The sequence below is a fragment of the Cervus elaphus genome, chromosome X (assembly GCF_910594005.1).
Source record: "Cervus elaphus chromosome X, mCerEla1.1, whole genome shotgun sequence".
NCBI lineage: Eukaryota > Metazoa > Chordata > Mammalia > Artiodactyla > Cervidae > Cervus > Cervus elaphus.
Window position 1 is genome coordinate 76,168,877 of NC_057848.1, and position 71,531 is coordinate 76,240,407.

The following is a 71,531-nucleotide window of genomic DNA, read 5'->3' on the forward strand; positions in this document are numbered from 1 at the left end:
CCTCAGGGCAAACAACAGGGAGGGAACACAGCCCCACCCATAAACAGAAAATTGGGTTGAAGATTTGCTGAGCACAGCTCTGCCCATCAGAACAAGACCCTGGTTCCCCCACAGTCAGTCTCTCCCATCAGGAAGCTTCCATAAGCCTCTTATCCTTATCCATCGGAGAGCAGATAGAATGAAAACCACAATCACAGAAAACTGACCAATCTAATCACATGGACCACAGCCTTGTCTAACTCAATGAAACTATGAGCCATGCTGTGTAAGGCCACCCAAGTGGACAAGTCGTAGTAGAGAGTTCTGACCAAATGTGGTCCACTGGAAAAGGAAATGGCAAACCACTTCAGTATTCTTGCCTTGAGAACCCCATGAACAGTAATGAAAAAGTCAAAAGATAGGACACGGAAAGATGAACTCCCCAGGTCAGTAGGTGCCCAATAAGCTACTGGGGAACACTGGGGAAATAACTCCAGAAAGAATGAAGAGATGGAGCCAAAACAAAAACAACACCCAGTTGTGGATGTGAGTGGTGATAAAAGTAAAGTCTGGTGCTATAAAGAACAATATTGCATAGGAACTTGGAATGTTAGGTCCATGAGTCAAGGTAAATTGGAAGTGGTCTAACAGGAGATGGTAAATGTGAACATTGACATTTTAGGAATCAGTGAACTAAAATGGACTGGAATGGGTTTATTTAATTCAGGTGACCATTATATCTACTACTGTGGGCAAGAATCCCTTAGAAGAAATGGAATAGTCCTCATAGTCAACAAAACAGTCCAAAATGCAGTACTTGGGTGCAATCTCAAATATGATAGAATGATCTCTGTTTGTTTCCAAGGCAAACCATTTGATATCACAGAAATCCAAGTTTATGACCCAACCACTAATTCTGAAGAATCTGAAGCTGAACAGTTCTATGAACACCTACAAGACCTTCTAGAACTAACACCAAAAAAAAAAAAAAAAAACAAACCCATTAACGTATGACCTCAATAAAATTCCTTATGAATATACAAGTGGAGGTGATGAATGAATTCAAGAGATTATATCTGATAGACAGAGTGCCTGAAGAACTATGAACAAAGGTTCATAACATTGTATAGGAGGTGGTGACCAAAACCGTCCCCAGGAAAAGAAATAAAAAAAGGCAAAGTGGTTGTCTGAGGAGACTTTATAAGTAATTGAGAAAAGAAGAGAAAGAAAAGTCAAAGGAAAAAGGAAAAGATATACGCATCTGAATGTAGTGTTCCAGGAAACAGCAAGGAGAGATAAGAAAGCTTTCTTAAGTGAACAGTGTAAAGAAATAGAGGAAAACCATAGAATGGGAAAGACTAGAGATCTCTTCAAGAAAATTAGAGATACCAAGGGAACATTTCATGCAAAGATGGGAATAATAAAGGAGATAAATGGTAAGGACCTAACAGAAGCAGAAAAGATTAAGAAGAGGTGGTAAGAATACACAGAAGAACAATACAAAAAAGGTCTTAATGACCCAGATAACCACAATGGCGTGGTCACTCACCTAGAGCCAGACATCCTGGAGTGTGAAGTTAAGTGGGTCTTAGTAAGTCTTACTGTGCACAAAGCTAGTGGAAATGATGGAATTCCAGCTGAACTACTTCAGATCCTAAAAGATGATGCTGTTAAAGTGCTGCACTCAATGTCCCAACAAATTTCAAAAGCTCAGCAATGGCCACAGACCTGGAAAACATCAGTTTTCTTTCCAATCTCAAAAAAGAGCAATGCAAAAGATTGCTCAGACTACCACACAATTGTGCTCATTTCACATGCTAGTAGGTAATGCTCAAAATCCTTCAAGCTGTTTCAACAGTACGTGAATTGAGAACTTCCTGATGTACAAGCTGGATTTAGAAAAAGCAGAGGAACCAGAGATCAAATTGCCAATATTCATTGGGTCATAGAGAAAGCAAGGAAATTCCAGAAAAAAATATATATTTCTGCTTCATTGACTATGCCAAAGTCTTGGACTGTGTGGATAATAACAAACTGTGGAAAATTCTTAAGGATATGGGAATACCAGGCTGCCTTACCTGTCTCCTGAGAAACCTGCATGGAGGACGAGAAGCAACAGTTAGATCCAGACATGGAACAACATACTGGTTCCAAATGGGAAAAAAAATATGACAAGGCTGTACATCATCACCCTGTTTATTTAATTTATATGCAGAGTACATCATGTGAAATGCTTGGCTGGATGAAGCACAAGCAGGAATCAAGATTGTTGGGATAAATATCAATAACCTCAGATATGCAGACGATACCACTCTAACGGCAGAAAGTGAAGAGGAACTAAAAAGCCCTTTGACGAGTATGAAAGAGGAGAGTGAAAAAGCTGGCTTAAAACTCAATATTCAAAAAGCTAAAATCACGATATCTGTTCCCATCATTTCATGTCAAACAGATGGGGAAAAAGTGGAAACAGTGACAGATTTTATTTCCTTGAGCTCTAAAATCACTGGGGACATTGACTGCAGCCATGAAATCGAAAGACACTTGTTCCTTGAAAGGAAAGCTATGACAAACCTAGACAACACATTAAAAACAGAGAGATCACTTTGCTGACAAAGGTCCATATAGTCGAAGCCATAGTTTTTCCAGTAGTCAGGTATGGATGTGTGGGCTGGACCATAAAGATGGCTGAGAGCCAAAAAATTGATGCTTTTGTATTGTGGTGCTGGAGAAGACTCAAGAGTCCCTTAGACTGCAAGGAGATCAAACCAGTCAGTTCTAAAGGAAACCAACCCTGAATATTCTTTGGAAGGACTGGTGCAGAAGCTCCAATACTTTGGCCACCTGATGCAAAGAACTGATTCATTGGAAAAGAACCTGATGCTAGGAAAGATTGAAAGCAAGATAAGAAGAGGATGACAGAAGATGAGATGGTTGGATGTCATCATCAACAGGACAGACATGAGTTTGAGCAAGCTCCAGGAGATGGTGAAGTATAGGGAAGCCTGGAGTGCTGTAGTCCACGGGTTTGCAAGGAGTTGGACTTGACTTAGCAACTCAACAACAACAATGGTCAGACCGCAGAGACTTTTCAAAGTGTTCTGAAGTCTCTAGCATTGCTCCGAAGTTACTTGTTGCCCATGTCATCACTTGAAGTGGTGGATTTCTCCACACTCTCTTGGTCCTGCACTGGCTAATTTTGATTCAGTTCCTCTTTTCTCCAGTGATACTTGTTCCATGATGTTGGTCTTCTAGCTTTCTTAGGTAAGAGTTTTTTGAGAGGCTGTTTTCTGCAAATTCCCTGAACGTGTTTTTTGACCTCTGTAGTTGTCTTGGGAACCTGAAGGGACAACAGAGTGAGCACAGATGGACATTGGTTTGGGGTAATTTTTGGGGAATGAATGGGAACTAAGGCTTCATGAGCAGGGATGTGGGCTGAGGATGGCTCTGGCAGGCAAGAACAGGGTAGAGGTCTTGGCGAGGTTTCAATGAGGAAGAGGGGGAGGATCTTGGGTGTGGTCATCTCACCTTGACCCTGCTTCTGGACTTGTGTTGACAGAGCATCTTCTTCCTCCTTTTGATGCTTGGGATCAGTTATTTCATACCTATGCTAAGGAACTGTGGTTTCCTGGTCACTTTCCCTGTGTCAAAATTTCCTAGCAGTCGACTTCAGGCCTCCTGACTGGCCTGTATACACCACTCCCCAGGATAATAAAGGCCACACTCTTTAGGTTTGTTTGATCAAGGGTAGCCCTGGGGAAGAATCTTAAGACACGACAAAGAACCATCCTGACATATCCATGGGGACTTGTGGGAAGAAGTGAAAAGGCCAAGATACTTTGGTTGGAGAAAGGGGACATTTCTTTAGTACCTCTAAAGAACCTTCTCAAACTGACTGACCACTGCTTCCTACCATCCCACATTCAATGCTGGTGGTCACATGGCAGGGAACAGGCCTTACCATCAAGCCTTTCCCCATGGCCAGCCATTTCAGTGGTTCAGTGTTATCTCTCACCCTTTACCACGAACTGATTTTTGTATGTTCTTACAAAAAATCCCTTCAAGGTAAAATGGATGTATTTAAGGTTCCTCAGAGATGTGAATCATCTCACTTCCCTTATGAAAATTTCTCTTATATACCTTGAACACCACTCACTTCTTGGCTACCACCAAAGAAACTTTCCATCCCACTTCCTCTTCTGAGGACCCATATAGCTCTCCTCAGTTTTCTACTTTCCAGATTGAAATCACTGCCTTAAGTATGTTTTTAGTATACAGATTTTCCCAACTGGGCATCTTAGTTTTGTTTCAAATCTGAGAGGGAGGTCAGCACACCTCACAAGTCATAGTACCCAGATGAGTTTTAACAGGCTAAGGCAAGTAAGGCAGATATTAACCTGCCAGATATTGTGCTGGATGTCTGCATGTACGAAACTGCATTCTTCCTTGTCCACCACCTCCTCAGGGAACTTGGAGATTCAGAGTCCTAGCCTGAATGGTGCAGACTCAGATCCACGAAGGGCAGGAAGTCAAGGCTCTGTTGAAATCAGCAAAGGTAAGAGTCCCAGGCCTTGACAGATATGAAAGTAAGTAAGGACCCTGAAGGAGAGCCCTGAGGGAATCCTGGATCCCAGAACAGAGTTGGTCCTGTGAGGCCTTGGGGTGGGATGACCACTTGCAGCACTTTCTGACATCCGAGTCTCAGAAAGACTGGGGACCTGGTGTAAGGGGTGGTGGCTCAGAGGGGCAGATAAGAGAATCCCAGGTCTTGCTGGTAGTCAAGGTGAGGACCCTGAGGGAGGACTGAGGGGATCTTGGACCTCAAACAGAGGGACACCCCCCCCCCACCAGATTCCTACCCTTGCTGTCAGCCCTGCAAGGACCCGGAGCTGAATGAGTACAGTAGGCCTGTTCTGAATTTTTGACATCCCAGTCTCAGAGAGACTGAGGACTCGGTGAAAGGGGCAGGGTTGCAGGTGGGCAGAGGGGAGAATCTCAGGTTCTCTCAGGAGTAAAGGTGAGGACCCTGAGGGAGGACTGAGAGGCCCTGGACCCCAGAACAGAGGTGATCCCTGGAATGCTTTAAGGCAGGATGACCCCATGTAGCATTTCCTGACATCTGGGTCTCAGAGAAACTGGGGACCTGGTGAAAGGGGCGGGGCCTAAGGTCCGCAGAGGGGAGAATCCCAGGTCCCGCCTGAAATCAAGGTGACGACTCTGAGGACGAACTCAGGGGACCCTGCGAGAACAGAGAAGGCTCTGAGAGGCCCTGGTGTGGGATGTGCACAGGCAGCATTTCCTGACATATGGTCCCAGAGGGACTGGGAATCTAACTTAAGTAGCGGGTCCTCGGTTGGAGAGAGGGGAGAATCCTAACAGGAGTCAAGGTGAGGCCCCTGAGGGAGGACTGAGGGGATCTTGGACCCTAGAACACGGATGGAGGGTGAAGTGTCCCAGAGAAACCCGTCCCTGCCCTCAGCTGTGGTAAGTCGCGCGGGGCGCCACGAGCCCGTGGCAGCCTATGCTGACTTCCTCATCCGGGTCTCAGAGAAACCCGCCCCTGCCCTCAGCTGTGGTGAGCCGCGGGGCGAGATGAGCACGTGACAGCCTGTGCTGACTTCCTCATCCGGGTCTTGGAGAGCGTGGGGTGACCTGTGCTAACGGTCGCGGCTTCGGGTGGGCAGAGGCAGAATCCTAGCTCCTTCGTGGACTAAGGTGAGGATCCTGAGGGACGACTGAGGGGACCCTGTGAGAACAGAGAAGGCCCTGAGAGGCCTTGGCGTGGGATGTACACAGGCAGCATTTCCTGCCATCCGGCCCCGGAGGGACCAGGAATCTAGCTTAAGTAGCGAGTTCTTAGTTGCAGAGAGTGGAGAATTCTAACAGGAGTCAAGGTGAGGCCCCTGAGGGAGGATTGAGGGGATCTTGGACCCTAGAACACGGATGGAGGGTGAAGTATCCCAGAGAAACCTGCCCCTGCCCCTGCCCTCAGCTGTGGTAAGCCGCACGGGCCACCGTGAGCCTGTGGCAGCCTGTGCTGACTTCCTCATCCGGGTCTCAGAGAGACCCGCCCCTGCCCTCAGCTATGGTGAGCCGCGGGGCGAGATGAGCCACGTGACAGCCCGTGCTGACTTCCTCATCCGGGTCTTGGAGAGCGGGGGTGACCTGTGAAAACGGTCGCGGCCTCGGGAGGGCAGAGGCAGAATCCTAGATCCTTCGTGGACTAAGGTGAGGATCCTGAGGGAGGACTGAGGGGACCCTGCGAGAACAGAGAAGGCTCTGAGAGGCCCTGGTGTGGGATGTGCACAGGCAGCATTTCCTGACATATGGTCCCAGAGGGACTGGGAATCTAACTTAAGTAGCGGGTCCTCGGTTGGAGAGAGGGGAGAATCCTAACAGGAGTCAAGGTGAGGCCCCTGAGGGAGGACTGAGGGGATCTTGGACCCTAGAACACGGATGGAGGGTGAAGTCTACCAGAGAAACCTGCTCCTGCCCGTAGCTGTGGTAAGTCGCGCGGGGCGCCATGAGCCCGTGGCAGCCTGTGCCGACTTCCTCATCCGGGTCTCAGAGAGACCCGCCCCTGCCCTCAGCTATGGTGAGCCGCGGGGCGAGATGAGCACGTGACAGCCTGTGCTGACTTCCTCATCCGGGTCTTGGAGAGCGGGGGTGACCTGTGAAAACGGTCGCGGCCTCGGGAGGGCAGAGGCAGAATCCTAGATCCTTCGTGGACTAAGGTGAGGATCCTGAGGGAGGACTGAGGGGACCCTGCGAGAACAGAGAAGGCTCTGAGAGGCCCTGGCGTGGGATGTGCACAGGCAGCATTTTCTGACATCCAGGTCTCAGAAACACTGGGGACCTGAGATAAAGGGCGGGGGCCTTAGGTGGGCAGAAAGAAAAATCCAAGGTCCTGCGGGGAGTCAAGGTGGGAACTCGGAGGGAGGACTAAGGGGAACTTGGGCCCCAGACCAGATTGGGCTCTGGGAAGCCCTGGGGCGGGATGGCAACAGGCACCATTTCCTGACATCCCGGTGTCAGAGAGACTGGGAACCTGGTGAAAGGGGCGAGGCCTCAGTGGGGAGAGGGGAGAATCCTAACTCCTAACAAGAGTCAAGGGAAGGGGTCAAACCCCTGAGGGAAGACTGAGGGGAACTTGGACCCCACTACAGATGGGGACTGCACAGATTTCCAGCCCTGCTGACAGCCCTGAAAGCCCCAGGGGCTGGATGAGCACATTAGGCCTGTACTTAACATCTGATTTGGTGTTTGAGAGAGACTGGGAACCCTGAACCCCAGAAAAGAGGGAACCTCACAAAAACATGCCCCTACTGTCAACCCCAAGAGGCCCCAGATGGGATGGGGGAGGGGTTACAAATGTGCTGTTTCTTGACTTCCTGCTTGGTCACCTAAGGTGAGGTATCAGCATATGGCATTGTACTCAACTGCACAGAGCTAGGAGGCTCAGGCTTTGTCAAGAGTAATGGTGAGGACTTTGAGAGAGAACTGGCTGAACTCATGTGAAAATGTACTAAGCCCCACCTACCCCTGCCCTTTCTGTTGGCCACAGGAGGACCTGAAGCAGTTTGACTGCATGTGGTGCCCTCTCATTTCTATCTTTGTTTTCACATACAGGTGAGACACTTCACTTAAGAAAGGTGGACTGAGAAGGAAGAAGAAAGAAGGAAGAAGAAAGAAGGAAGGAAGGAAGAAGAAGAAGGAAGCTCTGCCAGGCATTAAGGTGAGGACTGAGCAGACCTCCCCTCCAATCCCAGGACAGATGGACCCCACAGTATTCAGCCACCCCTTTCTCTTCCCCCTGGGGAGGCCCTGGGCAGGCATAGTTAGATGTGAAGCCCCATAACTTCCTTCTGTTCACTCTAGGGATCCTGTTTTGAGAGTTTTGTCTCAGGCCTGCAGTGAGGAGAGCCCACATCCTGCCAGGGCAAAGGTGAGAGCCCTGCATGAGCACAAATGGGACCACCCATCCCAGAAGAGGGAGAACCTCACAGAGTCCACCCTCCTACCAGCACCAAGGGGCCCAGCACCGTGCCAAAGTTTACAGCCGAGGTGCCCCCCTTGTTTCCTCTCACAGGGGCTCCAGGAACCAGGAGGTGAAAGCCCAGGTCTGAGGCTCAGGTCACAGAGCTCAGGTGACAGAGCAGAGGAGGTCCAGGCAGCACAAGGAGTAAAGGTGAGGTGAGGTGCCTGCCCTGAGTGTGCACCAGGCACGGACTCCCCACCCCAGAACAGACAGGACCCCACAAGACCCAAATCCCTTCCCCCTTCATCCCTGGAACCTTGGGCTGTGCTGTCTGCACCCTGGGGAGCCACCTCACGTCCTCGTTCGGATAGCCAGGGGTCAGGCCACTGAGGAGGAGCTCCTCTATGAGGCCCGAGAGCACCCCTTGGGAGGAGACCTGTAAGTGGCCTGAGTCAGACTGCCCAGGGTGGATTTCTCAGTCGAGGCCGCTCACACCCCCTCTCTCCCCCAGGCCTGTGGATCCAGTTCTGCACTGTCTGTCCGTACTCTTGCTACCAGGAATCATTATGCCTCCACCTCCAAAGCGTTTGTGTTACATGAAGTGTTGGAGCTGCATACTTAAGGAAAACGTTCAGTCCCAGAGCAAGAAATGGGGACTTTGGAGTGCACAAGTTCCTGAGTGTGAGGAGGAGAGGGAGCATACCTCATCATCCTCCTCCTCCTCCTCCTCCTCTTCCTCCTCTTCTTCCTCCTCTTCCTCCTCCTCCTCTTCCTCCTCCTCCTCCTCCTCTTCCTCCTCTTCTTCTTCCTCTTCCTCCTCCTCTTCTTCCTCTTCCTCCTCCTCCTCTTCTTCTTCCTCCTCCTCTTCCTCCTCCTCCTCTTCTTCCTCCTCCTCCTCTTCCTCCTCTTCCTCTTCCTCTTCTTCTTCCTCCTCCTCCTCCTCCTCTCCCCACCCCACCTCCTCCTCCTCTTTTCTGACCCCAGGCACCATGATTGAGGTTCCTGGTATTGCTGGGACACCAAGTCCTTTCCGGGGTTCTCAGAGAGTTTGGACCTTGCCCACTGCCCAAGCAACCACTCCATCAATCATATCAGATCAGGGCTCTGGCAGTGGAAAAAGAAAGAGGCCATGCACTCCGCGGGCCCTGCCAGATGGTGGGCATTTGCTCAGAGATGCTATAGATGATAAGGTGGGGGATCTGGTGTCATTCCTGCTCCTCAGATATCACAGAAAGGAGGTGGCCACAAAGGCAGATATGCTTAGTGTTCTCAGAGATTACCAAGACCTTTTCCCTGTGATCCTCAGCCAAGCTGCTGAGTGCATGGAGCTGGTCTTTGGTATTGATGTGAAGGCGTTGGACTCCACAGGTCTTTTCTATGTCTTGGTCAACACCTTGGGTCTCACCTACAATGATCTGTTGGGTGGTGATGAGGAGAGCATGCCCATGGCTGGCCTCCTTGTAAATACCTTGAGTATAATCTTCGTAGATGGCAACTGTGCCCCTGAGGAAAAGGTCTGGGAAATGCTGCGTATCATGGGGCTGTATGCTGGTATGAACCATTTCATCTATGGGGACCCCAGGGAGCTGCTGACCCAAGTGTGGGTGCAGGCAGGGTACCTGGAACACCGGCAGGTGCCCAATAGTGATCCTGCCCGCTATGAGTTCCTATGGGGTCCCCGGACATATGCGGAGACCACTAAGATGAAAGTCTTAGAGTTTTTGGCCAAAGTCCATGGTACCACCCCCAGTGCTTTTCCTGACTTGTATGAAGATGCTTTGCAAAGTGAAAAAACAGGACCCCAAACCAGAGTTGTAGCCAGGGCCAGGACCAGGGCCAGGGCCACGGCCAGGGCCAGGGCTGGGACTTGTGCCAGGACCAGGGCCTATTCCAGGGCCACATCCAACAGCTCCTCTTGCCCCAACTGAAGTGGAGGCAAATGTTTCATTCTGTTTGACGAGAACAGTCACTTACCTAAGTAGTGGAGAGGCAAGATGGGGCTTGGGAGTATTGAATATATTATATCTTTGTGTTCCTGCTGTGTACGGGTGATTTGGAGATTTTTTTTTTCTTTTTGGTACTTTTCAAATGCTGTTCCTATTAACAAAAGGCTTAATTAACTTCAAGTTCTAAGTTTACAAATGACATTCGTCAGAAATGTATTGCTGTTTATCTGGTTTAAGAAGTGAACATTTTACCTATTTTGTAGCTACAGTTATTGTCATAAACCTGTATAAGTGATGGTGAACTCCTTTAGGTTTTGCTTGTTTGGAGCATTTTTTACCTATCTTTTTCTGAATGATAACTTTGTAGGGTAACGAGCATATTGTTGGTTGCAAGTTTTTTCTTTTAGCCCTTTGAATATATTGTGCCCCTCTATTCTTGGCTGCAAAATTTTGGCTGAAAAGTCTGCTGATGCTCTTATGGGGTCTCCTTCAAATGTACCAAATTGTTTTTCTCTTGCTGCTTTTAAGATTTTCTGCATTTTGCTATTTTGTGAAACAAATTGGGAAACCTTTCATTATATTTTGTGATCTGGAATAAGAAAACATAGCATTGGAAAATTACTTTCCTTGAAAATGTGGAAATAAATACAAGAGAAAAGTGAAAAATAGTTAATTTTTGTCTTCTGTTATCCCTTTTCTTGTGTTCTTCTGTAAAATTAAAAGATATGTACCTGGATATGCTTTGCTTATTCAAGAATATATGCAGTATTAAATCTAAATAAACAAATTCCCTGTTCACTGGCTCTGTTATTCCCCAATCATTAATTAGAGACTGACTCTTTGAAAGGCCCTGAGAAGTAGAGGGACACCAAGATAAGGGAGATACACCCCCTAGCTATAAAATTGTAGAGTCCAAGAGCAACAGTCACATCAGGAAGATAACGAGCTATTCTCTAAATGCTAAGGGTTAAGGTCTAATTATTGACTTAGCCTAAAAGGTCGTATTGTACAGCCCATGGGGTCGCAAAGAGTCAGACATGACTGAGCGACTTTCACTTTCAAAAAGTTGTATGGATTTTCCCATAAGCCGGCATGGAAAAACCCGAACTACCTTTTTGGCCTACCCGATACTGAATAACCAGTAAAAGAAAGGAAGAGGAGGTGAGGATTATGGATGTATAACTGCCCTGAGTAAGTGTAACTGCCCCGAGTCAGGGCACTTTGGAGCTTTGGGAAACTTCAGTTGTGGAGGAGCTAGGGGTGATGAAGCTGGGTGGTGGCCATGACCAGACTCACTGTGTGTCTTCGAGGTGAGAGGAAAGCCTGGAATAGAAAACTGCACTTAGCAGTTACCTTCGGGTCATTGAAAAACCAGAGAAGAATCTCCTGGAGCGGGTAAGGAAGGAGCCCTGCACTCGTGTCTCAGTACTGTGGAGTACAGTACATACAGTAGATGCTTTATACTCATCATCTGTAAGAATTTCATGAGAAATACGGTGATATGACTTTGAAGTGGTGCCCAGAAGCCTCTCAAGGGACACTCTTTTCTCTGGCCATGGAAAGCCAGAACGCACTGTATTTAAAAAACATTTTAATTAGATGATCTTGAGTGTCATTTGGACAGCTCTAAGCAAGAGCTAGAAGTTGGTGGGGTAGAGTGAATGGAAGACATCGTTTGGATGGAAAAGCAGCTGGTGCGGGGGGGGAGGAATGGATTTGGTCTTTAACTGAAATTCTAAGAACTGTGAGTTGCATCCTGCTGAGGGAGACTCCCCCACCCCAAATTAAATAACATCTTCTAGGAGGGCAGCTGTACTGAGTTTTGTTTACAAAACAATATTGTTGACTGATTTGTTATTCTTCATCCTATTGCTTTGCATATTCTCTGAGATCTGAAAAATAAAAAGCAAACAAGGTTCTCAGAAGAGGGGGTAGTGTGGTTTGTGGGTAAAATAATACTAGAAGTGACTGCCAGTCATCAAAGTTCCAATATATGATAGGCACTGTGTGAGATGCTTTACATACACTGCCCACATCCCTGAAGCCCTACAAAACAGAGCTCATTGAGCCCACTTGCTTCACAGGTGAAGAAGCCAACACCATGGGACTTGGGCATCTTCCCAGCATCACGTGTTACTAGGAGACAGGATAGGGACTAGACCCTGGCCTGAATTCCTCTTGAGCCCATGCTGTTCCCACCTACCCCAGCCCGTGGCCGACCTTCTGACTTGTAATTCGATTCTGTTCTCTCTACTACACGGTGTCTCTGAGGTGACAAGGAGGATGTTGTGTCTAAGGTACTAAAAGCAGGCCTAAAGAAGAAAGATGAAAATGAGATTTAAATGAAATTTGAGTACTGTCTGTGGGCTTTATTAACCTGGGGTCCACCCACTTGAGTCCCAGAGTTCCTTGAGAACTGACTCTGCCTGGGTCCTAGCATTTTTTTTCAGACCCAGAACTTTCCCAAATTATAGCACCCTTTCCCTGGTCTTCCTCTGTATGCTCTCCTGTCTAACTCTCAAACCTAGCCTGCTAACCAGCTTGTCATTGGTCTCCATTGGAAGCCCAGAATCACCTACCTTCCCCTAACATGGGGCATTAGTCCTCTGGCTGTCTCATGACTCATCCTAGAAGGCCTATGATATCAACAGCCCGATTGATGTAAAAATTCACCTGGGGACAGCTGCTTTAAGACACCTGGTCACCAGCCCTGGTATCTCTAACACAGTCTCCAAGTGTTTTCTAAATGGGGTGGTAAGAGCAGTATAATTTGGCACATCATCTATTGGTTCCTGGAATATAACCCTAAAGATAGAGGGTTATTGAAACCACCATGATATTTTAAATAGGATTTCCATGAGGTGTCTTATTTTAAATTCACTGCTGATCAAATACCTAACTTATGTAAGTGCTAAAAAACCAGAGACTCTCTCAGTTGTAGATGAGGAAAGATGACAGAAGTCATTGTGGAGCAAACTTCTAAAGCTGAATTCCTAAATCCCTAGAGTTTCCTAGGAGTTAAAAATGGTTCCTTGGAAGACATGTCAGCTCTGATGAAAAATAGAATAATTACCCATCCTCCCACTGTCTCTTGCAATACATGCCCTCAGGAAAGTCCCAGCTTTCAATGTGCCTCATGGCACCTACCCAGGTACTCAGGCAAGTTCAGTCACATGGAGGGTGAGCAGAGACTCAAAGGGTTAGAAGTATGAGCTTGCATTAAGAGGAAGAAGTGCATTTTCAGTTTTATGAGATTATAGAGGTTGTTGCAAAGAAAAGTGCAGAAAGGGGCCACTGAATGAAGAAAGTGAAGTCTCCCTGCTGAGATTTACAGAACCATTTGACAATTAGATGTGATCCTGTATTTGAAAGCATCTGTCACATAGTAGATGCTTGAAAATTTCAGAGCATTTCAAGGCAGATCTGACCTCAGAAACTCCTCCAAGCACTGAAGATGGTTTTCGTCTCAGCAAATCATAATAGTTGTTTTTTCTTGAGCATCTACTTTGTAACGGTACATGGGAGAGGCTCCAGTGCCCATCCACATCTTGTCTTGCTCACCTTTCTGGACACGAGGGACACTATGCTGACAATATGCTTGTAGTTAAGAGGGGTCGTGGCAACCCTTGGCCACTGAGACACAAGCAGGTGTTTACTGTCACCTGGAGGCACTTGAGAAGCAGGAGGCTGGTTCCACACTCTCTCTCCCTCGATTCACCAGCAAACATGGTGATCCAGTGTTGAGGTACTGAAACCACAAGACAGAAGCAGCCTGGATCCCTGGGCCCCCTAGAGCTGAGGGCCCCTGCTAAACCACACGAGAATTTACCTGCACAAAAACACACTGTTTTGTTAGTCTTTCAAAAAGCAAGGTTTGCCTGTTTCATCAGGTTGCAATAACTTTAACAGCTACTATTTCTGTTGTTAGGTTTATATAAATATTTTAATTGCAATGGTAGTAGTGTATATGTTCCTATTGCAAAAATTTCTAAAGCTGCAGAAAAATTGCAGAATCCCCTTTACAAAATTTTTTCCATGATTCAGCCTTCTACTCAGAGGTCACCACAATTAATGTAGTGTGAGTTGCTTTAAAGCGGACTATGGGCTTTTTCATAGATATGCATTTTCTATCCTATAAAATATATTGATTTGATTTGACATACATAGATTATGATGCACATATTGATGTGCCACTAGCCTTTGTCCCTGAATTAAAAAGATGCAGGATCTTCCCATGACAGCACATACAGCTCCACCTCACTTTTGAAACTACCTCTTGGAATGCTGAGGTATGTATGCATCATAATTAAACATTCATAAGTTGCTTTTCTTTTGTTGTATGATAAATAAAATGAAATTAACACCTTAGAATTCTTGAGTAAATGTGGACGTTTTCTTTTAAGATACACATACTAATGAGTTTCCCTCATAGCTCAGTTGGTAAAGAATCCACCTGCAATGCTGGAGACCTTGGTTTGATTCCTGGGTTGGGACGATCCCCTAGAGAAGGGATAGGCTACCCACTCCAATATTCTTGGGCTTCCCTGGTGGCTCAGCTGGTAAAGAATCCACCTGCAGTGCAGGAGCCCTGGGTTCGATCCCATGGAGAAGGGAAAGGCTACCCACTCCAGTATTCTGGCCTGGAGAATCCCATGGACTGTATAGGCCATGGGGTCACAAAGAGTTGGACACAACGGAGCGACTTTCATTTTCATGCATACTAATATAGAAGTTGGGTTAATGTGGAAAGAGTGAGGATAATTTAACATTTTATAAATATTTCTGAATTTTTTTCTCAAAACTGCTATACCTCTAGAACTGTCAGAAAATAAATTTGTGCTAAGTCATGATAATGTCGATAATTTATTTCAGTGGTAAGAGGAACCAAATACCATCTATTAAAACTGTATAGCTTAATCCCCTTTAAGAACACAGTTGAAGTGGTTCCTGTAAGAGCTAACTGGGACATAGTTAAGTTATTTGAAAACAGCAAACAGTTGGACATGACTTAGCAACTGAACAACAATAGCAACAAAGATCCTTTGGGGTATTGATTTAAGCTTTGTTAGGTGAGATGAGAGCAGTGTTTATAACCTATGGTTAGTATTTCTTCACTTCTAAGGCAAAATCCTTCTAAGTACTCTTAGCAATGCACAATGAATTAGGAGCTTTTCTATTCTGACCATTGGGAACAAGAACGGTCCCCAACCCTATGAGAGCTATCTAGCCACCATGGCCCCCCTGATCTCCCAGCTCCATCTTCTCAACACAAGAAGACAATCAGGCTCCCCACTGTGCACTGTGGTACTCAGTCTCTCTCCAGGACGTAAGTTGTAGGACACGCCTCATTTGTTTTTTTTATCAGAAATCACCATCCTTTGTTGCCTAATTCCAATCATTTGTCAAGTTTTGTCTCATCTATTTCGTGCAGATATTTTTTAGTTGTTTCAGGTAGCTGTATGAATCCGGTTCCTACTTCATCTTGGCCAGAAGCAGAAGTTCTATATGCTGATTTTAAAATATACAAGCAACTCCTGAAGCTCAATTCCAGAAAAATAAATGACCCAATTCAAAAATGGGCCAAAGAACTAAACAGACATTTCTCCAAAGAAGACATACAGATGGCTAACAAACACATGAAAAGATGCTCAACATCACTCATTATTAGAGAAATGCAAATCAAAGCCACAATGAGGTACCATTACACGCCAGTCAGGATGGCTGCTATCCAAAAGTCTACAAGCAATAAATGCTGGAGAGGGTGTGGAGAAAAGGGAACCCTCTTACACTGTTGGTGGGAATGCAAGCTAGTACAGCCGCTATGGAAAACAGTGTGGAGATTTCTTAAAAAACTGGAAATAGAACTGCCATATGACCCAGCAATCCCACTTCTGGGCATACACACTGAGGAAACCAGATCTGAAAGAGACACGTGCACCCCAATGTTCATCACAGCACTGTTTATAATAGCCAGGACATGGAAGCAACCTAGATGCCCATCAGCAGATGAATGGATAAGGAAGCTGTGGTACATATACACCATGGAATATTACTCAGCTGTTAAAAAGAATTCATTTGAACCAGTCCTAATGAGATGGATGAAACTGGAGCCCCTTATACAGAGTGAAGTAAGCCAGAAAGATAAAGAACATTACAGCATACTAACACATATATATGGAATTTAGAAAGATGGTAACGATAACCCTATATGCAAAATAGAAAAAGAGACACAGAAGTACAGAACAGACTATTGAACTCTGTGGGAGAATGTGAGGGTGGGATATTTCAAAAGAACAGCATGTATACTATCTATGGTGAAACAGATCCCCAGCCCAGGTGGGATGCATGAGACAAGTGCTCGGGCCTGGTGCACTGGGAAGACCCAGAGGAATCGGGTGGAGAGGGAGGTGGGAGGGGGGATTGGGATGGGGAATACGTGTAAATCTATGGCTGATTCATATCAATGTATGACAAAACCCACTGAAATGTTGTGAAGTAATTAGCCTCCAACTAATAAAAAATTTAAAAAAAAAAAAAAACTCAAGTTATCTATGCATAACAAATGTCCCAATATATCAAACTAATTCAGAATAAAGCCAGAATTATAAGACTATTGGACACACATACACGCAGGCATACACACATGTCTATATGTTCATGTAGACATACACATGAGAGTATATATAAAAATAGCAATAATACTCTTCTCTTGCTAACAGAAATATAATTTATTTACTTATTTATGCTTTCAATATTTTCTAACCCTCTGAAACACATATGAATGCCCTTCATAGTTTAAAAATATTATAAATATGTTAATGTGATTTAGACTATCAAAAATAAGTATGCATTCTCTAGATAATTTGTTTCCAATAGTGATCAGCTTCTTGCTGGATTCAGCTTTCCGTACGCTTACTGTTTGTGAACTAGAAAGAAACAAAAAACTTGGACAGGGAGTCACTCAACTTATTTCAGACTTGCAAATACAATGCCATGTAAATAAGAATCTATTTGTTCATAAAGCCTTCCCTCCATGTTGTAGCAGCTTAATGGTCGTTTAAATTTGTATTCCTGTGTTTACTAAATAGATTAACCACTATTTTATATGCTTATCATCTATCTTTTCTTATGAAGAGTCTGTTTGGGTCTCTTGCACATTTTAATATTATGATGTCTTGTTAGTGGATGAAGTTGTAGAATTTCATAAATTTTATAGAATCTACGTGGTAGGTATACATACATTCATAACAAAATTTTTAAAACTTTTTTGTGCATTTGAAAATTTTTATTATAATGAAACATTGAAAGCAAGCTTCATTGTCACTCACTATTCTATATTGGGTACATAATAGTATAAAGAAAGAAGTCAGAGGCAAGAATAAATTTCTTCCTTCAGAGGTAAAATAAAATTAACCATCCTACTTCACAGACATAGTCATTACTACTCCTACACTGATCATATAGTTAAGATATGTGATTTCCCAAAACTTTGAGATAGGCATTTCATTCAAGCTATATCAAAGATAATTTTAGTATAGATTACTATTGATGCTATGCCATTTTTTCCACCTGCAAGGAAGTCCTCATTGAATTTTAAGCTCAAAAGTTATTTCCAGAAACTCATTGTGAGGGCATATCCCCTGGGGTGATATCAAGAATTATATCAGGCAGTGCCAACCTGGAAAAGACAAAAGCGGACTAAGTACAGAAAATTGTTACATGGCTGATGAACGAACCAAGGGAGGCAACTCCATGAAAAAAGGAAGAAATCTCTACCGTCTCCAGGTTTGGGGGTACCATGGAGAAAGTGGTGAGACCTGAGCTCAGAGGCTGGCATCATCATCAGTGCCTCTTATTGACCAAACCTGTTTGAAAACCAGTTAGCAGGGTAACCTGAGAAATCTAGTGCATTGCAATGCAGAGCAGTACACGCTCAGGCCACAGAAAGCATGTGAAAGCGAACAGGTAATAACTGGCATGGGGAGAAGTGAAAGTGAAAGTCGCTCAGTCGTGTCTGACTCTATGCAACCCCACGGACTACAAAGTCCATGGAATTCTCTAGGCCAGAATACTGGAGTGGGTAGCCTTTCCCTTCTCCAGGGGATCTTCCCAACCCAGGGATTGAACCCAGGTCTCCTGCATTGCAGGTGGATTCTTTACCAGCTGAGCCACAAGGGAAGGCATAGGGAGAGTTCTTTTTTGTTGTTGTTGTTGTTGTTGTTCTGGAAGATTTTGTGTTAGGTTAATATTATTTCTTCCTTAAATATTTGGTAAAATTTACTGACAATACCTGAGTCTGGGCTTCTTTCTGGGAAAAATTTTAATTACTGATTTAATTTCTTTAATAGTTATATAATTATTGAGATTTAACAATTCTTTTTAACATACATTTTGATAAATTGCATTCATCAGGAATTTGAGAATTTTATGTAAATTTTAATATGTATTAACAAAAGTTGGCTTTAATATTTTTCATGAGCTTTTAAATTTTTTTTATATAGAAGCATTTTTATTGAAGTATCTCCAGAAAGATGAAAGAGAAGTCGTTTAGCTGTGTCCGACTCTTTGCGACCCCATGGACTGCAGCCTACCAGGCTCCTACATCCATGGGATTTTCCAGGCAAGAGTACTGGAGTGGGTTGCCATTTCCTTCTCCAGGGGATCTTCCCAACCCAGGGATCAAACCCAGGTCTCCCGCATTGCAGACAGATGCTTTACCATCTTAGCCACCAGGGAAGCTATTGAAGTATAGTTGATTTAAAATGTTGTGCCAATCTCTGCTGTTAGCAAAGTGACTCAGTTATACAAACATATACATTCTTTTTTGTAGTCTTTTCTATTATTTCATGGTCTTTTAATTTTCTCCTTTTTTCATTCTTGGTATCAGTTGTTTGTAACTTTTCTGACTTTTTCTCAGTATGTCTTACCAGGAATTTTATCAATTTTAGTATTTTTTTTTCAAGAACCAACCTGGCTTTTGTCTCCCTTTTATGGCATGCTTATTTACTGTTTAGTTAATTTATACTTTTATTATTATTTTTCCATCTTTCTTATTTTCAGTGGGTTTAATTTTCTCTCTTCTTTAGTCTTTTTAGATAAATGCTCAGCTAATTGATCTCAGTCTTCCTTCTTTTCTAGTACGTACATTTAACCTTTGAATTTTTTCTTTACAAATGACTATTTTTGCTGCATCTCACAAGTTTGCATATGTAGCACTTTCATTTTTATTTCATTTGAAATATTGTCTACTTTCTGTTATGATTTGATTTTTGATCTTTGAGTTATTTAGAAGTGTGCTTCTTAATTTCCAGATGGGTATTTTCCTGTTATTTTTGCTGAAGAGCAGAGATCCCCTGGAGGAGGAAATGGCAACCCACTCCAGTATTCTTGCCTGGAGAATCCCATGGACAGAAGAGTCTGGCAGGCTATAGTCCACGAGGTCACAAAGAGTCAGACACGACTGAAGCAACTTAGCACGTACACACATACAGTCAGTATTCATTTAAACTTAACACATATTTACCATTTCTTTTGCTCATTGTTATGCTTTGTGTCTTTGAGCTTCCAACTGGCATCACTTTCATTTTGCCAGGAAACTCTATTTTAGTATTGCTTTTCAGAGGGTTCTAATGGTGATGAATTTGCTCAGTTACTGTTTGTCTGATAATGGCCTTCTTTCTCCCTCATTCTTGAAGTATATTTTCTCTGGATATTGGATTCTAAATTGGAAGTTATGCTTCTTTTGTGCTTTGCAAACATCATATCATTATATTGTGACTTTCATAATTTTTGTTACGAATCCGGCTGTCAGTCTAATTCTTGGTCTTTTGAAGTATGGTAGGCTGAATAAGGGCTTCCCTTGTGGCTCAGCTGATAAAGAATCTGCCTGCAATGTGGGAGACCTGGGTTCGTTCCCTAGGTTGGGAAGATTCCCTGGAGAAGGAAATGGCCACCCACTCCAGTATTCTGGCCTGGAGAATTCCATGGACTGTATAGTCCATGGGGTTGCAAAGAGTTTGATGTGACTGAGTGACTTTCACTTTCACTTTTCAGGCTGAATAATGTGCCCATTCCATGCAAAGACATCCACATTCAACCCCTGTAACCAGTGTATACTTCTTTATATGGCAACTTAAGGATCCTGAGATGGGGAGATTATCCTGGATTATCCAGATGGGCCTTACTGTGATCACAAATGTCTGTATAAGACAGAAGCAGAGAGAGACTTGACACAGACAGAAAGGAAGAAGCTGATGTGATCAGAGAGGCAGAGACTAGAATGATGCGGCTACAAACAAGGAATGCTACCTGACACCAGAAGCTGGAAGAGGCAAGGAACACATTCTCCCCTAGAGTATCTGGAGGGAGTATAGTCCTGTTGACATCTAGATTTTGGCTTAGTGATATTGATTTCAGGCTTCTGATTTCCAGAAGTGTGAGAGAATAAATTTCTATTGTTCTGAGCCACCAAGTTCATGGTAACTTGTCACAGTGGCCATTGGAAATTAATACTTGATTTTTTTTTTCAAATTTTTGCTTTGGTCTGCAATATTTTAAAATAATATGCATAGAATATATTTTTATCTTGCTTGTGTTCATAGGCATTCTTTAATCCGTGGATTAATATCCTTGGTCATTGTAGGAAAGTTATTACCTTGATCTCTAGATACTCTGTTTGCTCCTTTCTCTCTATCTCCTCCTGGATTCCTTTTACACTACATTATACCTTGCCCCTGTATCCTCTATGTCTCTTACCCTATCTTATGTATTTTTCAGCTTTCTGTCTTTACTTCACTCTAGATATTTTCTCCCAATCTATCTTCTACTTTATTTTCTTTCCTACGGTGACAAATCTGTTCTTATACCTATTCATTTATTTTCATTATCAGTAACTGCATTTTCAGCTTTAGAATTTTCATTATTAGTAGTTTCCTAAAAAGAAAATTCTCAATCTATTGTTTCATTTCCTTGAGCATATTGCACATTGTTATTTAAATTTTGTGACTAATGACTCCTAAACCTGGAATCCTCTGAGTCTGTTTTAGTTGTCCTTCCCAGTTCTTGTTGATGGTGTCATTGTTATTGTTGTTATCGTCTGTGTCAGGAATCTCTGCCACACTGAACTGAGAGGTGGGAGAAAGGAAGCAGTCTTCATTTAAATACCACAGATTCCAATCTCATGAAATATTTGAAAGTGAAAGTGAAAGTGAAAGTCACTCAGTCATGTCCGACTCTGCAACCCCATGGACTATACAGGCCAGAATACTGGAGTGGGTAGCCTTTCCCTTCTCCAGGGGATCTTCCCAACCCGGGGATCTAACCCAGGTCTCCTACATTGCAGGTGGATTCTTTATCAGCTGAGCCACCAGGGAAGCCCAAGAATACTGGAGTGGGTAGCCTTTCCCTTCTCCAGAGGATCTTCCCAACCGAGGAATAGAACCAGGGTCTCCTGCATTGCAGGCAGATTCTTTACCAACTGAGCTATCAGGTAAGCCCATGAAATCTTTGTACATATTATCAAATAGGTGTTTCTTGATTTGTTGTTCACCCTTAAGACCATTTGCAGAGTCTTTAAATGATTACTACTGTTGTTGATTGTATAGCTTTTACCCCTTTGTTAGCAAAACTCTGTCCCATCATGCAGGAAGGTGATCTTTCTCCTTTACTTTTTAATTTACCAAAACTCTGAAGGGTCCTCAAGTCTTAACTCTTTGCCCAGTCCTATCTTAGGCCATGTACATGAATGCTCTTCCTTCTTCGGAATTTTGACCAAAAGTTTGCTCTTAATTCAGCTTCCACCTAAAGTGTTTGCTTCTTCTCTTGCTGTCTCTTAGATTGAGATCTAGTCAAGATCTAAGAAATAGAATGTAATCATGTTCCTCATGAAGATCCAATATTCCCTGGCGTGGAGTTAATATCACATCGCCCATGATAGGCTGGAGTTGAACTTTGACTACCATGTGGTTGGGTATTAGTAGTTCCTTTGCATGCTTGCCAAGTCACTTCAGTCGTGTCCGACTTTTTGTGACCCTATGGACTGTAGCCCACAAGGATTCTCTGTCCACGGGATTTCCTAGGCAAGAATACTGGAGTGAGTTGCCATTTCCTTTCCCAGGGGAACTTTTCAACCCAGGGATTGAAGCTGCCTCTCTTCCGTCTCCTGCATTAGCAGGTGAATTCTTTAACCACTAGCTCTACCTGGGAAATCCTTTACTATCAGTCAAACTTGGGGATGAAAATGGGGAACATTTAATTGATCTCATTGTAGGCTGCTGTTATTTAGTTATTAAAATATGAAACAGGTTTGAAATCCATAGCAACTGTAAGCCTCTATTGTGAGGCAATTTTTTTCCATTTATTTTTATTAATTGGAGGCTAATTACTTTACAATATTGTAGTGGTTTTGCCATACATTGACAATTTTTTTAAAGGAGTCCCCGAAACTTTTAAAAGCTCATTTTTCTGGTAAAGAAACCATTTACTGTTAATATGTTACTCCCTGCCATGCCCAAGTCCTTGCAGATCCTGTGATTTGGGAAGTGCTTTGGATTATCCTTCCAGTCCATTTTATGAGATATCCTCCAAGTCTTTCCATTGAAATGTGCATATTTGACCTTGAAGAAGTCATAACGTTGTGTTTCCTCCTTGAGTTTATACTTACTCTAGTGGGAATCATCGTTTGAGGGTTTTACTTATCTACTTTTAATTCAGTTCCCTATCAGCTTCACTGGACTCTGGGAAAAACTAAATTTATCAAAGAATTAAGCATGCCACATGGTTATTAAACCCAAACTAAGAGTGTGCAACTCTAGTTAGATTGAATGTGCCCTGCAGGGTAAGGCAAGCATCATGGTTTAAGTATCCATTCTCAGATCTTGGGTTTTCAAGAGCATTAATTAAGAAGTACAGGACCCTGTGGATTCCCTTTGTGACCTGGAACTCCAGGTATGCTCCTTTGTGCAAAGACCAAGAATTTAAATGATGCAGTGAATGGAGAGAAATATCTTACTTGCAGAGTCTTATCCATCAACAAATGTTATTGGCTCAACCTTAACAATTTTCCCATTACTATTCTCTTCATCCTAGTCCCATCAACAAATGTTAATGGCTCAACCTTAACAATTTTCCCATTACTATTCTCTTCATCCTAGTTCCATGCACCATGAATTCTCACCTGGACTATTGTAATAGTCTCCTAACCGGCATCACTGTCTCTGCCCTTTCTTGCTTCCAGACTAATTTTAACACTGTAGCTTCAGTGATTCTTTAAAAAATTAAGTCAGATCAGGTCAGCTCATTTCCCTGTTCAAGAGCCCTCAGACCCAGAGGTATAGACAAAGACCTTATGAATGACTGACTGAACCTACATGATCTGGCTCCCTTCTGCCTCTCTTACCTCTCTAATTATTCATCCTAGAGTTCAGTCAAGTTCAGCCACTCTGATCTCCATTCCACACTTCATCAACATCAGGCATGCTTCTGCCTCACAGGCTTTGCACCTCCTGTTCCCTGTGCCTGGAGCAGAATTTCCCTGAAGAGTCAGATAGATCACTTCCTCACCTCCTTCAGGTTTCTCATCAGTGAGTTCGTCTCTGAGCTCTCAATTTGAAAAGGTCCTCTTCCAGTTCCCAGATACTCCTTAACTTCATTTTGCTTTCTTTTTCTCAGTAGCATCTAGCATAGGTTCTGGCACATAGGGAATCTCACTTCATATCTCTTGAATGTCAACATTAATGATCTTGTTAGAAAAACAAACCCATATCAGAGAAACAGTGAAAATCTGTGCATGATGATGTTGAGATGCTAAGGTAGTCTTTGAATTTCATATCGTTCAAAGCAGGGGGACCACTGCACTTGCTTTGGCACCACTCCTACTCTCCAGCCAAGGCCAAGGGAAACCTGTTCTGAGTATGTATACCCAGAGTAAGTGGTGTATCTCTGTTAGAGATATAATATTATAAATCATACGGAGATCCAATATTTAAGTGAAATTGGCCACTTAGTCATTCTTGAAACTCCAAATATGTGCTCCTACATCCAGACTGTTCAAGTTAGTGTAGCCAGAGATAGCTAGACATTTTCATTCTGGTTTTCCTTAGCTGTTGTTCTCAGCTAGCTGAGTCATGTTTCCGGTCATTACACTTGTCTCCAGGTCTTGGGTATAGTTACCTCTTCTATTCAATGTTAAAAAGGCTGCATATGGGAAAGAATCATAATGTATATTCTATTTTATATGAACAGAATGTCAGAATATTCACAAGCTCAGAAGAAGATAAAACTTGTAGCAGTAGGTCTTACAAGTTTCTCTTCATGTCAATTCACCTCAGTGGCCAGCCACCCTCTTCCCATGGCATTTGGTTGTGTCTGACTATTACAGTGAGAGGGACACAGAACTATTGAAGAGACCATGGAAAATTGTTTTCATTTCAAAGCTTTTAAAATCTTTGTGGAAGCCTCTTTCTCTGAGAGTCAGCTTAGGAAAGGTGTTTTTGCTGGAAGCCAATTGTAATGATAAATGTTTTGCCAATAAAATCACCTATATTTCTGTCACTCAAGTTGTCTCATTCTTCAGTTATGTTATTCTAGGGGTCTGGGGTCCTCAGGAGCAGGATCAGTCTTGGAAGTCATTGCATTCTCCCTGTTCTGAGTGACCCCAGCACTTTTTCTATACATTTCCTTCTTTGGGGATTCATCTGTCTCTTAGCAACCTACAAGACAGTGAATACCTTGAGGGCCACTGTAGTGCCATCTTCCTCTTTGTGTTCCCCACAAACATTGTGCTGGATTATTATTAAATGCTCTGCGGCAAATAGATATGTGATAGGCTGGAATGGTGCAAATCTTCATTTTGAGAAGGAGTAAACAGCCTGAAAGGGGAGACAAATGTTTCCCTGGTCTCATCAATGTTTTCCTCTGAGGCTCAGAGCTAGAGCAGGAGGGACAGTGTACTTTGTTCATACAAGTAAGAGGAGTTCTATAGATGGTGTTATGGGCTGAGTTGAGCAACCCCCCCCCCCCATTCATATGTTGAAGCTCTAACCCATCAGTACCTTAGAATGTGGCTGGATTTGGAGATAGAGCCTTTATAGAGATCACTAAGATGAAATGAAGCCATATGGAAGGGCCCTAATCCAATGTGACCTGTATCCCTATGAAGAAAGATACTCAGATAGGTACAGAAGGAAGCCCATGTGAGAACTGAGTAGATGGCATCTCCAAGTCAAGGAGAGAGGCCTTAGATGAATGAACCCCACCAACAAACACCTCCATCTCAGACTTCTGGCCTCTCAAACTGTGAAAAAATTAACTTGCTTTTTTTAAATAGAACTATAGTTTATTTATGATATTGTGTTAGTTTTAGGTATACAACAAAGTGATTCAGAGTCAGTGATGAAGATTCTTTTCCATTATAAGTTATTTCCATTATAAGTCGTGTCCAACTCTTTGCAACCCCATGGACTGTAGCCCACCAGGCTCCTCTGTCCATGGGATTCTCCAGGAAAGAATACTGGAGTGGGTTGCCATTTCCTTCTCCAGGGGATCTTCCCAACCCAGGTATCAAACCCGGGTCTCCCGCATTGCAGGCAGACACTTTATCCTCTGAGCCACCAGGGAAGCCTCAATAAGTTATTACAAGATATTGAATATACTTCCTTGTGCTATACAGTAAATCCTCATTATTTTAAATTTATGTTTTTTAAACCTCTCAATCTCAGGTACTTTGTTACAGAAACCCTGACAAACTAATACAGACGGCTTTTGGAGAGCATTGAAGAGTTACCTTTTTGTCCATATACAAAGTCAGGTCACATCTAGGTTTATGAAATGCCAAAGTCACCATATTGTACTTAATCAATAATGCTGTTGACTTTTTCAAGACTTCCCTCTGCACATTTCTGTGCCAACTCAGAGTTTCCACGTGGGCTTGATTCTCTTAACTATTTACTTATTTTATATCTATTGAATGTGGTGGTACCAGAGGTCATACAAGACTGGCATTAATCCATAGTGGTCTTCTTGGCTCTCTGCTTGAAGGTACCGAAGGACTCTTGACCTCCTCAGTCCAGGCTCATGTATCTCCCATCATTCCCAGCTAGTTTTGGAGCCCCAGGTTGTTGGGATTCTGAGGAAAGTAGAGGATACTGAACCTGCACAAGCTGCAAGTGAAAGAGAAGCCCTGGAGAGCACTGTGTGACCCTTCGCTGCTCACCAAGAGGGACCAATATTGCCCCTCTCAGGGACCTCTTGCCCCCATCTCTACTCATGGTTCTTCCCTCTCAGACCACCTAGGATATGATTAATTTGGTTCTAGAGTTAGCTCCTGATTACTCAGAGGGGGATGCCTTGTTCTGTAGGTTATTAGCTGTTTGTCTTGCCTTCTCCATTTACTCCACTGGCAGTATCCAGAGCCACTCTCCACTCCAGGCCAAAAAAGAAAACTTAAGGCACTCCATTCCACTTGACTGGAACCTCACAATATTTAATGATTCAAATGTTCTTGTTTCCCACGCGCATGGATAATCAGGAGTTAGCTCAATATTCTATTCAAGATGGGATTACTCATCAACATTTCTAATGTCCTAAGGTGAATAGAAGCTGCACAAAACGGTATTTGTTACAGAACTTGAGCTTGCTCCTATGGGCACTGCCATATTTTATTGTGTTAACTATCTGGTAGAAACTCAATTTTAAAAGTACACACTTCTTTGTCTTGTTTAGTAGACAATATTAAATGGGTCTTAATGCTTTCTTTGTGACTCACAGTCATCCTATGAGCATCACTTATTCTTTATAATGTTGTGCTATATTTGCTTCTGCACAAAATAATCCTAGATTATTACTGTACTTTTTGAATAATTGCTCACTTCTAGTTTTTTTTTTTTTTGGTTTCCCCTCTCTCTCATAGTTTGGCTATTATTTTTTCTTGCTTTTCTTATTATGCCTGTGGTTTGGGACTGTCTTTTGACATCTCTTCTGATTTATTTTATTGTTACACTAGCAATGAAATTAATATATTTCTGGTTCTAAATAAAATAAGTGTTCATTTTAGAAAATAGAAATAATACAGAGAAGTATAAATAACAAAATAAAAATTATACACAAATGGATAATCTATCTACATATAAATTACATATAATTTATTTACATTGACAACTTTTTTCCAGTGAGATAATAATAAACCTGGTACATTGTAATCTGATTTATTCACTCAGTAATTCTATGAATGTCTTTCCTATCAATACAGATCTACCTTAGATCTTTAAAATAACTTCAGAATATTCCTTTGTGTCACTGTATCATAAATATAGTCAAATTACTGATCACTTAGTTAACAATTAAATCATTTAGAAAGCCATCTCTTATACATGAGGCTGCTATATATAGTCTGTATGTATTCTTTGCTCATTTGTCCCATAATTTCTACGAGACAAATTCTTAGGAGTGTGATCAACTGGATAAAACAGTTATGCATATTTTATATTTTGATACATAATAGTTACAGATATCCTTCCAGAAAGATTGCACCAATTTATGCAACCATATAGAGAAAGCCTATTACCTCTCCTAATGCAATGTAATAGTAATCTTTTTTATCCTTGTTTTTGTTGTTGTTCCATCACTCAGTCGTGTCCGACTGTTTGCGACCCCATGAATTGCAGTACTCCAGGCCTCCCTGTGCATCACCAATTCCCGGAGTTTACCCAAACTCATGTCCATTGAGTCAGTGATGCCATCCAGCCATCTCATCCTCTATTGTCCCCTTCTCCTCCTGCCTTCAATCTTTCCTAGCATCAGGATCTTTCCAAATGAGTCATTTCTTTGCATCAGGTGGCTAAAGTGTTGGGATTTCAGCTTCAGCATCAGTCCTTCCAATGAATATTCAGGACTGATTTCCTTGATTGACTGGTTGGATCTCCTTGCAGTCCAAGGGACTCTCAAGAGTCTCCTCCAACACCACAGTTCAAAAGCATCCATTCTTCGGTGCTCAATTTTCTTTATAGTTCAACCCTCACATCCATACATGACTACTAGAAACACCATAGTCTTGACTAGAAGGACCTTTGTTGGAAAAGTAATGTCTCTGCTTTTTAATATGCTGTCTAGATTGGTCTTAACTTTCCTTCCAAGGAGTAAACATCTTTTAATTTCATGGCTGCAATCACCATCTGCAGTGATTTTGGAGCCCCCAAAAATAAAATCTGTCACTGTTTCCATTCTTTCCCCATCTACTTGCTGTGAAGTGATGGGATCAAAAGCCATGATCTTAGTTTTCTGAATGTTGAGCTTTAGGCCAACTTTTTTTGTCTCTTCTTTCATCAAGAGGCTCTTTAGTTCTTCTTCACTTTCTGCCATAAGGGTGGTGTCATCTGCATATCTGAGGTTATTGACATTTCTCCTGGCAATCTTGATTCCAGCTTGTGCTTCATCTAACCCAGCGTTTCTCATGATGTACTCTGCATATAAGTTAAATAAGCAGGGTGACAATATACAGCCTTGACGTTCTCCTTTTCCTATTTGGAACCACTCTGTTGTTCCATGTCCAGTTCTAACTGTTGCTTCCTGACCTGCATATAGGTTTCTCAAGAGGCAGGTCAGGTGGTCTGGTATTCCCACATCTTGAAGATTTTTCCACAGTTTATTGTGATCCACACAGTCAAAGCCTTTGGCATAGTCAATAAAGCAGAAATAGATGTTTTTCTGGAACTCGCTTGCTTTTTCTATGATCCAGCAGATGTTGGCAATTTGATCTCTGGTTCCTTTGCCTTTTCTAAAACCACCTTGAAAATCTGGAATTTCACAGTTCACGTATTGTTGAAGCCTGACTTGGAGAATTTTGAGCATTACTTTACTAGTGTGTGAGATGAGTGCAATTGTGCAGTAGTTTGAGCATTGTTTGGCATTGCCTTTCTTAGGGATTGGAATGAAAACTGACCTTTTCCAGTCCTGTGGCCACTGCTGAGTTTTCCAAATTTGCTGGCATATTGAGTGCAGCACTTTCACAGCATCACCTTTCAGGATTTGAAAGAGCTCAACTGGAATTCCATCACCTCCACTAGCTTTGTTCATAGTGATGCTTCCTAAGGCCCACTTGACTTCACATTCCAGGATGTCTGGCTCTAGGTGAGTGATCATACCATCATGATTATCTGGGTCATGAAGATCTTTTTTGTACAGTTCTTCTGTTTACTCTTGCCACCTCTTCTTAATATCTTCTCCTTCTGTTATGTCCATACCATTTCTGTCCTTTATTGAGCCCATCTTTGCATGAAATGTTCCCTTGGTATCTCTAATTTTCTTGAAGAGATCTCTAGTCTTTCCCATTCTATTGTTTTCTGCTATTTCTTTGTGTTGATCACTGAGGAAGGCTTTCTTATCTCTCCTTACTATTCTTTGGAACTCTGCATTCAAATGGGTACACCATTCCTTTTCTCCTTTGCTTTTCAATTCTCTTCTTTTCACAGCTACTTGTAAGGCCTCTTGAGACAGCCGTTTTGCTTTTTTGCATTCCTTTTTCTTGGGGATTGTCTTGATCCCTGTCTCCTGTACAATGTCATGAACCTCCGTCCATAGTTCATCAGGCACTCTGTCTATCAGATCTAGTCCCTTAAATCTATTTCTCACTTCCACTGTATAATCGTTAGGGATTTGATTTAGGTCATACTTGAATGGTCTAGTGGTTTTCCCCACTTTCTTCAATTTAACTCTGAATTTTGCAAAAAGGAGTTCATGATCTGAGCCACAGTCAGCTCCCCATCTTTTTTTTTTTTTTTTTGCTGACTGTATAGATCTTCTCCAACTTTGGCTGCAAAGAATATAATCAATCTGATTTTGGTGTTGACCATCTGGTGATGTCCATGTGTAGAGTCTTCTCTTGTGTTGTTGGAAGAAGGTGTTTGCTACCACCAGTGCGTTCTCTTGGTAAAATTCTATTAACCTTTGCCCTGCTTCATTCTGTACTCCAAGGACAAATTTGCCTGTTACTCAAGGTGTTTCTTGGCTTCCTACTTTTGCATTCCAGACCCCTATAATGAAAAGAACATCTTTTTTTGGGTGTAGTTCTAACAGGTCTTGTAGGTCTTCATATAACCGTTCAACTTCAGCTTCTTCAGCATTATTGGTCGGGGCATAGAGTTGGATTACTCTGATATTGAATGGTTTGCCTTGGAAACGAACAGAAATATTCTGTCATTTTTGAGATTGCATCCAAGTACTGCATTTCGGACTCTTTTGTTGACTATGATGTCTACTCCATTTCTTCTAAGTGATTCTTGTGCACACTAGTAGATACAATGGTTATCTGAGTTAAATTCACTCATTCCAGTCCATTTTAGTTCACTGAATCCTAGAATGTTGATATTCACTCTTGCCATCTCCTGTTTGACCACTTCCAATTTGCCTTGATTCATGGACCTAACATTCCAGGTTCCTGTGCAATATTGCTCTTTACAGCATGGGACCTTGCTTCCATCACCACTCACATCCACAGCTGGGTGTTGTTTTGCTTTGGCTCCATTTCTTCATTCTCTCTGAAGTTATTTCTCCACCGATCTCCAGTAGCATATTGGGCAGCTACCAACCTGGAGAGTTCATCTTTCAGTGTCCTATCTTTTGGCCTTTTCATACTGTTCATGGGGTTCTCAAGGCAAGAACACTGAAGTGGTTTGCCATTCCCTTATCCAGTGGACCACATTTTGTCAGAACTCTCCACCATGATCCGTCCGTCTTGGGTGGCCCTACATGGCATGGCTCATAGTTTCATTGAGTTAGACAAGGCTGTGGTCCATGTGATTAGATTGGTCAGTTTTCTGTGATTGTGGTTTTCAGTCTGCTCTCTGATGGAGAAGGATAAGAGGCTTATAGAAGCTTCCTGATGGGAGAGACTGACTGAGGGGGAAACTAGGTCTTGTTCTGATGGGCAGGGCCATGCTCAGTAAATCTTTAATCCAGTTTCCTGTTGATGGGTGGAGCTGTGTTCCCTCCCTGGTATTTACCTGGGACCAAACTATGGTAGAGGTAATGAGGATTATGGTGACCTCTGTCAAAAGATCCCATGCATATACGGCTACACTCAGTGCCCCCAACCCTGCAGCAGGCCACCACCAACCCACATCTCAGCTGGAGACTCCTGGACATTCATGGGCAAGTCTGGGTCAGTCTCTTGTGGGGTCACTGCTCCTTTCTCCTGGGTCTGGTGCCCAAGGTTCTGTTGTACCCTCCAAGAGTATTTCCTAGTCCTGTGTAAGTTCTGGCAGTTCTATGGTGGGGTTAATGGCAACCTCCTCCAAGAGGGCTTATGCCATACCCAACCTGGTTGTCAAGAAGCAAGCTAACCTGAGTTTGGGACACAGTGTAACCTCAAATAAAGCATTCTTATGCTAGTATTTATGTGTTATTTTTCTAAAATTCAAAATTGACTGATATCTTAGCTTTTCATTTTCTTAATTTGGCAACCCTACCACAATGACAGGGTTGAGGTTTTACATAGGCAATGGCACCCCACTCCAGTACTCTTGCCTGGAAAATCCCATGGACGGAGGAACCTGGTAGGCTACAGTCCATGGGGTCGTGAAGAGTCGGACACGACTGAGTGACTTCACTTTCACTTTTCACTTTCATGCACTGGAGAAGGAAATGGCAGCCCACTCCAGTATTCTTGCCTGGAGAATCCCAGGGATGGGAGCCTGGTGGGGTCACACAGAATTGGACACGACTGACGTTACTTAGCAGCAGCAGCAACAGCATAGTCACCAACTCACTAAGGCTGATTTAGCTATTGATCATGCTAAACAGAGATCAATGGCAAGTCCCAGTATATGACCATTCTTGAAGAGAATTGACAAGTGACTTGGGGACAAGTTGACTACAGTGAGTCATTTCAGACTTGCATGGGGCAATGATGCCTCTCAATTGCAATCAGCACATTATGGATATGGGTTAGCCTTTATTTTCTGGAGGATATCAGACAACTCCACTAGTCAAGAGCACTAAGACAAGATTATATATAACTTGAAATGGACCCAGAGATCCACTTGTGGCCAAAGGAGTTCAACACTGGGCAGATGCCTGGGATGTTATTACATACCACATCATCGTAAAATGATGAAATGGTGTGTTGAAAGCACAACTAAAGTTTCAGTTTGTAGATGATACCTTGAGAGGATGGGGTGTTACCCGCCAGGAAACATTATATATCCTAAGTCAATGACCATTATAAAGGAGATATATAAGTTTGGGAACTAAGGAGTAGGAATAGGTGTCATCACTCCCAGTGATCCACTGGAGGAATTTGTACTTTTATCCTCATAATTCAGGGTTCTACAAGTTTAGTTCTTGGCTCCCAGATTGTGCCTTCACCAGAGGACAACAAATTAAATTTTAATTAAATTTTAATTCATGGCTAGTGCCCAGTCACTTTTGGCACCAAATCACAAATCTCCTTCCTGACAGGGGAAATTGACCCTAATAATTGGGAGAAGATAAAGGCACTGCATACAATGGAGACAGGCAAGAAAAGGTTTGATGTCTAGGTGACCCACTTAGGTATCCCTTGGAAATGACAAACAAGTCCTCCAGCTCATGGCTTGAGATGAACAAGGTATCCAGATCTCAGACCCTTCAAGGACGAGGCATAGCCACTCAACCAAGTAAGCCACCTATACCAGGAGAGATACTAGCTGTGAGTGAGAGGAAATCCAGAATTGAAGTGCAACATAGACATGATGTTTATCAGTTAAGGTCCTAAAACCAGCTCCAGTGGGAGGTGCTAGAGAGTGTTTCACTGATCTTTTAAGTTTTCCTCAGGAAAAGACACTCAACATAGGTGAATTGTTTCAGATTTTATTTATCTGAAGTAAATGAGCCTGAACAAAGTGAGGAATGAACTATGGAGGATGCTGTGGTGTGTTACCAAGGCCTTCCACATCCCTACCTCTTTGACCCTGAAGCTCTTGTTTCTCCAACTGCTGAGATTGTTGGAGGTTGACCACTTCAACTGAGTCCTTCTCCAGACACACCCAAGTTCATATCCCTTGCAAGTTCATGCTCACATCCAGTAACTGATAAATGCAAGAGTATAAATGCCTAGCCTCCTTGCCCTGATTTGTGACAATTTGGAAAATCCACCCCAACTCCAAAGCTCCTCACGTGTACAGCTGAGGACCTGATGGTGGCTGCAATGACCCTAAGAGCACTCCCCAATCAACCCCCTACATGCTAATCTCTGTCTCAGAGATTGCTTCCCAGAAAAACTCACCACTGACAGTGTGTTTTGTTATACATTTTTTTTTTTTTTTTTTTGCTTTTCCTTTACTTACTATTTCTTAGTATGAACAAAATTTTCAGCACTTCCCTTTACAGTTTCTGGTGTTTTATGTCATGCTTATAAAGGCCTTTCCCATCCCAAGAAAACATATTCACCCATATTATCTTAGGATTTTCTTAAAAAGTTTTAAAATGTTTGATTCATCTGTGATGCTGATGTAAAGAAAGAGACGGTGACCCAGTTTTATTTATTTTTAAATGAGTAGCTAGTTCTCCTGACACTAATTAATTTTTAAATCTCTCTTTCCCTCAAACTTTTCTAAGATGTAATGTGCTTTTATCCTTTTTCCAGTTTCTAGGTTTCCATGCTTAACTCATTTATCTTCCATTGTGCTCAGTAATTGAAATGCTTAAATCATGAATTTTTCTCCGAATATGGTGCTGGCTGCATCCCATGTGTTTTTAAGCATATGGAGTTTTTTCTTCATTAATTTGATTTTTTTATATTATGCACCCAATAATGATTTTATTTTCTTCATTTTTAAAGAACTGTTTACATGAGCTTCCTAAAATTTACTAATGGAAGGAATTTTGTTTTTAGCTTTACTGTAGTGTGTTGAAGAAATCAGGTTTGCACTATGTTTCAAAATGCATTTAAATATGAGTGTTCACAAATTTGCATGTCCTCATTGCTCAGGAGCCAGGCTTTCTATCCTCCCATCCTTGCATCTAATATAACTAAAAGTGAGCAACTATTTTCCTTGTTACTTGTTATTAATTGTAATGTGTCATGGGTTAGGACATCAGAAAATATAGAGTAAAGGCATGTAGATTTCTTACAGGGAACGTGTGCATCATTTCAAGAACTTTATGGCAAAACCGTTGGCTGTTCAGATGCCATTTTGTCTCTTGCTTGGTTCTTATTATCATTTCTGACTTTCCTTAGAGCTGGATGTGTCAAAGGATGCCAGGGCCAACACTTCCCAATATACCTTTAGAAAGTTCATTTGAAGGGTAATCAACCAAGATCTCCAGGCTTGTTCTAAGCCAAGACAGGGTATTGACTTCATCCCACTCCACTATTGACTGGTTGTGTGATAGTTGCCTCAGCATCCCCATCTTTAAATGGGGAGTGTTCTGAGTCTGATGATCTTTAGGAAGCTGACTAGATGAAGCTAGAATGATGGGCAAAGCAAAAGAAACATGGAAGGGAGAAGAGGCATAGGAGTAAGTAAGGAAATCAGTAAAGGGGGGCGCTCACTTGGCCAGTGTCTTCCCTTAAGTTCTCCACTGAAAGAAAAGTACATGGCAAGTGTGTGGTAGGTCTAGGGGTCATAGATGGGGGAGGATAACAGACAAAGATTTGAGTCACTGAGTTAAGGTTTAAAACCTCAGCAGAAAACTTCTCCGGTGGTCCAGTGGTTAAAAATCCACCTGCCAATGCAGGGGACACAAGTTTGATCCCTGGCCCGGGAAGTTTCCACATGCCACAGGGCAACTAAGCCTGTGCACAACTACTGAGCCCATACTCTAGGGCCAGTGAGCTGCAACTACTGAAACCCACGCCCTCGAGCGTGTGCTCCACAGCTCCACAGCAAGAGAAGCTACCGCAATGAGAAGCCTTCACACCCCAACAAGAAGGTAGCCCCAGCTCTCCACAACTAGAGAAAGCCCGTGCACAGCAATAAAGACCCAGTGACGCCAAAAATAAGTAAGTAAAAATAAAAAAAATAAAATAAAACCCCCGCAGAGAACAAACTTGAACACCGAAGAAACCAGCCGTAACATTTTTTATGCTTTGCTGACATATTTATTGATATATTTCCCCTTTACAGTTGATGGTGACAAAAAGCAGATGGAGCCCCACCCTACCCACCCACCCAATAAAATACAGACACAGATTTCATTCAGCATATACAAGCATTGGGGCGTGTCTAAATTCACCTCACTGGGTTACTAGAGCCAGGAGAGATTAGATCTTTGGGGCAGTCTGAGCACCTGAGGCCCAGGAATTGAGCAGGCCAATGCTGAAAAGAGGCTGCCACTCTGGGCCCTGCCACTGGGGTGCCAGCAGAGGCTATAGAATCAAATCATGGTGGAAAGAGCTGCCTAGCCCTGTCACATGACAGTGGGCTCCTGGGTAGTTTCCAGTGAGATCCACAGTCCCATAGAAATCTGTGCCTCAGGGTTCTCATCTGCAAAATGGGGATAAGAATCCTGCCCTGAATATATCACTGGGCTATGAGGCTCAAAATAGAAATAATTTGTCAAAAGTGCTTTTGCAAAAGGTAAAGTGCTGTACAAATTTAAGGGAATTCAATTGATTGATTGTGATTGTCAGAGTGCCCCCAGAAATAGGAGTGGACCTGCTCACAGGTCCAGGGGTCAAGGAAGTGGCAGAACTCCTATGCTGTGCCTCGACTGGGCACCAATCAATGCGGGTAATGCCCACAGCAGAGAGCAGAATTCCCTTAGTTTCTTGGCCCCGGGAAGTCACCATGGCCTAGCACCTGGGTTGGGGCTGGGAAAGTCACCGGGGAAGTCACAGAAAAGTCACAGGGGCCAAGGGGGAGGAAGAAAGGGGCATACAAAGCAGGGGGTCATTACTATCATCACACAAAAATAGACACCCACTGGATGCAAGGCATTGAACTGGTGGTGGAGATGAGCAATGAAGGCCTGCGGGGAGGGAAGAGGGAGGTGTCACAGCAGCAGAGGGAGGGGTACTGTCCTCACTTGCTGGCTCCCCTTTCCTCCTAAAGGAATCACGCCAGTGCCCATCCATATGCAGGGGAAGGGAGGGCAGGGAGACAAGAGTCAAGAATATAATAATTGGACCTAGGACCGAGATCCCCTCCCTGTTACGCTGCTGCCCGGCATCATTAGGAGGTGCCAGGATCAGGCAAGCAGCTGGTGTGTGCACTTTGAGGCTGAGGCCAGAGCTAGGCCCAGAGCACCACAAAGGCAGTGCTGGGTTTCTGGGAAAAGGCAGTGGGTGTTAGCCCTTTGGGGAGATGGCTAATCCGCTCACACATGGACACCATCTTAGGGAGCTGGTTGCTGAGTCTACGTTTCGAAGCCTGAGTGTCACACATGCCCCGGGAAGAACAGAGATGGGGCCATTCTACTTGAGATGGGCCACTAAGGAGATTTGGTGAACGGGCCAGGTGGGGTGCGACTGGCAAGGAGCCCTGCCAGCTGCCGGCTGGGGAAGGGGAAGGAAAGACATTCTCTGGTTGCTGCTTTCCTCCAACTCCCTTAGCAAAGGCTGTGGGACCTCCTGGGGAACTGGGGAGGCTGCCCCACAGGGTACCAGCTGGCACCTACAGGTTAAGGCAAACAAGCCAATAGATCACATTGAAGAAGAAGAAGGTGACTGGGAAAATCACTCGCGAGTAGTTATCCAAGCGGTAGACATGGATGAAGAGGCGGCCCTGCTGCCAGCTGCTGGCGTCACAAGTGGGGACCATGCAACAGTACTTATCGCACCACCTGCTGCAGCCAGCAGAGCGCCGGGGGCGGCTTGGCCTGGCGGCCTGCCGGGCTGGGCAGGATGGGCCTTCGTCTTCCTCACTCTCCCCCGCCTCCTCCTCCTCGGAGTCCTCAATGTCGCACACAAAAGCTTCCGGATGCTCAATGACAGGGATGCGCACACGGATCGGGGCACGAGGCTGAAAGGAAGGAGCAAAGAAGTCAGAACGAGTCAACGGAAGATGAATCAAGCCCAGGTGCTGTCTCAAGGATTCCCAAGGGCTCAGTGCTTGGCACTCTGTTTCTTTCCCCACACCCCCCACCCCAGAATTTCCACCATCACACCCGAAAATTTACCCAATGCCCCCAAAGCCCCAGGTTACCCCTCATTACTTGGTGAGCTGGCCACCCACGTGTCATGAGTGCCAGTGCCCTACTTGCATGCCTCCGTCCTCCAAAGCCTTGCCACCACTCCCATACCAGCTCATACATGGCGAAGTATGGGAGAACCACGGGGCGCTGTCCGGTTGTAGGTCAGGAAGTTGAGCACAGCAAACTCCATCAGAGCACAAAAGCAGAAGACGAAGCAGATAGCGATGTAGAAATCTAAGGCTGTGATATAGGATACGCGTGGGAAATTCTTCCGAGAGAAGGTGCCCAAAGTGGTCATGGTGAGTACAGAGGTGATCCCTGTGAAAGGAGATGAGTGGAGGTGGACGGCACCACTAGCTTATATATTACACTTTGGAAAGGCCCCCAGAAAAGGCAATTCTGTGCCTCAAGGAGATGCCTACTTCATCCACTTACCTAGAGAAGTCCTGGCTGGAGCAGATTCTTTCTTGATCCAAAAGGAAATCCAGGAGACCATTGTGGTCACAGAGGAAGGAACATAGTTATGAAAGGCCACAAAGCCAAACCGCCTGCTCACGTTGAAGTAAAGCGTCATGACTACAAAATCACCTGGAAGATATTTAAAAAATACCTCCTCACTACAGCACTGCCACGAGGGTGTCCCACATGCAGAAGGACATGCATACTAAGGGCCCAATAGGGGCTCATGGGATGCCCACCATGGTCCTCGGACAGAGGCACAGTAAGGCAATGCCACACACACAGACACAGAGGAAGCCCGAGAGGAGACTTACTGCCAGGCCCATGGTCAGTTAAGAGTCAAGCCAGGGCTAGAACCTTCATCACTTATTTCTCAGTTCACTGTCACACACCCCACATCCATATTTCCAGGATAGGGAGCAGAATAGTCAAGTGAAGACAGTAAAATCAGTTAGCCCTCTAGATATCAGAAACACATGGCTAATGTCCAGGTGGCTGACTGAGGCCTCCATGTCCACACCCTACTCTAAGCTAACCCTATCTACTCAGCTTCCTTGAGATAATGTGGATATTTATACCAATATTCGAACCCTGGACTCCTGTTCTTAGTCTATTATCCTTGCCCAAAATGAGTGTTTCAAGAAAATAGAAGACTTAGCTGAAAGTGAAAATTTCAGTCAGTCCTCTAGATGTTAGGTCTGCAGAACATACATCCACAAGGCTGACTGAGGTTTTCGCATTCATTGGGTATCGTGTCCTTGATGTTGGCTCTCAGCCTAGGCAGTGATGGTTTGTGCAGGACCTGAGGACAGCCTCTATCTCCACTTGACATCTTCTATTGGACCCTTCATGCTGCCTTATACTCTGACATGCCCAAACACTCTGCATGCTTATCATGACCCCCAGGGATTCTGGAGGTCTTTCTGAAGCCAGAATATCTCTTTTCACTCTCAACATCATGTTGGGTTTACAATAGTTCAAATTCTGGCTCCTCAGGGAAACTAAGCTCCAACTCTCCACTTCAGTGATGCTATAGAATTCACTGGCCTTATTAGGTGGGTTTTTAAACCTCTTTAGGGCAGGTCTCATCTGAGCCCTGTTGCTACATTCCTGCCCATTCCAGCCCAGCACAGCCTAGAACCCAGCAGATGCACAGCAACTCTTGCTGCTGCCTGGAAACAGTTCTGTAAAGTAGACCAGAACACTAACCTGTCCATGTGTCCTCCTATTTTAGAAAATAGATCACCTGCCCAGCAAGTCTGGGTATGTTGGGACTGAATGGGAAGACGAGCCTTTCCTACTCACCTTGGCAGCACTGACACTCAAGGGGCAAGACTTCTCAGAATCTTCTGGAAAAGGCCAGGAAGTTGCCTGGGGCCAGCTGAATACCTGTGTCCAGAATAGCAGCTTTGCGGATTGAACTCCTCCGGGGCTGCTGCAGGGACCACTCATCCTTACCTACTAGCCAGAATGTTTTTTATCAAGATCCTAGCTCCTTGTCCTGTGGTCTTGACTGCAATTAAAATGGCCCTATTTAGCTATAGCCACTCTGCACAAAACTTTGCTGAGTTAATATATTCTTGTTGCAATAAGATTGATTATCCTATCGGCTTTTTCTATTTTTATTTTGTCTATTTCACCAAAGAAGAACCTTCTCTACTTTTCAACAGATGGGAACTTATCCTTTAAGGCCAAGTGAAGGTACTAACACACACTTTCTTATTTCTGAGGAATGGAGGAGCATGGGTAAGGGAAAAAAGATATCTGGGGCTGAGGAGCCAGAGGGGGAGAAAAGCTATAAAGATGCTTCCTGCTCTTATCTGCCTCAACCAGAGCACAGTTGGTCACTGCACTGTCACAGGAACACAATGGAAAAGACCGTGTCCAGGGGACTGAGACTAGAAGGATGAGTGGAGCCAAAGCTTTGAAGAACAAAGGGGAGGAAAAAGAACTACAGCTGTATAGTCTATAAAATAATACGATCCAGGGTTGGAACCATAATACTGGCTCTTTGATCTTGACCCTGTGGAAGATTGACTAGATTTACTGGAAGCTCAGTAGTTCTAGGGAAAAAGAACTAAGTCTAACGAGTGGAAGTTCCAGAGACTTCAATTTCAGATGAACAGAGAGGTTTTTCCGATGAACAGTTGTCTAGCAAAGGAAGAAACTCCCTTGCAAGAAAGCAAAATGCTAATCATCAGTGAATTCTGTGTCAAAGGCTCAACAGCCAGCAGTGAAAGATGTCTCACTCACTGGGGGTAAGGCTCCTGAAGCAGAGATTCTCTGGTTGAAGGCCCAAAGTGGCCAGAGTACCAAGCTAGCACTGCATTCTAAACCCTTAGGAGCTTAGGACCTAAGTCTACTCCAGACAGAGTGAATTGCCCAGGGATTGACCGAAAGAGTTGGGACCAGTCCCAAAGATAACTATGATACTGAAGAAACCATGATTCAAGTTCAACTCATCTCTCACAGAACATAAAGGAGGGCTTCTCCTTTCTCTCACGAACTCTCCTCTCTTCCAAGGAGGGTGGGGTGCTTACCTATTGTCACTGGTGATGATGCTGCCTCTGGGGCTTTGTAGTCACTAGGGTACCATTTTGAAACAATGTACAATCATCTACTAAACGGAACCACTAGTGACTTGAAAGCCCTTGGGCCTTGTCTCCTGCTGCTTTTGATGATGGATCCCCACCTGTCTCGGGAAACCAAGGTGCAGAAACGTAAGAGGCATGCCAATGGTCAGCTGGCAGAAGAGCAAGGGTCCCAAGTCAAAGGGAGTAAAATTGCTTACCCAGAGCCCCCGAGAAAAAAGGAAAGTGCTTGTAAAGCAGCCTTCTACCCGTGTCTAGTACTGTGCAAGCAAAGCTCTAGCCAGATGAGCATGGACTATTCCTCACCCAGGGACCAACTCAACGAGTAAAGCAAAAGCAGATTTTCCGCCTAGCCACACGGAAGCCAAGCAAGATGCCTTCCATGGCAAATGGCTGGCTGGGTGACTGGTTCCATCCGCAGGCTGGAAATGGTGAAGGCAGAGCCGCCACTGCCCTGACTGGTCAGAATGTGTGAAAAGGCTGCTCCCGGAGCAGCCCCAGGGAGGCCCCTTGGCTCCTCATTCAGATCACCTAGGAACACAAGCAAAGAAACTCACATCTAATTGGGAGCTAAAGTATAAGAGACCCAGGACCCTCCCCTTTAGTCCTTGTGAGGGACAAGGTCAGAAAACCAATGATAACCATCCAAGTTGAATCCACCACGAAGCCTTTGACGGGAATCTGTGCGTGTCAGGGCTGCTCCTTTAAAAGAAATGTTGATATGGCAGGTATTGTAGCTGCTGAAACCTCTTCCAGATTATCCCAGCTCTCACATAGCTGATGACAGAACTTTAGCCTCCACCTCCCATCAGGACAGATTGAATCCCACTCAACTGGAACCACTTGGATTGCTTTGAGTATGGAGAACTCACATGACCTCCATTTCCCCAAGTGTCCAAGTAGGTCAGTTGTAACAAAGTGCTGGAAACCAAAAGGTCTGCATGACAAGTCTAGTTGCAAATTCTGACAGCAACAGAACTTTATCTACTCACCTACCCTCTCCGGGGCTTGGCAAAGCACTTACTTCTTTGCAGATGAGACTGAGACATAGTTACAAAGTCTCAGTTTCCTCTGCAAACAGTTATAAGTGCTTAGCATTTATAAGACAGGAGCCATGTTATATTGTCATGGAATGAGTACATAGCATTTGGATGAATGGATGGCCACCTTCAGTCATCCTTACCACCCTCCTGGGCCTCTGGCTAGCCCTGGCTCAAAGGTGCACTTACCAGCCAGGGTTGTGACAGTTTCAGTCGTGTTGCTCACTCCTGTAAAGTCAAACTGGAAGAGCTTCCAGGAATTACTCTCATTGATTTTAAGTGTGAAATTTTCCCACTCGTAGATTAGGTCATTCTCAGGATAGGAAACTGTAAGGCAATGTGGGAAGACGAGTCATGTGAGACTGGGAAGCCAAGCTGAGGCCTCCAACAGCATGGTGTCTGAGCAATGCCCTGGAGTCCTGACTCTGACTTCACCAGCTGTGGGGCCTTACTTATCTTACCTCATTATTGAAGTCCATCCAGTAAGTGCATTCACTTAGCATTCCTCAGTACCACGCCCTGTGCTAGACACACAGAGATGAGCAAGGCAGGAGCCCTGCCTTCAAGCATTCACATTTTATTGAATAAGACAGTGAGTATACATCTGTAATTGTTGGAATTCCTCTGAGAAACCTTTGCCCGTTGGACAGTGGGGAAACAAAGGAGGGAAAGATCAGTTGGGGACACACCCAGAAAAGACGATTCCATAGAGTGGGTGACATGCTCAGTAAGTCTTAAAAGTCCAGTATAAATATTCTCTGTACAGATGAGGCTGAAAGGGTAAGGAGTGTGTTCTTTGCACAGGAAGGTGAAAATGTCTCATGTATTATGGAAACGTTAAAAGTTCAGGACGGCTGGCTCACAGAAGATGGATGAGGTATGTAGGAGTGGATTGCAGGGGCCAGTTCATGAAGGGCCTTGAGTGCTATTTTAAGCAATTTGGAATTGATTCGAGAGTTCAGGAAGGATTTGAAACTAAGGAGTAACCTAGTCTAGATGATGCTTCCACTAGGTCACTCTAGCTCTTATATGAGGATGGCCTGTTGACAGGGAGACCAGTTATGGGAGCCCAATGCAATAACTCAGGCACAATAAAATGAACAAAGGCAGGAGTCAAAGCTGTGGCAGAGAGAATGCAGAGAAATAAGATCAATAGAGATTCTGGAGGGAACACCAACAGGATGTGTTGATTGGATAGATGTAGGAGGTGAAGAAGAAAGAAGCATCAAAGTTCTTGGCTTTGAAAACTGAGTGGTTGGTGGTGCCTTTCAATGAGACAGATGGGAACACAGAAGCAATGCATTTGTTTTGAGGGTAGAGGTTGGGAGGAGACTGTGTATTTAGTGTTGGACATGGTCAGCTTCAAAGTGCATATGTTGCAAAGTCCAAGTGGAAGATGACAAAGACCTAAACCAAGGTAGTAGTGACAGTGAAGATGGAGAGCAGACGTACTTGAGATACACTTTAGAGGCGGGTGACTGATTTGAAATGGGGTGGAAAGGAGAAGGAGGAAGCCAACATGAAGCCCAGGTTAAGCAACACAGCATTGTCAGCAGGAAAGGAGATGAGGATGGACTGGGAGGCCCTGGGCAACCTTGATACCATCTTAAGGGAAAAAAACAAAGGCAGAAACATGTAAGGGGCAAGGATGAGAAGAAGGGGCCCAGTGTGATGACTCTGGGGTCCCAGAAACCTAAGAAGGTACTCACAGCTAGAGAAAGACAGAGGGCAAGAGTGAGAGTCCATTGGAAATTTGAGCATGTGGAGTGAGCATCCAGCCTCAATGGTCATCCTGGAAGGGAGAAAGGAGCCTCATTAGGCTGGCCCTGAACACTTAAGTATCCACCCAGCTTGGGCCTGGGGACCACCACCAATGAGTGGCAATGGTGGGATTTGAGACAAAGAGCTCAAAGGAGAGACAAAAAGAGTTGAAGAACAACTTGGAAGTATCTGGTTACTCTGGCCTCCATCATCAGAGAAATGTATGGACCAGCTCAGATGGGCTTGTGTTTCTTGCTCATCCCAGCTTCAAGGACCTGTCAACACTCTCCCACTGTTTACCACCTCCCTGGCCCCATATCACCCAGATATCAGTCCCAGCTATGCCATAAACTCGGGCTGTGGCCTTAAGCAATATCTTCTTATTCTGAGGCTTTAGTATGTATGTCTATACACCAAGGGATTGAGCTCATGGTCTGGGAAAGCTGGAGGGGCCCTTAGAAGTATCATTCAGGATGAAACCTCAGTCCACGTTTCTTTGGCAAAAATTCTCAGAAGGGGAAGAAGAGTCACAGGAGGCAAGACTCCAGAAGCTTGACATACCTGATGGTGTACAACACCTTGCCATCCTTGTGGATGCGGACCATCTGGTTGGGCATGGTGATTGAGTGCTCATGGGTCCTCTTAGAATTCCTAAAAAAGGTGTCTGGGACCCACAGCAGGCTCACCAAGTTGCCACTCAGAACAAAGCTCTCAAAGCTGCCATTGAAACGAAGGCGTTCGTCATACCAAGTCTGGCAGAAGGTGATGTCAATGGTGTATTCCTGGTGGCAAGGATAGAAAAGCACACATTTGGGGCTGTGCAGACAAAGAACATTCCTGTGCCATCTTGTGATGGACCTATCTAATAGACAGGAGCCCACTCAGGTTTCCACAGAGGAAAATAGCATGGGTTTGGCTGAAGGACATTGTCTATTTCCATGTATTCCAGAAAGAAAAGAAAAAAAAAAAAAACCAAATGAATAGCAATCTGGGAAGACACATTTAACCTAGAAACAGACAGACAATGGTGGCTTAATTGTAAAGGTTGGGCTCATCACGTTGATACTCCCCTGTAGGACTATGATGCTACTCCAGTCAGGCTAACACCATCTGGGCTCCCACATTTCCATAGCAAATCAGAGATGTCAGGTCAAAATCATTCTAAACATTTGTAAACATATGCACCTTTGATTGCATACAATGAAGTTGCCCCTTTCAGCTTTTGTTTGGGGAGCACAGATGTTAATTAACCTATAAGTATTTGGTCTCTAGATATGGTCTATCGCATAAATTGTTAAATATCAAAAAGAAAGTTTAAGAGGAAGAAGTATGAGAAGCTAGAAATCTGCACCACTGGTATTGAAAGGAGGAAAACAAAAAGAATCTAATAGAACTGCAAGCAGCTTGAACAGAAAGTACTAGAACATGGCCAAGGTATAAACTTTAGGGCTAGTTCAATCTCCTTTACTTTAGAGGTCAGAGAGAAAGGAGTCTGTTCGAAATCAAACAAATAGTTAATGGGAACATACTGGCTCTGATGCTCAGAACACTACTGCCATGGCCCTGCCCTGGGACCACCTCCACCTGCCTTACTCTCCAGGGCTTACTCCACTTGTTCCAAGAATCCCTTTGGGGGTCAAGGTCCAGTTTTCCTCTGCAGGACCCCTAAGCCTTTCCTGTGAGTTTTTCCTGCATCAAATAATGAACACCACCAACCAGAAACCCACAACGAGGAGGCCTGTAGAGCCCTCGAGGTTAGGGAGCAGAGGTCAAGACATCTCTGCTTGCCTTTGCTGCTCAGGATACAAGGTGGTGAGAGCCACTGCCAATTACAGGGAGCCAGCCCCCCAAGGCTGAGAATGTTCCCTGGAGGAGTCCAGAGAATCACACAGGAAAAAGCCTGGCTACCATTCACATGCAGGGCCCCCGGCCCTGCCCTGTCAAGCCACACCAGCCCTCACGAGTGGCCTTCAGGGTGGCTCTGCACTCCTGTGTGGCTGGCAGCTCCAAACCGGCCTGCAGAACTGCTGAGTAACCAGAGGAAGCCTCCCCACTACGGTGCACACTTGCTCCTGTGCTATACTCTCGGGTTTCAAACAAGCATTTCATTTCCATTTAACCGGATTCCAACTGTAAGTTCAGGACACACTAACTGATAACTAACGGTTCACTTTTTCCCGTCTGACAAGGGGGCTTGTTTTCTCTCCCTGAGGACAAATCCTGTGCTCTCCACAACCTCTGATTTATGACTGAAGGGTATTGGAACTCCTCCTCACCAAGCACCACTCTCTACAGTATCACCGGAGAAAAACAGGCTATGTACAAGGACTGGGACCTTCCACGGCTTTAAGGAACTATGGGGAACTATGCAGACAGCCAGACTTCTCTGGGAAATTTAATACCACATGAGTGTTCGGAATCTTCTAAAGGCACTTGGCCCAGGCTAAAGTAACATGTTACCGGCCAAAGAAAATCAAGTTGTTGGCTCCTCTTTGGACCAGTTCTGTGTTACATGCCAGGTTTGGTAAGGGCTGGGTCATTAAACTGTATCCCTCAGGCTTGTCAGGTAGCAGTCCTTCCCGTGAGATTAGTGCTGCTGACAAGAGTAGGAACACAGCAAAGGCTCTTGCAGATGTTAGAAACAGATTTCCCCAAATTACATCTTACACACATAACAAGGAGGTGGTAGCCACAAATTTTCTACTACTCTTCAGGCCACTTTCACCATGCTCCCACCAATGATCTGAAAGGTGCCTTTCTTATTAAGAGTAAATGGTGGCTATGATGATGGGATCAGAGGACCTCAACCTCTGGCTCAAAACCCAGTATTTCTTGGTTTATCAACAATTTTAGTCAAACTAATTGCTAAATTCATACTTATTTTAGTGGTAAGCACATTGATGACAGCAAAGAATAAATCTGATATCAAGGGAAGAGGGGGAAATAGCTTTAAAATGTCAACAGAAACTCAAAAAGATCTGACTGCTCTCACATTTCTCTTCTTCCTTCTTACTTCCCCAAAGTTTGTGGCTTCAATCGTGAGCACTTTTTCTCCTGCTCTTGTTCGCTCTGAGGGAAGTCACCCGCCTCACGTGAGCTGCCCTGTGGGGAGGCCCACATGGCAAGGAATGTGGAAAGCCTAGAGACAGTAGCCGGAGAACTAAGCCCTGCCAACAACTACGTGAGAACTTAGAAGTGGACCCTCCCTTAGTCAAGTCTTCAGATGACACTCCAGTCCCAACTGACACCTTAACTGCAGCCTTGGGAAACCCTGAAACAGAGAACCCAGCTAAATCATGCCTGGATTCCTAACCCACATGATTATTTGTCACTTTAAGATACTATGCTTTGAGGTTAATTTTTGCATGAGTGAGTGAGTGAGTAAAGTCGCTCAGTTGTGTCTGACTCTTTGCGACCCCATGGACCATAGCCTACCACGCTCCTCCATCCATGGGATTCTCCAGGCAAGAGTACTGGAGTGGGTTGCCATTTCCTTCTCCAGAGGATCTTCCCGACCCAGGGATCAAACCCGGGTCTCCCACATTGTAGGCAGATGCTTTACCTTCTGAGCCACCAGGGAAGTCCTAATTTTTGCATGGCCAATGCATAAGTATGTTGTGCCCCAAGAATCAGGCAAACAAAGCATCACAGTGGGGAACCCCACTCTTGCATTCAGCCTATGTAAACACCTTGAGCTTCCATGAATATTTACTTACCTTTGAGTGTGTATCCGCAAGTACTATCTCAGAGCCTAGACACTTAGCTCACCCAGTCACATGGTGCTTGTTGGGTACCAGGGTGTATGCTAAAACTGTGTCTGCCCTGGGCTAGGCCGAGGCTATGGCTGTGATGGAGTTGGTTACTCCAGTCTTCCTCATTATTAGGCTCCACAGATGAAAGTGACATTTGTAAAACATCTTTTATAATTCATTTGCTTAGCTAACATATACTGGGTCCTTGGCATCAAGGAACCCATAGTTGAGAGAGCAAGGCAGACACAGAGTACATAATTACAATACAATGAGGTAGAGAAGTTCAGGTAAACAACTGTGATATATGCTAGAAAGGTCTGAGAGTCAGAGAAAGGAGTGTGGTGTGAGTAAAAAAGGGAGCAATTAGCAGCTGTAGAAGTCAGGGAAGATGTCGTGAAAGAGATGTCATTAGAGTTAAATCTTGAAGGATAAGGTGAAAAATTGGAAAAATGCCATCCCAAAGTGGAAATCACTTGAACAAAGACTCGGAAGTACAAGATAGCCTGGGAACACCATACGCTAGTGTGACTGGTGCATGTGATCTCTAAAGGAGTGAAAAAAAAATAAAACTAGAGCCCTGGGTTGGCTGCCGACATGGAGAGCCTTGGCTGCTAGAGTGTGCGGTTGAATTTCATGCTATAAGCAGGGCTGGGACTACGGGAGGCATTTCACGCAGGAGGCTGGGTTAGTAGGTGGACTGGGGCAGGCAGAAACCTTGCATTTTGTATATATCAAGTAGGAGCTCATGCAGGCTAACTGGGGACAGCAGTGACAGTAGGATGAACAGCAGCAGTAGCAAAGGAGATAAGAAACTAGGGCAGAATTAGAGAAGCAGTCCTAGAGCAACAGTTGATAACTACAGGATTAAGTCCATAAAAATCATTATCAGAAGAAAAGAGTCATTCCACTGTGTTGTTTAAAGCTGCTTTATTATTTTTATTTTGAACGAAATACTGGAAGATACAGTCAGGATTCCTAAGGTCCTCTTCAGGCAGCAAGGAACTTACCCCTTTCAGTCTCCTTCTCAAGTCCTTGTTGGTTAAAATCCACCACCCCCCAAAAAAACTCTTTTGTTACAGACACAGAAAAACCAAGTACTTGAAAAGCCTCATGGGTCAGCTCCCTAGGCTAGAAGATGCTATAAATCAAAGCTCAGTACTCACCATGTCCATGATAGAGAGAGGCCCAAGGGTGTTGACAGACAGTTCAACGGTGACCACAGTGGGTCTCTCTGTAAAGTAAGCAGAAGTGGTAGAGGTAAGTGTCAAACAGAAGTGTGGGGCAAGGGAGGGTTTGGTCAGCGGCGAATAAAGGGGGTAAGGGTTAGACTACATGGTTTCAAGATCTGATACCATTTCTTTCTTTCTTCTCTCATGAAAAGGCCCAATTTATAGACTGTTAAGAGTTGGACATACCTCAAAGGTCAATCATCTAGTCCAGTCATCTCATTTTATAGTTGGAAAAACTGAGGGTGACAGAAGGGAAAAATCTAGACCAAAGTCAATAGCATTGCTGAGACCAGCACTGACATCTCTTACTTGATACGTCAGCGACAGCTATTCCTGCCCACATGCAGGACACCACCATCTACACCCCAGGCCCATTCTCCACACTTAGGCCCTCAATCCTCCTCCCCTCCGGGGCCTGGGAGATTTATGTCCTGCTACTCACCTCCAATGCCAGGGCGCAGTTTGTAGTCATAGTTATGGAAGATGCCATCCAGGATTTCCGTGGCTGTTGGCATTTTGCCACGTTTCTCATGGGTACCAACAGCAGTGGGCTTTATTTCTTCAGAGGAGAGTTCCTTTTCAGGAGGCTGGGGCTTTGGGCCATAGACCTCATCATCACTGGCAGAGGATCCCTCCTCTGATTCAACTTGAGGTCCTTCAATGCTAGAACATAAAAACAAACAAGTGAACCTCTGTCCTCCACTCTGAGCAGACCCAGCTGGTGCCTCCTGGGACAGAGTGAATAAGTCGGCAACCCAGAGCATAGTTAAAGAGTACCTGGTAACAGTAAATCAAGAGCCAGATTATTCTTGTTAATTTCTTCTAAAACTTGCTGCTCTCCATTGGAACTTCCCATGCTCTCCATCTTTAATGGTCATTCTTTATTCAACAAAAATCAATAACAAAAGCAAGTTCGAGATTTTAAAATAATTTTTCAAAGTAAAAGCAAGAGGAGGTGGGTATATGAACTCTAGCCAATCAGCTGCCATTACTAGTCTTGGTCTCCAGTCTGCCTGACCAGTGCCACCTGGGAGCAAATGGGCAGGCAAAGGGCCAGGGTTGTGAGGAATGCTCAGGAAAGCCAGAGCACTCTCTCCCAGAGAGGGTCAGAACACTGCATGCCTTTGCTTTAGTGATACTCTACTACATTGGAGCTGGGGGCCAGGGATGGGGGAAGCTCTGAGCACTGAGAGAAAACAAAGACTATCATTTAGGAAAGAGATGGTCAACAGGAATCCAAACTGAGTGCCACAGCCGAAATATTACACAAAGAATTAAACTTAAAAATTTTTAAAACTTAAAAAAGCCACCTGCAAATGTATAAAACACATGAGATATGGTGTTAGAAATCAGAGTCATGCTTCCTTTGCTGGGAGGCAGTGAGGGAGGGGACACCAGGCAGCTTGAGGTTCTGGTCGTATTCCACTCCCTGATGTGGGTGTTTTGATATCAGTGTGAATCATTTTTGGACAACTTGTCAGCCGTGCACTTATGGTTTGAGCACTTTTCTGCATATATGTTCTAATTTTTTAAAAAAGCATTTTGAAAAATTAAAGTGCTAATAAAAATCTGCTAATATATGGACCTTATATGAACCCTGATTTTAAAGGGCAAACCATAAAAAACAAAACAAACACAACACAACAAAACAAAAAAAATTTATGATACAATAAGGGAGATTTGAATATTGACTGGCTAGTTTTTTCAGTGTGAAAACATTCTAAACATTTTTGATGTAATAGTGGTATTTTATTCTGTTTTTGAAGTCCTTACAACTAGAAATACATACTAAAATAATTACATATGAAATGATATGATGTCTGAGATTTGCTTTAAAAGAATTTAAGCTGGAAATAAAGAGTGGGTGGGATACATAGAAAATAAGACTGCCTATGAGCTGATAATTAATGAGGCTGGTGATGGGTACATGGAGATTCACTCTACTGTTCTCTGTACTTTTCTGTCTTTGAAAAAATTTATAATTAAAAGCTTTTTCAAAAGCCATCATCAAAATTAATCTGTGATGTTGGAAGGCAGGAGAGTGTTTTCCTTTGGGGAAGAGGGTGTACTTGAAACGGGCAGAGTGGTGAAGCTGGTGGGGGTGGGGGAGGGGACAGGCAAATTTCTGTTTCCTGGTCTAGGTGCTGGTTAAATGGGCATGTTTCCTTTGTGAAAATCCACTCCTGGTTTCTACACTCTTATATCTCGGTTACACTTACAAAATTATTTTATAGTTTACAAAATCAATTAGACAACTTGCTCCCTCAAAGAAGGGGTTAACAGGGCAGGAGATGTGAGTATGGCCTCTGTACTGCAGACCAAGGGAAGGCCAACTTGAGCAGCACAATGCATGCTCCCGCAGTATTTCAAACTCTAAAAATTGCTTAATTGGCATCCAGATGTGCCAAGTTGATGCCATTTATCACGTCTGAGGTGGCTCATTCCCACTGTGGGCAAGGGAAGAACTGGGCTTGGGGAAAGCAATTTCCATTTCTAATAGCATATCCAGAGATGCCCTCTTTCCCTGAGGCTCTTCCCTCTGTCCTCTGAATAGATCATGCCAGCCTCCGTGGGGCAGGGAAGGGGGGTGCGGGGGGATGGAGAAATAGGGGACTGCAAAATTCGTGACTTGACTGGGAGCATGGCATGATCAGGACTGTTAGCCAAGAGCCTGCCATGACCCCTCCCAGAAGTCCACAGCCAGCCAGAATCCCTGAGTTTCCAGGGGCAAACAAACAAACAAGCAAAGGCCCAAAGACCACCACAGCCTCTCTGGTCCCAGAATATGTCTGCCATGAAAATGAGATCAGAGGGTCTTGAGGCTGCTGTCATCTGACAAATTGCTTTTGCCAGTAAAAAATTTCAAACAAATCAAAAAGCCCCGTCATCCTGGGATCTTGGGGTTAAGAAGCTGCTGACAATGTATATACCTTTCCTCAGCTCACCATTAAGCCAACTTTCACGGCTAGAAATAATAAAAACATGAAAAACACTCATGCACAGGACTAGTGGGGATCTTCCCATGGGGCTTTTCGGGCATCCACATCCCTCTTGATGCGATGGTCCAAGATGGAGCTGAATTTCTGCAACCCCTCCCCCACAGAGAATGCTCAGGCAGCTGGCTGGGGAAAGGGAAGAGAATATGAGAAGGGCCACTGGACTGCTTTTCTTTTCCCCATATGAGTCTTCTTTTTCAAAACCTTACAGATGGAGAAACTGAGGCCCAGATGGAGGAAGGAGTTGTGCCCAGTGTCATACAAGTGGTTTTAAGCTGAGCCTGGACCCGAGCTAGGTGGTTCAAGATGGCCCGTGCCAGCACACCCCACTGCCACCTCCCCAGCTCTTTAATGACGTCACAGGTTACCATGTGGACAGTGCCTGAGCAGACAGTGTGAGTTACTGCAGTCCTTCCCCCTGGGCTGGAAGGGTAGTTTCCATCACAACAGCCCCTCTTCCCTGTTGGTTTCCTTTCTGCTCCCCTCCCCCCTTCTGCACTCCTATATCCCTCTTTTGCCCCAGTCACCATGTCAGCTCTCCCAACTCGTCCAGTTCACATCTGGAAGGATGTGGATGACTGGAAATTCCTAGCACGCATTCAGAAATATTTATCAAGCCCCCTGATGAGGCCAGCCCCCCTTCTCACCAGGGCACCAATAAGCCAGCAACCAGCTACACAGCCCTGCCCCTGATGAGCTGAAGTTTTCTGGGGTGGGGAGAGAAGCCATCTCCCCAGTGCTCCTCCCCAAAACAAAAAAGCAAGACAAGTCTAGTGGTGGACGCTTCTAGAAAGATCAGGAAGCTTAGGAACTTGTGACAGTTGGAGCTGAATGGAAAACCATCTAAAAAATGTGAAGCAGTCCTCTTTCACTCTCAGAAGACAGGGACGCAGGGGATAACCTTCCTGGCAAAGTCCCAGGACCCCAGGAAGGTGTGAGGGAAGCCGGCTGCTCCAGGGAAAATCTGCTGTTGGTCTTTGGAAGAGTGGGAGGGGTTGAAATGCAGGATCCAAAACCACAGACCTCCGAGATGACCATTCTTGACCCCTGGCTCCAGTCAGCCAAGACCCAGCAGGGCGTCTGGGGGCATTAGGGAGGAAGAGGGAATCTGGCGGTAGAGGGGGATGGGGTGGGAACTCTTGGACTAAACCAAGGCTCCTGCCTGGGACTGGCACCAAGAGGAGCGGCGGGAAGGGAAGCAAGTAAAGTCAGAGTTGTCTGGCACGGTGCCTGGTACTCACTAGGCGCTCAGAAAAGAGAGGAAAAAAATTTTTTTTCGAACGAGAGAACACACTAGCCAACACTCAAACATTTTAAACGTAGTTTCTTCCCCCTGCCCGCACACCCCTCTGGGCGCCACGTTCCCAAAGTCCCCCCAGTCCCCAGAGGCGCGAACCTGCCCAGGCTGGTCACCTCTTCCCAGGGAAGGCTGGGAGGTGGGGGGGCGGGGGGAAACGATCGATCCCAGGCCGCTGCAGTGGTTTGGAAAGGGGGGTTCCGAGGGGGCAAAGGGAGGGGTCACGGGAGCGGCCAGGTGACAGGCGTCCCATCTTCCTTCCTTGGCGCCCCTTCAGGGGCCCGGGGCTCCCATCCTAGGGGAAGCGGGGCGAAGGCTGGCCGCGTGCGTCGAGCGGACGCGGGAACAGGGTAGATCGTGCGAGGGCCTGGGGCAGGCGGGGAGTGGGGCTCGAGGAACACGGGGTGCGGGGGTCTCAGGAGCCGGCCTCACTCCGGGGGAGAGGGAGCGGGGCCTGGGCGGGGACTCCTGGGTCCAGGGCTGGAGACTCACCACGGAAGGATTACCAGCGTGCCCAAGAGGATCAGGAGAACTTTGGTCGACATTGCGGCAGGGACCGGCGCGACCACCTGTGCGGAGGTCGCTGCGCGCGGTCTGGCCGCACGGAGCGCGGCGTGGAGGGTTTTGTCGGGCTCCAACTTTCACTCCTCCCACTCGCCCCGCCCCGCGCCCCCCAGCCTGGCTCCGCCCCCTAAGCCCCGATGGAAATCTCCGACGACGTGTACGCGGCTGCGGCAGAGGGAGGGGTGGCTCCGGCCAGGCGCGGGGAGGAGGAGGGAGACAAGGAAGAAGCCAGGTCGCCAAGGCCCCCCGCCCCCCACCGCCGCCGCTGCGGCGCTGCCAGACAGCCAGGGGCGGGGGACGTGGGGGAGGGAGGAGGAGGCGAGCCGGCGGTGCGCGGGCCCCAGGCAGGGAAACCGGCGGGCCGCCGCTGCGGCTGGGAAAGGGACTGCAGGCTAGGCCCGGCAGGGGCAAGATGCGGGTGCTGCGACCCCTGGCCCTGCCAGCCCGCTGGTGCGCCACGGGATCGCACTGTGGCTTCCAGCCCTTGTCTTCTCACACCCCTCGCCACCACCTGTTGCACCTCATCACTTTTCCAAGTCCCCTGGCCTCTGAGATTTCTCCCCACCCTCACTCCACACCTCCCAGCCCTTCAGAGCGCATTCCTGGACGTCCAAAGGAACCTGGGTAACTTAGCACCTTCCTTGGCACAGTGGGAAAAAGAAAAGACTTGAGAGTCTCCCCAGGAAACTCTGATCTGAGTTAGTTACTATGTGGGCCATTTCCCCAGGTATTTGGGGTGGAGGAGGACCCACCACCAGAGGACCGGGCCAAGGCATTCACTGGAGGACTTTGTCTGAACCCAAAGGAAACTGATGGCAATTTGGCTCCCAGTTCAGCGCCAGGGCCTGGGTGTGAGAGGGAGCACCTGGAGGAGGGGGAGGAGGTTGGAAACCCCCTTTCCCAGATTGATTGCCCCTATCTTTCCAGAGGCTTGGCCCCTGGTGACCCCCAGAGGAAGTGAGAAGCACCTAGAGGTGGGGGGTGGGATCACTGACCCCTTTCACAGGGAACATCTCAAGTCTCTCTCAAGCATCCTTGGACTTTGTCTTTCTCACCTAGAAGCTCATGATTCACTTCAGAGGGGAAGGGATTGCAGAGATTTGCCTGTGCATCTGATGCCAAACACTAGCAGCATCCTCAGGTGTTGCTGTACAAGGGCCTGTGAGCTCCTTGGACAGGCTTTGCCATTGTTTTGCTCAGTGGCTAAGTCATGTCTGACTCTTTGCAACCCCGTGGACTGTAGCCCATCAGGCTCCTCTGTCCATGGAATTTTCCAGGCAAAAATACTGGAGTGGGTTGCTATTTCCTCCTCCAGGGGATATTCCCAACCCAGGGATCAACCCTGCGTCTCCTGCATTGGCAGGAGGATTCTTTACAACTGAGCCACCTGGGAAATCCTGGCTTCGCTGGCGCATGCTAATCTAATACACTTTCTCCATCACCCCACCCCCATCTCATCACTATATTTTGTCATCTTCAAGACAATGCTCACTAACTGATGATGTTCTTGGGCATTTGTTTGTGAGTTTGTTTATGGAACGTTTCACCACTGGAGTAAGCTCAGTGCCAAAAAAAGAAAACCAAACCAAACCATACAAAGAGTCTGTCTGGTTTTTCACCGTATGCCTGAAACTTAAGATGGGTTTTGGGCACACAGTAGGCACCCGACAAAGATTTGTTACTGGCCTGTGTGCAGTTGTGTGTGTCTTAGTGCCACTGATTTCACTGGTATCTGCTCCCTTCAGACTTTGCAAGAGAGAAGAGACTATAGGATACATTCAGGCATCCTGTGTATATCCTTCCCAGCCATGTGGCAGGGCTAGCCTCGTGGGCATGTGGCCTGTGCAGTGAGACAACCCTGCACACAGAGGTGCCTCATGCTTTCATGCTTTGTCACCTTCTTGAAATTCTTAATAATTTTTGAACAAGTGGCCCTGCATTTTTATGTTTCCCCAGGGACCTGAAAGTTATGTAGTCACTCTTGCCCTAGGAAACGCTGGGCTGGATGAAGCACAAGCTGGAATCAAGAGTGTGGTGAGAAATAACAATCACCTCAGATATGCAGATGACACCACCCTTATGGCAGAAAGTGAAGAAGAACTAAAGAGCCTCTTGATGAAAGTGAAAGAGGAGAGTGAAAAAGTTGGCTAAAGTTCAACATTCAGAAAACTAAGATCATGGCATCTAGTCCCATCACTTCATGGCAAATAGATGGGGAAACAATGGAAACAGTGGCTGACTTTATTTTGGAGGGCTCCAAAATCACTGCAGATGGTGACGGCAGCCATGAAATTAAAAGATGCTTACTCCTTGGAAGGAAAGTTATGACCAACCCAGACAGCATATTAAAAAGTAGAGACATTACTTTGTCAACAAAGGTCCGTCTAGTCAAGGCTGTGGTTTTTCCGGTAGTCATGTATGGATGTGAGAGTTGGACTATAAACAAAGCTGAGTGCCAAAGAATGGATGCTTTTGAACCATGGTATTGGAGAAGACTCTTGAGAGTCCCTTGAACTGCAAGGAGATCCAACCAGTCCATCCTAAAGGAAATCAGTCCTGAATATTCATTGGAAGGACTGATGTTGAAGCTGAAACTCCAATATTTTGGCCACCTGATGCGAAGAGCTGGCTCATTGGAAAAGACCCTGATGTTGGGAAAGATTGAAGGCAGGAGGAGAAGGGGATGACAGAGGATGAGATGGTTAGATGGCATCACCGACTCAATGCACATGAGTTTGAGTAAACTCCGGGAATTGGTGATGGACAGGGAGGCCTGGCATGCTGTGGTTCATGGGGTCACAAAGAGTCGGACACGACTGAGTGACTGAACTAAACTGAACTGAACTTGCCCTACGAACACATGCTGCAGAGCAGGGAATAAGCAAGCACAGAGCATTCCTGAGCCTACTAGAAGGAGAAATCTGCCTTTCTGTTTAGCACCAGACTGCTGCAGAGAGACATGATTTTGCACTTACTGTACCCAGCCGTGGACTTGAAATGTCTTCTATGCACGTCTTCCATCTTTTTCTCTACTGACACTGGAGCTCCAAGAGACAGAGGTTTCTCTGATTTACTTGGATTCCTGTGGGTTGAGAGCAGTGCCCCATTACTTAAAAATTTTATTTGCTGAATGAATGACTGAATCCAGGCACCAAAAGAGGCAGACGGTTCCAGCTTCCCGTCAGACAACCCAGCCAGGGCACCTTTCTCTTCAAAGGACTGAGACTGTTGCACTTTGCCATCCTCCTTATGAAGCTCATCCACTGGATGACTGCAAGGACCTTTGGGCACTCTGGGATTCTCCAAGTATTTGCCATGTGTTGCTCTTTGCCAGGTCCTAGACTTGGTGATGATGGATATACAGCAAGGCCTCGAACACAGTCACATGTATTTCAAGAGAAGAGAGGGGATTTCTCTCAGAAATTACTAGTGCATGGTTTGGTTCACTTCAGTCACTCAGTCGTGTCTGACTCTTTGTGACCCCATAGACTGCAGCATACCATGCTTACCTGTCCATCACCAACTCCTGGAGCTTGCTCAAACTCATGTCCATCGAGTCGGTGATGCCATCCAAACATCTCATCCTCTGTCATCTCCTTCTCCTCCTGCCTTCAATCTTTCCCAGCATCAGAGTCTTTTCCAATGAGTCAGTTCTTCGCATCAGGTGGCCAAAGTATTGGAGTTTCAGCTTCAGCATCAGTCCTTCCAATGAATATTCAGGACTGATTTCCTTTAGGATGGACTGATTTGATCCCCTTGCAGTTCAAGGGACTCTCAAGAGTCTTCTCTAACATCACAGTTCAAAAGCATCAATTCTTTGGCACTCAGCTTTCTTATGGTCCAACTCTCACACCCATACATCACTACTGGAAAAATGATAGCTTTGACTAGACGGACCTTTGTTGGCAAAGTAAAGTCTCTGCTTTTTAATATGCTGGTTTCTCTAATAGCTCAGTTGGTAAAGAATCTGCCTGCAATGCAGGAAATCCTGGTTCGATCCCTGGGTTGGGAAGATCCCCTGGAGAAGGGATAGGCTACTCACTCCACTATTCTCGGGCTTTCCTTGTGGCACAGCTGGTAAATAATCTACCTCCAATGCAGGAGACCTGGGTTCGATCCCTGGGTTGGGAAGATCCCCTGGAGAAGGGAAAGGCTACCCACTCCAGTATTCTGGCCTGGAGATTCAGACACAACTGAACGACTTTCACTCACTCATTCACTCTAGGTTGGTCATAGCTTTTCTTCCAGGGAGCAAGCATCTTTTAATTTCATGGCTGCAGTCACCATCTGAAGTGATTTTGGAGTCGAAGAAAGTAAAGTCTGTCACTGTTTTCATTGTTTCCCCATCTATTTGCCATAAAGTGATGGGACCAGATGCCATATCTTAGTTTTTTGAATGTTGAGTTTTAAGCCAGCTTTTTCACTCTTCTTTTTAGTTCCTCTTCACTTTTGCCATAAGAGTGATGTCATTTGCATATCTGAGGTTATTGATATTTCTCCCAGCAATCTTGATTCCAGCTTGTGCTTCATCCAGTCTGGCATTTCGCATGATGTACTCTGCATATAAGTTAAATAAACAAGGTGACAATATACAGCCTTGAAGTACTCCTTTCCCAGTTTGGAACCAGTCTGTTTTTCCATATCCATTTCTAACTGTTGCTTCTTGACCTGCATACAGATTTCTCAGGAGGCAGGTAAGTTGGTCTGGTATTCCCATCTCTTGAAGAATTTTCCACAGTTTGTGATCCACACAGTCAAAGGCTTTGGTGTAGTCAATAAGGCAGAAGTAGATGTTAATCTGGAACTGTTGCTTTTTCTATGATCCAATGGATGTTGGCAATTTGATCTCTGGTTCCTCTGCCTTTTCTAAATCCAGCTTGAACATCTGGAAGTTCTCAGTTCACGTACTGTTGAAGCCTCGCCCCCGCCCCCAAGTGCCATATTTCTTATGTGTAAAATAAGAGATGCAATGCTTTCCAGTTTACATGGAATTTGTGAGGATTCAATGGCATAGATCATGTAAAGCCTTTAGCACAGATTCCAGCAATGCAGCAAAACTTATGTGCCATTCTCACCATTCCTATTATTAGTTAATAACTGATAAATACCAGTGGAGGCACAGTTGGTATCCCTGGGGTCTTGAACATCACCTAGCAAGTATCTTACCAAGGATCAAAAGGCCATCCCCAGATATACACCACAGAGGAAGGCCTTGTCCCAAGATAGTAGAAATGGAGTGGACAAAACGGGACTCGAGACCTTAGGAAACTGGACCACTCTGTGAGCATCTCAGGCTGGAGGTACTCAGGCCCAGTCTACATGGGAGAGGAGAGGCATGCCTGGGGATGGAGACTGAGAGTCATCAGCACGTGGATGCTGTTCAAAGCTATTTGTCTGGATGAAGTCATCTAAGAAGAAAGAAAAGGGGCTTAAGCTTGAGTCCTGAGAAGGCTGTCATAGCAGCCAACAGAAGAGCAGACATTTCTACTTGGACGGCACGTTCAACAACATTCTTGTAAGGGAAGGAGTGAATGGTGTTCATTGAGTTTATCAACAGGGAACCTGGCATGAGCTATTGCAGTGGGGCATTGGATGACTCAAATAAGTATGGGTAGAAAGCAGGACCCAAATGTAGGGGGTGGTGGGTGTCATATCTTCTTCTTCTCTGAGCTACTAGGGCCTGGACCAAGGCCTTGGAGAGGAAGAGAATGAGATTCAAGGAAGGGACTAACAATGTTGGCAAATGATACTGGGCAGCAGTTGAGAATAATGGGGTCCAGAAATTGTTTTCTGTGAGACGTGAATGTAGGAGGTGAGGATGTGGGGTCAGAAAACAGACAGCTTCTCAAGAATTTTACCATGAAGGGGTACAGAGTGCAACAGTTAGAGGGAAGCAAAGATTTGAATCATTTCGATTTTGGTGTTTTAAAGACAAATGAGACACAATCATGTTTACTGGCTGAAAGAAAGAAACCAATTGAGAGGAAGAAGGAGAAACTATAAAAAGAGAGACAAGGGCGATCTTAAGGAGGTAGTTGGGAATGATCACATCCCAGTGTGCAAAACTGGTGTGCCAGTGGAGATGGACACCTCATCCTTACAGGAGGAAGGGAGGGAAGGAAATGGAAGGGAAGAGACAGGCTCATTCATTCATTCAAGTAACATTCGTTTTGTGTGTGCTAAGAAAAGCAAAAAATAAGTGAAAATAAATGCCCTTGTTGGGCATACATTCCAGAGGGAGGAGACCAACCACTATATATATATATATATATATATATATATATATATATATATATATATATATCCTTCTCCAAGGGATCTTCCCAACCCAGGGATTGAACCCAGGTCTCCTGCATTGGAGGCAGATGTTTTACCATCTGAGCCACCAGGGAAGCCTATATATATATATATATGCAAATTTATAATATAGCCTAATGGCTTAGAGAAAAATAACAGGCAGACTGAGGTAAGTCAGACTGGAGAGTGGGTTACAATTTTACATAGGATGGTCAGGGAAACCATCACTGAGGTGGCACTGGACTATGCAAATGTCTGAAGGGAGAGTGCTCTAGTACAAGGGAACAAACAGTAAAAATTACCTAAGGTCAGAACATACTGAGCATTCCAGGAACAACAGGAAAGCTGGTGTGGCTGGAGTAGAGTGAACAAAGAGGAAATATTAAAATAGTAGGAGGTGAGGTCAGAGAGATAACAAAATAGGGCCAGCAAATCAAGGGACACCGTACAGTCACTGAAAGAATGTTCACTTTAATTCTGCCTGCAAATGGGAACCATTGGGAGGCTTCTGAGAAGGAGAGTGACATGATATGGCTTACTTTTTTTTTGAGGACCACTGTATTTAGAATAAAGTGAAAATCATAAAGATAAAAACAGGAAGCCATTGTAGTCATCCTGAAAAGAGATAATGGTGACTTGGAACAGGGTGATGGCATGGATATATAGTGAGAAGTGTTCAGACTCTGGGTATATCTTAAAGATAGCACCAGTAGGATTTCCTGACAGATAATATGTATGACGTATGAAAGAAAGAAAAAAGAGGAAGGATAGAATTGCCATCTGCTGAAATAGGAAAGGCTATGAACAGAACAGTGTTTGTTGCTTACTTTGTTTTGCTGGAATTTTGTTTTTTGTTTCATTTTGTTTTGTTTTTGGTAGATAGGTCGGAAGTTTAGTTTTAAACGTTGAATATGAGGTGGCTCCCTCAATTTCCTAGTATAGATGCATTTATGAGTCTGAAGTTTGTATGAGAAAAAAACTGTAGTCTAGAGAGATAAACCACTTCATGGATCACAATCTTGTCATGGCAAAGGAATTTGTGTAACTCAAAGAAGCTATGAGCCTGGCCTTGCAGGGCTGCCCAAGACAAATGGGTCATAGTGAAGAGTTCTGACAAAATGTGATCCACTGGAGGAGGGAATGGCAAACTACTCCAGTATTTTTCCTGTGAGAACCCCATGAGCAGTATGAAAAGGCAAAAATATACGACACTGGAAGATGAGCCCCAGAGGTGGGAAGGTGTCCAATATGCTCCTGGGGAAGAGCTGAGGGCACTTAGTAATAGTTCCAGGAAGAATGAAGCAACTGGACCAAAGCAGAAACGAAGGTCATCTGTGGATGTGTCTGGTGGTGAAAGTAAAGTCTGATGCTGTAAAGAGCAATATTGCATAGGAACCTGGGCTGTTGGTCCATGAATCAAAGTAAATTGGATGTGGTCAAGCAGGAGATAGCAAGAGTGAATATCAACATCTTAGGAATCAGTGAACTAAAATGGACGGGAATGGGTGAATTTAATTCAGATAATCATTATATCTACTACTGTAGGTGAGAATCCATTAGAATAAATGGAGTAGTCCACATAGTCAACAAAAGAGTCCAAAATGCAGTTCTTGAGTGCAATCTCAAAAATGACAGAATGACCTCAGTTTATTTCCAAGGCAAACCATTAAACATCACAGTAATCCAAGTCTATGCCTCAAACACTGATGTCGAAGAAGCTGAAGTTGACCAGTTCTATGAAGACCCACAAGACCTTCTAGAACTAACATCAAAAAAAAAAAAAAAAAAAAAAAGGAAAGAAAGAGAGATGTAATTTTCACCACAGGGGACTGGTATGCAAAAGTAGGAAGTCAAGAGATATCTGGAGTAACAGACAAGTTTGGCTTTGGAGTGCAAAATGAAGCATGCTGGCAAAGGGTAACAGAGTTTTGCCAAGACAACAGATTGGTCATAGCAAACACCCTTTTACAACAACACAAGAGATGGCCCTACAAATGGACATCACCAAATGGTCGTTATTGAAATCAGAATGATTATATTCTTTGCAGCCAAAACCGGAGAAGCTCTATACAGTCAGCAAAAGCAAAATGAGGAGCTGACTATGGCTCAGACCATCAGCTCTTTGTTGCAAAATTTATGCTTGAATTGAAGAAAGTAGGGGAAACCAGTAGGCCATTCAGGTGTGACCTAGATCAAATCCCTTATGGTTATACAGTGGAGGTGACAAGTAGATTCAAGGGATTAGATCTGGTAGACAGAGTGCCTGAAGAACTATGGACAGAGATTTGTAACATTGTACAGGAGTTAGTGACCAAAACCATCCCCAAGAAAAAGAAATGAAAGATGGCAAAGTGTTTGTCTGAGGAGGCTTTACAAATAGGTGAGGAAAGAAGAGAAATGAAAAGCAAGGGAGAAAGGGAAGGATATTCCAAACCAAATGCAGAGTTCCAGAGAATAGCAAGGAGAAATAAGAAACTATCTTAAGTGAACAGTGCAGATATAGAAGAAAACAATAGAATGGGAAAGACTAGAGGTCTTTTCAAGAAAATTGCAGGTATCAAGGGAATATTTCATGCAAGGATGGGCATGATAAAGGACAAAAACAGTAAGGACCTAATAAAAGCAGGAAAGATTAAGAAGAAGTAGCAAGAATACACAGCATAACTGTACAAAAAAGTCTTAATGAACAGGATAATCATGATGGTGTGGTCATTCACCTAGAGCCAGAAATCCTGGTGTGTGAAGTCACATGGGCCTTAGGAAGCATTACTACAAACAAAACTAATGTAGATGATGGAATTCCAGCAGAGATATTTCTTCAATGCTAACAGATGATGCAGTTAAAGTGCTGCATTCAATATGTCAGCAAATTTGGAAAACTCAGCAGTGGCCACAGGACTGGAAAAGGTCAGTTATCATACCAATCCCAAAGAAAGGCAATGCCAAAGAATGTTCAAACCACCGTATAATTGTGCTCATTTTGCATGCTAGTAAGGTAATGCTCAAAATCCTTCAAGCTAGGCTTCAGCAGTTTGTGAACCGAGAATTTCCAGATGTACAAGCTGGATTTAGTAAAGACAGAGGAACCAGAGATCAAGTCGCCAACATCTGCTGGATCATAGAAAAAGCAAGGGAATTCCAGAAATATATATATATATTTCTGCTTCATTGACTATATTAAAGCCTTTGACTGTGTGGATCACAACAACTGTGGAAAATTCTTAGAGATGGGAATACCAAACCACCTTACCTGTCTCCTGAGAAACATGTGTGCAAGTCAAGAAGCAACAATTAGAACTGGACATGGAACAATTCCAAATTGGGAAAGGAGTTATCAAGGCTGTATACTGTCACCCTGCTTATTCAACTTATATACAGAGTATATCATGGGAAATGCCAGGCTGGATGAAGCACAAGCTGGAATCAAGTTTGCCTGGAGAAGTATCAACAATCACAGATATGCAGATGATATTACTCTAAAGGCAGAAAGCAAAGAGGAACTAAAGAGCCTCTTGATGACAGTGAAAGAGGAGAGTGAAAAAGCTGACTTGAAACTCAACATTCAAAAAACTAAGATCATGGCATCTAATCCCAGCAGTTCACAGCAAATAGATGGGGAAACAATGGAACCAGTGACAGACTTTATTTTCTTGGGCTCCAAAATCACTGTGGACGGTGACTGCAGCCACGAAATTAAAAGACATTTCCTCCTTGGAAGAAAAGCTATGACAAACCTCAGTTCAGCTCAGTTTAGTCGTTCAGCCGAGTCCAACTCTTTGCGATCTCATGGACTGCAGCACACCAGTCATCTCTGTCCATTACCAACTCCTGGAGTTTACCCAAACTCATGTCCATTGAGTCAGTGATGCCAGCCAACCATCTCATCCTCTGTCGTCCCCTTCTCTCCCCGCCCCCAATCTTTCCCAGCATCAGGGTCTTTTCCAATGAGTCAGTTCTTCGCATCAGGTGGCCAAAGTATTGGAGTTTCAGTTTTAGCATCAGTCCTTCCAATGAATATTCAGGACTGATTTTCTTTAGGATGGACTGATTGGATCTCCTTGCAGTGCAAGGAACTCTCAAGAGTCTTCTCCAACACCACATTTCAAAAGCATCAATTCCTTGGCGCTCAGCTTTCTTTATAGTCCAACTCTCACATCCATGCATGACTACTGGAAAAACCATAGCTTTCACTAGACGGAACTTTGTTGGCAAAGTAATGTCTCTGCTTTTTAATATGCTGTCTAGGTTGATAACAACTTTTCTTCCAAGGAGCAAGTGTCTTTTAATTTCATGGCTGCAGTCACCATCTGCAGTGATTTTGGAGCTCCCAACCCCCCAAAAAAGTCTCTCACTGTGTCCATTGTTTCCCCCATCTATTTGCCATGAAGTGATGGGACTAGATGCCATGATCTTAGTTTTCTGAATGTTGAGCTTTCAGCCAACATTTTCACTCTCCTCTTTCACTTTCATCGAGAGGCTCCCTAGCTCTTCTTCACTTTCTGCCATAAGGGTGGTGTCATCTGCATATCTGAGGTTATTGATAATTCTCCTGGCAATCTTGATTCCAGCTTGTGCTTCATCCAGTCCAGCTTTTCTCATGATGTACCCTGCATATAAGTTAAATAAGCAGGGTGACAAAATACAGCCTAGACATACTCCTTTCTCAATTTGGAACCAGTCTGTTGTTCCATGTCCAGTTATAACTGTTACTTCCTGACCTGCATACAGATTTCTCAGGAAGCAGGTTAGATGGTCTGGTATTCCCATCTCTTTAAGAATTTTTCACAGTTGACAAACCTAGACAGCATATTAAAAGACATCACTTTGTTGATAAAAGTCCATATAGTCAAAGCTATGGTTTTCCCAATAGTCATGTATGAATGTGAGAGTTTGACCATAAAGAAACCTGAGTGCCGAAGAATCAATGCTTTAGAACTGTGATGTTAGGGAAGACTCTTGAGAGACCCTTGGAAAGCAAATAGATCAAACCAGTCAATTCTAAAGGAAATCAACCTTGAATATTCTTTGGAAGGACCTATGCTGAAGCTGAAGCTCCAATACTTTGGCCACCTGATGCGAAAAACTGATTCATTGGAAAAGACCCCGATGCTGGGAAAGATTGTGGGCAAGAAGAGAAGGGGTTGATAGAGGATCAGATGCTTGGATAGCATCACTGATTCAATGAACATGAGGTTGAGCAAACTCTGGGAGATAGTGAAGGACAGGGAAATCTGGCATGCTGCAGTCTATGGGGGTCCCAAAGAATTGGACACAACTGAGTGACTAAAGAATAACAGCAGCAAAGAAATAAAATTGGGAATCATCAGCATAGAGAATGCATTTAAAACCATGGGACTGAATGAGATGACCATCAGAATAAGTGTAGCTAGAGAAAAGAAGTGAATCAAGGTCTGAGCTCCTAGTTTTTTAAGGAATCTCCATACTGTTCTCTGCAGTGGCAGTATCAATTTACATTCCCACCAACAGTGCCAGAACATTCCCTTTTTCCCACATCCTCTCCAGCATTTATCATTTGTAGATTTTTTGATGATGGCCATTCTGAGCAGTCTGAGGTGATACCTCGTTGTAGTTTTGATTTGCATTTCTCTAATAATGCATGATGTTGAGCTTCTTTTCATGTGTTTATTGGCCATCTGTGTGTCTTCTTTGGAGAAGTGTCTGCTTTAGGTCTCCTGCCCATTTTTTTTTATTGAGCTGTTTGTTTTTCTGATATTGAGCTGTATGAGCTGCTTATATACTTTGGAGATTAATCCTTTGTCAGTTGTTTCACTTGTAATTATTTTCTCCCATTCTGAGGGTTGTCTTTTAAAGTTGCTCATTGTTCCCTTTGCTGTGCAAAAGCTTTTAAGTTTAATCAGGTCCCGTTTGTTTATTTTTGCTTTTATTTCCATTACTCTAGGAGGTGGACCAAAGAGGATCTTGCTGTCATTCATGTCAGTATACTGCCTATGTTTTCCTCTAAGGGCTTTATAGTTTCTGGCCTTATCTTTAATCCATTTGAGTTTACTTTGTGTTTGGTGCTAGGAAGAGTTCTAGTTTCATTCTTTTACATATTGCTGTCCAGTTTCCCCAATATCATTTGGCCTAGCAATCTCACTACTGGGCATATATTCTGAGAAAACCATAATTGAAAAAGACACATGTACCCCAAAGTTCATAGCAGCACTATTTACAATAGCTAGGACATGGAAGCAACCCAGATGTCCATCAACAGATGAATGCATAAAGAAGATGTGGCATATATATACAAAGGAATACTACTCAGCCATGAAAAGATTGAATTTTAGTCAGTTCTAGTGAGGTGGATGAACCTAGAGCCTATTATACAGAGTGAAATAAATCAGAAAGAGAAAAACTATAGTATATTAATGCATGCATATGAAATCTAGAAAAATGTTATTGATTAACCTATTTGTAGGGATGGAATGGAGACACAGATACGGCAAATGGACTTGTGGACACAGTGGGGGAAAGAAAGAGTGGGATGAATGGAGAAAGTAGCAGTGACATATATACACTACCATGTGTAAAGTAGATAGCTGATAAGAAGCTGCTATATAACACAGGGAGCCCAGCCAGGTGCTCTGTGATGACCTAGAGAGGAGGGGTGAGCAGAGAGGAGGGCGACTCAAGAAGGAGGTGATATATGTATAATTATGGCTGATTTACATTGTTGTACAGCAGAAACCAACACAACATTGTAAAACAATTTTCCCCTAATTAAAAAAATAAATTTAAAAATAAAGGACTGAGCTCCAAGGTACTCCAATATTAAGAGACCAGGGAGAAGAGAAGGAGTCAGCACAAAGATAGAAATGTGATCATTGAAGAGGGAGGACAATCAAGAGAGTGAAGCATTGTGGGATGGGAGTCATTAAGAAGGGAGGAATTCAATCTGCAACTGCTGCTGACAGGTCAAGTGGGATAAGGCTAAGAACTGAGCATTGGAGTGAGCAGCATGCAAGTCATATAAAATAAGTTTCTATGGTGTGTGTGGTTTTGGGAAGGCATGGGAAAGAGAAGCTAAAATTGATTGAAATAGCTTCAAAAAAGACAAGGAACTGTGGATAAGGAGCATAGACAACTCATTGGGGAGTTTTGTTTGTAGCTAAATGGGGCAGTTATTAGACAAGGAAGGAGGATCAGAGAAGGTTATGTGGGAGAAGTGATATCTTGTGTATATGCTGAAGGAGATGTCCAAGTAAGAGTAAAACATTATGCTTTAGGGGAGTAAGGGTGAGGCTTCCTGGAATGTCACTGAGTGAGTAAGAGAGGATGAGATGTAATGGCTTGGAAGCAACATTAGTGAATGTGACAAGCTTACATCAGACCCTGAGGGACACAGAGAACCGGAGAATATTTGCCTTTGATTGGTCCACAGACCTGGTGCCCAATCACTGTGTATTGACTGCATTAAGGACTGAGTGCATAAATGAGAGTCTTGTAGGGGAAACCTTGTCCTCCAGGTGGAAGAGCTACAGTAGGATTTGGATAAAGCGGTGGAGGTAGAGTTCACCAAGAGGTGGGAACAAGGTGCTGGTGGGCTAGTGGGAGGTACTGAAGATGTAGAGGGGTGCCAGAGTGGTCAGAAGTTCAATGGAAACTGTAGAAGTACAGAGCAGTGCAGGGATGGGTATACTAGAGAGCAAGGTGTAGGACTGGTGTATGGAGTGTGTTGGGTCTTATTGGAGTCTGAGAGAAATGATTAGCCACACCCCCACCCCTCCCTCCAAATTCAGAGTAATTTAAAAATAAGATTCAAGAGTCAGACAGATACCAAAGGACAGATACTTCCCCACATTTCCTAATAAAGTGGACAGAGGCTCCAAATTGGCTTCCACCTCATCCCTCTGCCCTGCCTCACATTAAACTCAGTGGCTCTTCCTGAGGACAGGCAGCTATAGAAGGCAGAAGACCCTCTTGTGAACCTCAGAATCCCAGTACAGAAACACCAGGGAACTGAGATTGCTGCATTTCCTTTGCTCTGTCTTCCCAATCAGCTTGGGCTTCCCAGGTGGCTCAGTGGTAAAGAATCTACCTGCAATGCAGAAGGCCCAGGTTCAATCCCTGGGTCAGGAAGATCCCCTGGAGAAGGAAATGGCAACCCACTCCAGGATTCTTGCCTGGAGAATCCCATGGACAGAGGAGCCTGGTGGGCTACAGTCCATGGGGTCTCAAAGAGTAGGACACAACTGAAGCCACACACACACACACACACACATACACACACACACACACACACACACACCCAATTAGGTTAACCACAGCTTCTCCAAGAGAAGTAAGAGAAGGAACAGAAGTGTTTCTCGCATAGATCTTTGCTACTATATGTGCAAAATGGAGACACTAAATAGAGGAGGAATCATTTCACTTGGGCTTTCCTGGTGGCTCAGTGATATATAAAAAAAAATCCGCCTGTCAATGCAGGAAATGCAGACTTGATCCTTGGATGGGGAAGGTCCCCTGGAGAAGGGAATGGCAACCCACTTCAGGATTCTTGTCTGGGAAATCCCATGGACAGAGGAGCCTGGCGGGCTACAGTCCATAGAGTCACAAAGAGTCAGACAAGACTGAGGGACTAAACAACAACCTTTCACTTGCAGTCTCTAGGTTTTATTTCTTTTAACCCCTTAAGCTTAATGATTAAGTCTGAGATTAACCAGCAGTGGGGCTGTGACCCTCATGTTTGTAGCGGGGATTGGAGGGAATGGCCAGTATATCAGAAAGCACATATTTACAGAGAGTCCTGTTCTCACCTTCATGAGACACTTCCCCCATTACCACCCCATGCCCCCCTTGTGTATCTTTGCATAGAGAGTAAATCACATTTCCAGCCTCCCTCTCCTTTCTCACAAATCCTGTTCTGGGTGCTGGGGATACTGTGACAGGCCAGAGAAGTCTCTGCCTTTATGAAGCTTATTGTGTAGGGCAAGAGCAAAATAGCCAAGATGGCAGTGGTCAGACTCCTTCACCCCACAGACTCTCGCTCTCCCCCCAGCTTTTGTAAATACATGGGTATGTAACAGCTGAGATCACTTATAGCACTGTGCATGCGCGACATGGTGAACCCGACTGGCCACAGGCTACTTTTGTTCTGTAAGCGTATATAAGCTCCACCTAAAAAGCCCTCAAGGCTGTGTTATGACTGCGTCTGTTGGGTCAACCACAAGAGGAGAGAATATGGCATGTCTGCTGCTACGACTGCTGCACCAGCCTGGAGAGAATAAGCATGTCTGCAGTTCCTACAGCTCCTCGAGTTTTCTTACAGCTTCCCCACTTGCATCTTGCCTACCCTGGCGTCAGCAAACAGCGTGAACAGTGAGACACATTGTTATGTGAGAAAAGGGGCAATACACAGACAAGGAAACAAATCTGATAATATCCAGTATGAAGTGTCATGAAGCAGTTAAACTTGGTAATATAGCCCAGGATGACTATAGGAGGACAGTGGAGTGTCAGTCTAGCCAGGGTGACAGGAATGTTCTGGACTTTCTGGGCAGCTTGGAAACTCAGGGCAATCAGCCCTGAAACCATTTTTGCCATTTCTAATTCCAATGTGGAATACAGGGAGCGAGAAGAAGGTAAAATGACAAGGCTATTAATATACGAGAGGCTGCCAAGCCATTATCATTTATTTCAAGTGGTGGTAAAAGCAGATGACTCATCCTTCAGAGCTGCAGGACTTTGCACCAAACAGTCTTGACGGTTTACTGGCTTGTCTGTTTTCCCAAGCCTAAAGTTCAGGGGACAGGGCTTCCGAGCATGAATATCACTGAAGAGCTGTATTTTTTCCACTCCAACTGTGAAAGGTCCCAAGGGAACCAACAATTGCTTCAACAGAGATTGGGAGCAGGGTGGTTTCCTGGTGGGGCCAGAGATAGGCACATAGATGGAGGAGTCTGTGTTTCCCTTGCCATCTCTCAGCAGGCACACTTCCATGCCTTTTGTAGGTTAGAGAGTCGCTTGTTGGAATTCGCAGGAGGAGCATATTTTCCCTGGTGCTCTGGACACATGTATTTAATGAAAGCCATTTCTCCTCCCAAGCCTGTGGAAAACCGATTAACAATTTCATTATGCCTTCTGGGCCCAGCTGCCAATCATTCGTAACAATTGGGATTGTTGGGTTTGGTCAAGTGCTCTGGGAGCCTCCATGGGTGGAAGCTCCACCATTGAATCTATCAGCCTGTTCTACAAAAGAGATTTGCTCCCAATATATTGGGAGGTGAGCTCACTGAGGAAGTACGTGCTTTCAATGTGGATGCATTATCTATAACATTGTTTGTTGGGCCTTGGTTCCAAAATTATTTGGGCTCTTATGTATGATAGAAAGGGCTGTGTGGTGGGCTAGATACATTTGAGACTTCCGATTTCTATGGGCAATTTTGACAGGAAAAATATGTTTTGATCTCTTAAGAATCTAGTATGATGGGCTAGAAGAGGAATCAGGATTTGGAAGGAACTATAATTGGATGAAACTGATCCTAACTTTCTCTCAAAATAGGAGTACCTGTTACAGTCTCCCTCACAAATAGGGTGTTCAACCTTAGACTGAAGCAGGGTTGGGGAGCCCAGTACTCAGGGCAGCCTGTGTCACTTTCAGATGAGCTCTACAACAAAGAACTCCTTTGATACAGTAAATAAAGAATTTCCTGAAAGAAGGTAGAAGGGCCAATCAGACTCCCCTTTGTTTACAACCCTAAATTATCCAGGACAAAACGTTTAAACTTGAAATTAGAGAGCTTGTCCCTACCACTGTTTTGCCCTGCCTGCATAGGCAGGCATGGTTTGATCCACCCTCTATGGATATGTGCTCTGTGACATCCAGTAATCATTTTCACACACACTAAAGCTGGTGGTAAAGCGTCTGCCTATGATGTGGGAGACCCGGGTTCAATCCCTGGGTCAGGAAGATCTCCTGGAGAAGGAAATGGCAATCCACTCCAGTATTCTTGCCTGGAAAATCCCATGGATGGAGGAGCCTGGTAGGTTATAGTCCGTCTGTGGGGTTGGACACGACTGAATGACTTCACTCACTTGAAAGCTAAATAGGTGACACGTTATCATAATACTTCTGATATTATTTGGACCAAAGATTAGCCAGTAATTTAGAGACATCACAATCATCTGAACGTCTCCGCATCAACAGTAAAGCTTCTGCCAATTTTTCATAGGCAAGCCCTTAGAACTTTATTCAGAGCCTGTTTACGCTTAGTCTACATACAGTTCCAAATACATGGAAATTAGGTTACCAAACCCAAAGCAGCTTAACAGCACAATTAGAAGGGAATAGGACTTATTCACCGATAATCCAGGGTGCAAATAGATTTCAGTATTGTCACAATCAATACAATTAGCCATAGAATGTTCAGTGTACTCTTGGGGAAATGACTTTCCAGCTCTGAGCCGCAGTTTCTATTTTTGTTTGACTGATGTGAGAAAGATGATAGCTTCTGTGCCTACTTCAAGCCAATGTTATTGCTCACGTCAGCTACTGTGTTGGATCATTTACAGTGCTTTTAGCTGCAAGTAATGAAAATCTTTACTTAGATTGACTCAGACAATAAAAACATTTATAAGAGGAAGTCCAGGGCTATGTGAGCTACTGGATTTCTTAATTCAGTAGCTCAACAATGTCACTGAGAACCATTTCAAAGACAACACAACGTTGTCTGTGTTGGCTCTTTCCTTTAGTGGAAGAGCTTGATCTAGGACAAGAGCTGGACCTAAAGTCAAGTGATAACCCAGAGTTCTGTCCACTGCTCATGCTATCTTAGGATTGTAGATATTCCAATAGTCTTCTGCATGAGGCTGTGTTGGGAAAAGCACTGGAAATTGAAGGAAGCTATCTCAGGGGAGTGCTTGTATCCAATTGGCTATAAAGTTCCCCAACTCTAGGAAGGGTCTAATTCCATGAAAATGTTCAAGGTATATCAGAATGGAAAAGGTTGAAGAAGGTTAGAGAGGAAATTATATGTTTAGGGTGCTTCTGGTTAGGAGTGATAAGAATATTGGATACTTAGGCTAGAAAGTGAAGTTGGCATGTATCTCTAATATCATGGTGTAAGACTACGTTCTTAGGGGCCATTACAAAATTTAAGTATAGGAATTTGACGTGGTCAAATTTAGGTTTTTGAAGGATTTGTATGGCCATGGTGGCAAACATGGATTTGGAGAGGTGATGGGTGATACCAGAGGTAGCTGGATCTCTTAAGATGCTGTTCCAATATTAAAGGACAGAAATACTGAGAATATGATGTAAGTCAGGGCAGAGGAGATAAAGTGCTGAGTGTCCTTCAAGTATTAGTCTTAGCCTGGTAGTTGGTGATAAATTGGATGTGGGTGGTGAGGAAGGGTTCAGCCTATGTTTCAGGTGTGGCCCCCTAGCACCTCTAGAGCTTTCATTGACATAGGCTGCCCAGGAGAAACAGGATGCCTTGCAATGGAAGAGAAAAGTTTTGGTAGTTTGGGATATGTTGGCTTTGAGGTTTATGTGGGAAATTTCCAAGAGGCAGTTGAATA

At 44.4% G+C, this 71,531-nt stretch overlaps 2 protein-coding genes and 1 long non-coding RNA gene across 5 annotated transcripts; 2 read left to right on the forward strand and 1 right to left on the reverse strand.

Annotated features, from left to right (window-relative positions):
- Nucleotides 1-5,589: 5,589 nt before the first annotated feature.
- On the forward strand, nt 5,590-8,759 carry LOC122688986. 2 transcript variants are annotated; one of them, XR_006339638.1, is made up of 5 exons: nt 5,590-5,691; nt 7,606-7,711; nt 7,855-7,921; nt 8,066-8,164; nt 8,466-8,759. It is a non-coding gene; the product is annotated as an uncharacterized LOC122688986 (long non-coding RNA). The 2 variants fall into 2 exon arrangements; XR_006339637.1 differs by lacking the exon at nt 5,590-5,691 and adding an exon at nt 6,595-6,710.
- Nucleotides 8,760-8,943: 184 nt separating this feature from the next.
- Nucleotides 8,944-9,882, forward strand: LOC122690356 (melanoma-associated antigen 10-like). Its single transcript, XM_043897391.1, has one exon. The coding sequence runs from the start codon at nt 8,944-8,946 to the stop codon at nt 9,880-9,882; it is 939 nt and encodes a 312-aa protein (XP_043753326.1).
- A 25,076-nt stretch (nt 9,883-34,958) lies between these two features.
- GABRE (gamma-aminobutyric acid type A receptor subunit epsilon) lies at nt 34,959-52,761 on the reverse strand. 2 transcript variants are annotated; one of them, XM_043896565.1, is made up of 9 exons: nt 52,623-52,761; nt 48,280-48,500; nt 47,772-47,839; nt 43,418-43,638; nt 42,805-42,887; nt 41,285-41,422; nt 37,441-37,593; nt 37,124-37,323; nt 34,959-36,833 (listed from the first exon to the last, which is right to left on the reverse strand). In XM_043896565.1, the coding sequence occupies exons 1-9, from the start codon at nt 52,673-52,675 to the stop codon at nt 36,486-36,488; spliced, it is 1,485 nt and encodes a 494-aa protein (XP_043752500.1). In that variant the 5' UTR covers nt 52,676-52,761; the 3' UTR covers nt 34,959-36,485. The 2 variants fall into 2 exon arrangements, with proteins under 2 accessions (XP_043752500.1, XP_043752501.1); XM_043896566.1 differs by lacking the exon at nt 52,623-52,761 and adding an exon at nt 48,615-52,550.
- Between the last annotated feature and the right edge of the window lie 18,770 nt (nt 52,762-71,531).

What these genes read in the sequence shown, in the direction of transcription:
- GABRE (XM_043896565.1), bottom strand. Translation starts at nt 52,675, where the DNA reads ATGTCGACCAAAGTTCTCCTGATCCTCTTGGGCACGCTGGTAATCCTT. An exon ending in AAGGTGTTGTACACCATCAG is followed by an intron (nt 42,888 to 43,417) that starts GTATGTCAAGCT and finishes TCTCCCTTCCAG; the next exon opens with GATGACCATTGAGGCTGGAT. An exon ending in GTTCTCCCATACTTCGCCAT is followed by an intron (nt 36,834 to 37,123) that starts GTATGAGCTGGT and finishes CCTTCCTTTCAG; the next exon opens with CCTCGTGCCCCGATCCGTGT.
- LOC122690356 (XM_043897391.1), top strand. Translation starts at nt 8,944, where the DNA reads ATGATTGAGGTTCCTGGTATTGCTGGGACACCAAGTCCTTTCCGGGGT.